The sequence below is a fragment of the Phaethon aethereus genome (assembly GCF_964289735.1).
Source record: "Phaethon aethereus genome assembly, chromosome: 28".
Classification (NCBI taxonomy): domain Eukaryota; kingdom Metazoa; phylum Chordata; class Aves; order Phaethontiformes; family Phaethontidae; genus Phaethon; species Phaethon aethereus.
Window position 1 is genome coordinate 2514030 of NC_138604.1, and position 70651 is coordinate 2584680.

A 70651-nucleotide genomic window follows, 5' to 3' on the forward strand; every position below is an offset into this window, starting at 1 on the left:
AATTTTACTAGAAATGTGCTGAGCCCATTTCTTCTTATTTTAAGATGAAAGAAATTCTAGAGGTATTACATGTGTGTCATAACATCAAACTTTGAAAATATGAAAATCACTGACTCCAATTACATCAATTGAAGGAATAATGCATGCAACAAGATATGTTGTATAACTAACACCTAAGTTTAAGAAGGTATATATACGGACCTACAACTCCAAAATTTTATTCACTTCTCTCGAGCTACTCTCCTCGGTGAACCAGGTAAGTCAATACTGACTCTACTCTCTTTCAGGTATAGATATACATACAGGCAAATATACGTATATGTTTGTATAAGTATTTTTGTGTGTGCACATGGACATATATATAAAAAAGGCACTGGTGTGCACATATATACATGACATATGTGTGTCTATGTATACGTACAGATGTTCTGTAAGAAACTTTTTGTCATTTTGGAGCTAATCGCAAACATAAAAGTCTCTGCAGCATCAAGGAATTCATTCACTGCAACTTTTTTGCTCTTCTTGTGCTTATTTAATTGTAGGCTTTAAAGCACTGAAAATTTGAGGTTTACTGCACAATTTTGAAGTCATAAATAATTTCCAAGTTCCAGTTTATTTTCATTAGGTCTTGGGAATTCAATTCCCTAGATAAAAACTTGGTGAAACATTTACTACTTTAAGATGACATCCTGGAAAGAAATTCTTTCATTTCATTGCATTCTTTGAGTTTATCCCATGCTGAGTGGCATGCAGCACTATGGGAGATAAGGGGATGCATGTGATAGTCTGTTGGTCATATATTAATGCTTATTCAGATGAGAACTGGCATATTTTTCTTTATTCAAATTTCTCTAACTCCTGGGGTGGGACAGTTCAGTTCTCAGCTGGTAAAACCCATATTCTCTATGTATAGTCAGCCACTTTCAGAAGTTGAGGGAAAAAATAGAAAAGTTGGTTGGGATTCAGGAGATTAGAAAAATAAATGAGATGGTTAAGAGGATGAAAAAGACCTGCAGAAGGGAGTGCGTTGCATTTCCTCAGCTCTGAGCCTTTCCTCCTGCTGTCAGCAGCCCATAAACTCACTTCGCTTCTGGGTGTGTGTTTCAGGTTTACCTGCATCAACAAACTATGACTTTCTACAGGAACCTCTATGATGATGGGTTCTACTCACCATTTGGCTATGAAGACATCTATGGTTTTGGGGGCCTGAATGGCTACCGATTTGGGAGCCCGTATGGCTACTACCGGGACCAGTACCGATATGGGAGCCCATATGGCTACAGAAGCTTTGGGAGCCTGTATGGGAACAGAGGCTTGATTGGTTACGGGGGCTACTATGGGTACGGGGACCTGTATGGATTTGGGTATGGCTACCCCTTCTTTTCTCGTTTTGGCAACAGATACGGCTGTTGAAACTGCTATCCATGCTGAACCAGCAGAAATAGCAACCAAGATATTAAAAGCAGGACATGGATTCATTGGCTAAGCTTACGGTGCTGAGAAACACTGGGCACCCATGCCTCTGGCCAAGTTCAGCAGGACATGTAGGTGCCAGGCTGTGTAAGACTACCCCGTATGTAACCCTCTCCAATATCTCCTGTTTCTTCAACTATTACTCTAAAGGGCAACTTGAATTACAGCAAGTACTGAGGCATCTCTACATCATGTTGATGGAGTAAAGCAAGACTTTCAGGTATGAGTAAAGTACCTTTTAAGTTAATTCACAGCCGCTTTGTCTTGCCATAGTAATAAGAGTTTCTGCAACCACCATGAACAAGTCCACTTTGCTCAGCTATAAACATCACCAAAGATGACATCTGGTAGAGAAGCTCCTGTTATATATCCATGCTGTGCCTCATCTGGCAGTGAACATGTTTTACAAGAAACTCTGTGAGCAACAATTCTGGACTGTCAAACTCCACAGTTTCTACAAAGAGAGAGCATCATCCAGCATCAGACACACTCTGCTTGCTGAAGACCCTTTTGTAAAACTGCAAACTTATTCTTCTTGTTACTCACTGTTTCTCATTTTCATTAAACTTACTCTGCTTAACAGTATCAGATGTCCAGTCTTCTCCTTTTGTCTGTGCTCATGCACTGTAAAGGGACTAGCAGTACTGCCACTCTAACCGGTAAGAGGGAGGTCTAGACTCCAGAAGTTAGAGAATATCACCACATCTCCATCCAGAATGCTCCAGCCCCGACTCGTTTCCCAGAGTATGAAGAAGTTCTACCTTGTTTTAACTAACCTGCAACCCTAAGTTTACACAAATAATTCTCCAGAAAAGGGCATCACCTGACTCTCTGTATTACCAAACACACACACTCATGGAGCAAGCTAGAGTTTGTGCTTGAAAAATAAATTTCAAAAGCAAGAGATTGAGTGAAAGTCTTATGGTCTGCCAAGGAAAGATAGCAATGACACTCAAGGTTAACGACACCTGAGAGAAAAGACCAAAGGCAACCAAGCCATGACCATCCGCTGGAGAGATCATCTCCTTTGCAAACTGAACAGCCAGGTTATTCAGGGAGTTCCTGTCAGCCTCTACCATGTCACCTTAGGAGATTGAGTAGTCTTGATTTAGATTTATAATATTAAAGATTATAATCTGGCATGGAACAAGGTGGTTCAACAAGCACAGCCTAGACAAAACTGCATGGATCCTATGCAAGCCCAGTTACACATCAAAGACATCACCAGAAGTCAAAAATCTTGTTGCAGAAGTGACTGTGAAGGGCCACCTCTGGGCGGATTTTTGAGAGATATCCTACATGGCTACCCCTTCTCATGGTGGCACAGACATTTCTGCATTCCTCGGCTGACAGAGCAAAGTGGAGAAAAAGGTCAAGAAAATAACTAGCGAAGCAGACTGGAGAAGCACTTTCATAGGCAGAAAAACAGCAATAGTTAGCAGAATAGTCCCCAGGCTGTAAATGTTGTTCCTCCAGCCCAAAGTCTATTTCTTTACATCCATGTCATGGCTTTCACTTAAACCATTTGACCTTGAACCGGACAGTAGCAGATGAGCCCCACAGATCTATTTCCTTGCCTGGGAAGGAGCAGCCACAGCCAAGAGGTGGACCTGGTCTTCTGCCTTGTTGCACAGAGCTCACCTTTTTCCGTCCTAGTTTGAGCAAGACAGCCAGATCAGGATGCCCCAGAAAGAGGGTAAGGGTAGCAACCTCCACCCTAGCCTCCTAGCAGGGCACGTCAGCAGTAAATCAGTGCAACCCTTTGAAACTGGCAAAGCTATTAAGACATCTTTTGTAATCCTTCTGCTCGCTGCTGTCAGCAGCAAAAAGGGCTGGGTTCCCCAGGGAAAACATTAAGAAATGTTGGAGTCTCCCACCACAATAAGTTCAGCTTATCTCCCTTGGATGCCCTCTGGCATACGAGGCTTTTCCCACCTGCACGCACAGCTCAGACGGGCTTACGGGGATGCACGGGAAGAGACAGACTAAAACACAGAAGGCCAAAGATCCGGATGAAATTCTCAGCCAGCCCAGAGCCCTTTGTCCCCAACATAACATCAGGTCCCTGTCCACATTTGCCGACACAGCAGTATTTATGAGGTTTCTTCCCTTCATCACAACCCACTCAGTGCGTTACCAGAGGCACTGTCACTTCTGACAGCGGGTGCAATCACCACCCAGTGCCTGGGGAACATGGCCCACAGGCTGTAATTGCCCGACAACCCCAGCCTTCCCAGACCTACCACCTCTCTCCACCTCACTGCCCCAGAGCCTCCTGAGCACCATAGAATAGTTTGGGGTGGAAGGGACCTTTCAAGGCCATCTAGTCCAACCTCCCCCCACCCCCCCCCGCCCCCCGCAGTGAGCAGACACATCTTTAACTAGATCAGGTTGCTCAGAGCCCCGTCCAACCTGGCCTGGATGTTTCCACCATCTCGCTTCCCTTTTTGCTTTGAAGATGCCACTTCATCTTCAGGGCACAGCCAGGATGTCCTGCCCTGCTGCAGGTCAGCCTTACGTAAATGCTGAAGCCCAACACAGAGAGTGAAACCAATTTCTCAGCCCAAGCACCTCTACCACAAGGCTCTCGCCCTTTACTTACCAGGCAGGGACTGGATCATTTTATTACCTGTTCACTGAAGAACATCCAGGTAATTCAAGACGTCCCAAGTCATTGTGGACTCGGGGTCCAGGCTATTCTCTGCCCCCCACCCCCAGCATAGCACCAATATTGATTTCCCACAGATCCATCCTAATATCTCAGGAAGTTCCGAGTTTCTCATACACCTGTTCAGGGTTTCATAGGGTTTTGTGCCCTAAGGCTTAAGAAAAGTTGGATGATTAGAGGAACTTTATGCCTGCCTATGCGATATTATCATAGCAGATGACATGTGCCTAATTTAGCTAACAGAAAACTCCTGTAATTTCATTTAAACTTCTGAATACCAGTCAGAAGCAGGATGCATTTACTGCATGCATGTGGGAAATTAACAATTTAAATCACCCTGTGAACAACCCACACATGAGGCACGCTGCAGGACACGCCTCCAGCACAAAGATTCACTGCAAGAATGAGAACCATTTTTAAAGAATAAGCTTATCCCAAATGAGAAACTGGGCCCCAACTGTTGCACAAACCGGACTAGAACATTTTTCAAAATATTTCTTGGAGTGCAATATTACGACAAAACCTTTGAAGAGAAGGGAATGTGGACCCTGGTATAAGAAAAGTAGCCTTACTAGAAGCAACAAGAGAAACAAGAAGCATTTCAAAATTCACCATATTTAGAGGAATATTCTTATCCCATAATGCAATAATGATCCTAGGGGACATTAACAAATGCTTCTACTATCTTAAAAAGATATTGGTAGCTTCTTAGTAAGTCCTCAGAGCATTTCACAGGAGTAGCTTTTATATCAAAATGAATAAAAGTTGTATTATAAATAATTCCATAGAAATCCACTGGCAAAATTTCCTAATTTTTCTGACACTTAGGGTTTTGTGGTAATGGCAAGTCTCAACTTGTTACATGGAAAGTGCAATCTGAGAGGCCTAAATAAAAAAATTCAGTTCATCCAAATACACCATTAGCATAACAATAAAGATTCCTTCATCTGGCTTCTGAGGTTTGGGGGATTTCTCTTTTACAGGGAAGGTTTTATGTGGTTGGTAAGAATCTGGTTTAATCATCTCATCTAAGACTCACCAACAGTCAATTACACACTATTACAATGCTGGTCAACTTTGTTTTCCTTACACATAAGGATAATAATTCTCCAAATAGTGACTACTATGAAGTAATCCTACATTCTCATGTCATCTTGCAATACCGAATTACACTGTTTCTGTAACGAAGTGCTAATATGCTACATAACCTTTTAAACACATACAGCAGCATGGAAAGCTCGTGAAATGTTTATTATCGATATATTCCTGAAGAAATTCAAAATTCCATGAATGAACATCACAATCCATTTTCACATACATAGGTTACATCGTTGTAAAACGCCGAGCAGAACAGTAAAGCCAAAAATTTTTTACGCTCAGAAATAACTGCTCTTACGTAACACTTGGCTTCAGCTTCCTCTTCGTAACACCAACTCTCCACGCACCTCTGCTCTGACGCACTGTATCACTGCCTAGATGGGGAGGCTGAGCCTGAGGACACCAGGTAACACACCGTGCCAGAAAAGCCAATATTGAGGAAAGAGCTCCACAGAGTGCTGAGCAAGACCAGGAGCCACAAAAGCAAAGATGTGGGCAGCCGTTTCATGAAGGGACAGCTACAGCGGAGAGGTTGCTGTGGAAAGGAGGTGAGCACACAACCTGCTGCCAAATCTCTCAAGAATATCATTGTCCTGAAGCAGACTGATAGGATCGGCTTGGTGGAGCAGGACAAAGGCATCTGAATTAGGAGCAGCAGAGGGGAACACACACAGACATGCACACACGCATAGAGGCAAATAACACATTGCAATGTCATGTTTAATGAGAAAGCAGCAGATCATACAGGGGCAGGATTACATAGCACAGATTACAAATTGCCCGCAACCTGTGGTTTGATGCAGGATGATTCATGTAATAAGTGATGTTGCTTCCCTATTGCAGCTCGGCATTGATACTCAGCCCTGATCACAGCACAGAAACAGAGCACAGGCTAGTTGACTCCACAACCCTTTTTTATGCATCAGTAGCCACAGAAGGAGCCTACAAAGGGATCTAAAAACGGATGTCATACCAGACACCCTTACACTGCCACAACGATACCTACAAGCCCCCAAGGAATTAGCAATAGAGCCCATAGCATCGAGAACAGAGCACTTAGAAAGACAGGAAGACATTAGAAAAAGAAAATCAGGGAGGGTAATCTGAAGATGAAAATGGATTTTTCAGGAGATCTGAGCACCTACAGGTGCATTTAATGGCAGTCCCAAATGCTCAACCCTTCCTAAATGCTGTGCGCTGGAGCTCAGCCACATATCTACATCCCGCTTGTCATCTCCTGGACATTCTTCTTTCAGCAGCAACTCTCGCTACGTTTAGCATGGTCTACAGCTTCCAATCGGGTATCCCCGTCCCCATCGGGCACCACCATAAACATGTGAGCCCCCAGGAGCATGAGCAGCACTAAAGCCAGTTCCAACTTCAGGGGCTCCTGCAGATCCCACGACGCTCTGCTGCGGGAAGGTGGTGAGGATCGGTCCAGGGAAGGTCACAACAACCGGCGGAGGGTAGATCACCACCCTGGAGTCAGGACACTGCCGAACACAGGGCTCGTTGCAGCTGTCAGCAATGGGCTGTGGCACAGCCACCCCACACGAGGAGGCACTGCCCTCGGTGCAAGGGCTTAAAGAGTGCACCATTTTTCAGGGATGGTTAATCTGAAGTGCAAGGGAATAGTACAAAAATAAGGCACAAATTCTTACAAGTGTCACGATCAAACATTATAAAAGACTACCAACAGGCTAGAGGGAAAGGCAGAATTTTCATAGCTCGGTTCCTAGAAGACACCTATAAATCTTGTATTGAACAATAACATCTGGAAATGAGTTTTCCTGAAAAATTAGAGCTCATAATCCAGATCTGCATTTACCAAGACCAATAGTTAACAGTCACAAATTTATTAACTTACATTGAGAAAACTTCAGCTTGATATCAGAATATTTGCACATGATTCACCCTGATTAAAACTATAAAGGCTTTGTTAGAGAGAGGAATTCAGATGAAACTTACCTACCTCACAAGAGAAATAAGACAAGAGAAATGGTCATACAAGATCTGATGGTGAGCACTTTTATACTTGCCCTTAGACTACCCAAAGTGTGAATCACCTACCCGCATAACATCCTAATCGATTACTAAACACATTTCTTTCAAGACTTAACTTTGTTAATGAATGCCAATTGTTTTAAGTAAATCACTCTCTGTAATTATTATTTATCCTTCTACCCCTGTGACCTGTAGTTTACTGCCTCACAGTCTCTGCTATTTCAAAACTTTATATAGAGGGGATACTCTGCCTCTGTGTGTTGGAGAAAGACAAATGTTTATATGGTTCATGTTTGACGTCCTCCATGAATGGACTTGTTCCTGGGCAAGTGGTAAACAGCCATTTTCTTGGAAGAAAATGTACTGGACCCAGTCCAGAAAGAGTTGCAAAAGTGAGGGATAACCCATGTTCTTGGCCTAGGGATAGCTAGGTTCATGGTTCTGTGATGAAACTAGGCTAATACAAAGTCTGGTTAAAGCTCTGGCACTCTGAAGAAATCCTGAATTTTATAGAGTTATATATCCAAATAAGTCAGAGCAGCTCTTCCAATTGGACACCACAAGTGCATTTCTTTAAATGTGCAAGCTTTAACAATAAAAAAAAGGAAAAAAGGGTAAGGCCCTATTTTATATGAAATTAAATGTCCCATACTGTGAAGCTATAAATCATAACATCATTTAGGGGAATGGCAAAAAGACAATAAATAGGATGTTGCTTAGGCAAGACCTTGTTAGGCATTTTTTCCAGGGAGTTGCTTCTTCAATAAAAGGGCACCTAAAGCCATTACAATAATAACGCATGTTGCGTATACAGAATGAGTGGAAGATGCCTTTTGGAATCCTGATTGCTCATGAATTGCAACTGCCAGTGTGGGGTTATCATCCATTAAACAGCTGCAGGAGGAGGAGGAGGCTTTCTGACACTCAACAGAGTCAGCAACAAATGCCAAGGATGGCAATGGCGTGTGCCATACAGACACTCCCACCGGACCATAGAGGGTGGCAACTTGTCCATTCTGATTTGCACTTCATTTTACTTGAAAACAAACACATTTTGCTACTTCTGTAGTAATAGAGAGGACCTGTTTGGTCCGTTCTGTTATAGTGAACCTCATCTCAAAACCTGCTCCCTTTCTCCCAGCAGCAGCATGTTCTTGCAAGGAAAAGCTTTCCTTTGGTGGAGTTAGAGGTGGATGTGGTAACACTGCAAAACAAAGTTCCCCACTTCCAAGGGATCTCAGGGAAAACATCTTCTATATCATCAGATTGGCAGCAAAATTACTTTGAAGGGCAGGACTAGACTCCACTGCATTTTATGCTACTGTGGAGTAGAAACCACAATCAGGATTTCTGCAGCAATGGGTAATGACTAGGATGCTTTCCTACTTCAGTTGTATACCAAGATTTATCTTCATAGTGTCATAATGTTTGAAGATGACAAGATATTTGTAATTACTTCAGAAAATTGTCTCTGCCTTTTCTGTAATTGAAGATAACTACGTAAATTGCAACATGCGTCTTTATCTCAGCTTAGATTAGGTAGCAAATTATCCCTAAAGTAATTCCTCAGAAACATTGGAATTAAATACCTAATTACTATTTTCAAGTTAGCCAACTGAAAATAAAACCAAATGGTAAGTTTTGTTTTAGAAATGTATTAATATTTTTGTCTTGAAAAAGGTCAAGATCTTCAGTCCAGTGTCAGAGGAATCCACACTGCTGGGACTTGTTTCCTTCTCGGCTGCAGACTGCTTGGGGTTAATGTCACTGCAGGGTCCATTTACCTGAACATAAAGGCTAACAACGCTGACAGTAGGCATGCCAATGTTTTCTGAAAGCATTTTCAAAGCACATCGTAAAAGCTCATTATTGTTCTACACAACCGATGTTGTCATATGTATTCTTTTTTTAACAAGCCTATTACAACTGCCAGCTCAAGCACTGACAGAGATGACAAGGAAATAAAAGTGATGAGTCAACCAGAGAACCAATGAACCATAGCCAAAATTCAGTACCTAAAGAGCGTGTCCATAGGGAAGTAATGCAAGAAAACAGTGTACATGTCAGCCCAATTTACCAGTTAAAACAAGCTTAAGAGTCAAACTCCACCACCTTAAAAGCTAAAAATACTAAACACAAAAATCATCATCTTTGCATCCTTCAGGAGACAGGAAAAACACCTGAGCGACAGACAAGCCATCAACACCTTCAAGCACTCAGAAAGTGCTGACAGGACACATTTATTCTGTATTTAACTGAAATGTTAAGATTCTTCATAAGAATTTAACAGTCCTCTATCTGTAAGGATATGCAGGAAAGATCTATAAAAACTTAAAGGACCAAGCTAGAGCTCACCACAAGAGCAAAGAGCTCTCTGAAGACATCCAGTTGATTACACTGCCCAAAAGAAGCAGACAGATATCAAGAATCAAATCTACCCCTGAGACAAATGAAACACCACAACAAACAGATTTATGAAATTTCAAACTCAAAAAATATGTGTGGTTTAGTGTGCACACCACAGCAGGTGAGGCAGGAACCTTAGAAATAATTACATTAATTACATGTTGGCTTTGGCTAATAAGGACTTTGTGCCCAAAAAGGTGTCCTCTCCACCAGGCTGAGTAGGAAGATATATAAAAGGAATTTGAGGCTCCAAGCTTCATCCATTTCTCTTGGTTTCTCCTCCTCAAGCCAGGTATGTGTGATCAGCTCAGCTGCTTTATAACTACCATACTACAGCTGCGTAGACTGTAACCTTGAGAAGCTTAGCACATTTAATTTCCTAACAAAGAAAACAGACATGAGAAACCACTGGGGTTTTTCCCCACTTTGTCTTAAAGTTAACAATACCATAAAGGCTGTGAAGAGACAGCAGTTGCAGGGGGAGCTGAATTCGCTGGTGACTATGAAAGTGTGGAACAAATAGTGTGTACTTTTTAGAAATAACACCTACTGAAACCCTGGAATTACACTTAACTTAATTTGCTTTACTTCAGACAGAAGTTGTGCGCTCCACTTTTCCTTTGCATTAAAAGATTGCATTTTACCGTTTCATTTCATGCTTCATTTCTCTCAAAGGAAAAATCTTTCTTATGAACCAGGCTTCAGATATTCCATGAGTAAAAGTCCAGAGCTATTCTACTTCTGAATGACCAGCCATGCAGCTTGATGCCCAACTTTAAAACAGGACAGGCTTGGAGGTGTGCTGCAAACATCCCAAGACAGCCTTGATGTCTGCTCTCTTCTACACAGAACGGCTCCAAAACTGTTTCCCTATACACTTAACCAAACCTATCACTTACTACTGGCCCAGCCTCAAACCACCCTGCATTATTGCACAGAGAATGACACACTTTCCCATGATTTAGCTTTCCATTAGGTGCTTTGAATCTTATAGATGTAAACAGCTACAAAGACAACATGCTTTGAAGAAACCCAGCCCTGGGCTCAGCACCACAAGATTTGTAGCTGCTCCCAGTAAATGGGGAATTTCCCACTCAGACAGTGCACCTCTACAGAGGGCTCTCAATCTTTTATCAACTGGCCCTGAGACTTCTCATTGCTCCATGTGCTAGTTCATGCATCAACATTAAGCCATGAACAATAAAATCACCAGGAAAAGAAGAAATACCCATTTTTCCATTGCCAAGGGTTGTTACCTAGCAGCTAAGGCTCTCCATGCTGTGTTATGAGCGATGCAACGGAAAGGTGAAGAGAAATGATCTGCCAGGCTCTGGTACTACACCAAGGCAAATGCAGAGATGGAAGTGCTAAGAAAGGCTCCTGCCTCTGAGCATTGCCATCGTTAGACTTAGCTAATGGGACACTGCTTTATCTGCATGCCCACTGGGAAAAATATTTCCCCCTGAAGCAGATGGCATTGGCTATTGCTTAACATTTGATATTAACATGAAGCACTGACCTTACTGCCTGCATCCATCATTTTGTCCCAGAACAAGGGGTTGCAACGAAAGTCAGTATTCAGGGTTATAACTATATTCTCCTTGATATACAAACTTATGTTGTATTTACTAGTTATGTAAAGTCAGGGAGCCACACCACTAAACTCAATTGGTCTTCCTCTAAAGAGATTCTCTGAGCTGGAAAGAAGAAAAAAGGAAGAGAACACTGAACTTTATTGAACCATTGTCATGCCTCATGTCATGAGCCTGTATCAGAGCCTATTCTCACCCCACACCTCAGCTTTGCTCTACTGATAAATTAGAATGGTCCTCACCGGTACCATGCTTGCGCAGACCTGTGTTTACCCGTACATAAAACAAGAATAGCACTGACAGAGACTATTAAATAGCATCTTCTTAACAGGACCTCTTAAAAGTCCTCACAAATGCTCATTAATGTTTTACATGAGCAAAGCTCTCCAAGCTGGACTCATTATAATGAACGCCAGCACATACCCAATTTAAAGGATGCGTCTCAAGACGTCAAAGGCTACTAATTACATCACATGTAGGGAGCAGTTTTCCTTCTGATGGACAAACAAAAGGCACATGTACAGGCAGCATCCACACAGGCACAGATGAGGTCTAGGTACAATCCAGCAGCTGTTGGGATGGTCACAGAGTAAGATAATGGGGTCATTACAAAAGCACTCCCCTCTCCTTTGCTATCACTGGGATGCCATAACCTAGTCCAACCTGGTAACTCCTTGTTTCTCACCCAAGGAACCCAACCAGATGTCACCAACACAATTGCTACTTAGATCAGAGTGCCCGTAGGACCACAGCTCCCCAAATAAAACACTGCCCCCACAGCCAGCTTCTAAATCCTTGGTAAAGTCATGAATCCTTGCAGGTTTAGCTATGCCAGTTTCCAAGCAGATTTCAGTTTACCACAGGACAACTCCTGGACACAGCCCTGAGAGTTTTACGCCCCACCAAAAGGCAGCATTGACTTGCCTGCACATCGACATTGTTTCCAGCCATAAAAAGCAACTAAATGCAAAGCCTAATAAAATCAGGGGATGACTCTTATAAAGTTTGAAGAGCACTAGATCATCCATACAATGAGCAGCCAAGTGCCAAGATTTGACTAGATCCCTCCCAACCTCGCTTTGCAAAGCCAGATTCCTCGATGCCCGCAGCTGCCTACCTGCATTTAAATGAACAAAAGGGAAAATGGACTAAGGATGACCATTGCCCACTCCCCACTGCTGCTTCCTGATTGTCAATCTGCTAAAAGAAGCTTTAGGAGGAGAGGGATAGATTTCTTTACATAACTAATGAGGTCAATGGAATAAAAGGTGGCACTTACTTCTCCCATAAAGATTAAAAATGGAAAGAACCCGCAGGGTGTGAGGTGCATTTCATGATATTTGGGGATAACAATATATTAATAATCACAAGTGAGTAAAATAATTACAGCCAATGAAAAAGTTGCATATGAACAAATTCTTTCCTATATCTAATTAGGATTTGGTACACAGTGGCTCAGGTTTCCCAAGCAGTCTAAAAGACCATATAAAAACACGCATTTCCAAGATTTCAATCCAGTTCTTACTCTCCACTGCGAGCTCGGTAAGTTATTTGCCTATTTTTAACTAGCAAAATATCCTTTTGTTGGTACTTTGAACTTGAATCTAGATCCTGCAGAAATACTCTGAAACTGTAAATTAAGGGAGTTGTTTCTTTTAAAGGATTTTTCCTGGGATTGGGGGGGGGGGAGGGTGGTTTTGGGTTTTTTTCAGACATAGACAGATAGTCTTCTAAAGTTGAGCCTAAGATTTTACAGAACCTTACCCAATTTGGCATGTGATGTTTCCACTTTGATCTGGCCATTTAGGTACCTCTCGATTTCTCCTATATTAGAGGCCACTTATTTTAGTGGTTCAAGGAACTATTTCTATTGGCAGCTGACCTTTACCATCCTCATCAGAGACTGATGTAGATTATTTCTATTATAACACAGAAGCTAATTTTCTTCTGGCATAACTGAGGGAAAATTTGGCTTCTGCATATTTGAGACCCCTTTTACACACTTTTGTGGATTCTTCTTTACAAGAGCCAACATTACTTACCCGCTTTCAAAATATAGCAAGAAAACCCTGATCCAATCCTGCCTGGCATTTCTCCTGTGTCTGCAGTTAATTGTCAGCAGACATCTTTACGAACAAATCATGCCGATCTACAGTAGCTGGGACCTGACCCCTGAGAGCCTGTTCTTCGAGTAGTCCTGTACATCTGCAAAAGCAACTGCCACCAAATTGCAGAGTACAGACACCCGGGTGCCATTTGCTAATGCTGAGGAAAGCTGATCCGTAGCCAGATTTTAAATTTCAATTAGGAAACCCAAGGTCTCAGCACTTCCCCACGCTCAATCACATCTTTGGAACGGTCACCTGCTGTCTTCCAAGCAAGGCAGAGGCAGCTCTGATATCCCACGGCTACGCAACGCCTTTCCCAGGAGCCGGGACAGACCCTGCGCCCTCCAGCCTTCAAGGCAGGCCACCTCCACACCAGGAGCAGCTCAGCCCCGGCACTACGGGGTGCTCCACAGGCTAATCCAGGCAGCTGAGGTGCAGGCACGAGCAGACACCTCCTGTGATTCTTGCAGCCCTTTGGTTGCACCTTCTAGTGGAGCAAACTCCAAGAGAAAGAGCAAGAGACGGCAGAGTAGCTGGTAAAGCAACTACACAGCTGCATTCTGAGACGCAGAGGGTTACATTTGACTTCTTCTACGGGACACTGGCAGCTTGAGCTAGACTTCCAAAAGTCACTCTGTCCTTAATGAACATTAGGCTTTTAAAAATAGAGCTCTGCCACATCACCCTGCCAATTACAAAGATAACAATCCTCTGTTCTGCAATTCAAATTAGCATAAAGGGCAATACTTTCTTTTGCTTCACCTAGTGCCAGCAGAAAGCAATTCCAGTTTCAACTGAAGCATCTGGAAAGCAAAAAAAAATGATAGCCCTTGCCACAAAAAGACGAGAACCTCAGCACTAATCCCAGATACGCCATTGCCTCACTAGATGAAGCACGCAGGTCGCTTCACAGCTATGCCCGAAACTCCCCTCCTTCTAGGGATAATAGCTACCTGCTTCACATGACATCCAAAGCCATGAAAGAGATCATTAGTTAAGTGCAACGCTGTGCAGTTTCTGCTACGGAGGGGAGGGCTGACAGTCAGGGCAGCAAGCTCAACCAGCACAAAGGCAACTTGTCAGATACAAGAAGTGATCTGCAGGCAACCCATTTATCTTCCTTCCCTTCTTTGTTTTTTAGGTTCATCTCCACCCCAGAACAATGGTTTATTATGGATACCAGTACAAGCAGCAGTGCTATATTCCAGGCGGAGTGAAGAACGCCACACCAGAGTTCACGCAGTGCCACAACCCCGGTGCGGTGAAGTGCATGTCGTGTGCGTCATGCGCTTCCCAAGGTGCCAAGCTGTGCACTGCGAGGAAGACCACACACAGCAGCCCCAAGTGCTCCGCACCATGTTCATCACGGTGTGTTGAGACACACATTGTGGAAGGCCACTCTCCCTCCTGCAGCCCCAGGTCTCCCGACCTGTGCACCATGGCATTCCCTCAGCCCCACGTGCAGGGCAGGGAGCACCTCTGCGTGCCACACTGCGGCCAGCCGGGCGTTATGAGATGTCCTCAGATATGCGCTCCAGCTCACGTGTGCCAATGCAGCTCATACCCTTATTCATACCAGTGGTCCAATAGCTACCACTACAACTGCGGGCAACAATAAGCTCCACGGAGGTGCCCACAGAACAGCCGGGCGATGAAGCGCAAGATGCACACCCACAACCAAGTTCACAGGCACAGGTCTCAGAAGCACAACTCTTCTGCTGCAATTACTGGGGCTTGTGGACAACCTGGCACCTTTACAAATCAGCTCTTATTTAATCCTCTCCGTGGCATACCCTGCATTAGATTTAGAGGTCTCATAGCTTCATATCTGCACTCTGATCTACAGCACAGACCTCGACTGCATGAGCCAGTTTTTCCTTGACTGCCAGTGTAAAGGATATGTGAGTTTTACCATGGGCATAATCACTCACATGGATGACATTGCATCGTCAAAGTGGCCTCAGCCAGCCCAGTGCAAACAAAAACTAGGTCCTTTCATGCTAATGTTGTTAAGAGCACACATTTCTTTCTGCTTTCAACTTTGATCCAGAGGAGATTTTGTAAAGAAATCTGTTTTTAATTCTGTGTTTTGTTCTATATGCAAGCAACAGAAAAAGACAAGTACACGTAAAATGGTGGAAAACAAGACTTGACTTTCAGGTCAAGGGGGTCTACTGTGTGAAGCAACTCGCTCTGGAAGCACTTACTACTTTAATATCCACCTCTGATGTACCAGCTGAAAGTCAGAGTACTTGCTCTATAGTCTGTATTACTTTATTCTCTATGATATATAACCAACATCTCATATAATAAAGCCTCTACTGCATCGAACCACCTGCTTCCTATTTTGTTTTTTCCCCTCCATGCCTTTTCACACTTGACTCTGGAGCTGAAAATCCCCCGTTGTACAGCAGCCATGGAAAGACAAGCTCTGCTTCCACCTGTGGTGGTAACAAATACTCGGCTCCAAACAGTGGATCTGAGAACAACATAGAGAAAAGCTGAGACAGCTGTAAGATGACTAAGACTGTGAATCAATAAGCTACCAGCAAACACTGGAATTGTCAGGGCAGTGCTCTAACCCCTGGACCACACTGCTCTATGTGGTAGGACATTAAGCTATTCACAAATTGAGGTGTTATGACACCATCCACCAATAAACCCCAATTAAATTTACCCTAAATCATTCCTTGTGTGTTTGTAAACTGTACCCCAGCAATCCCTTGCGCTCCATCATGTGGCAAATGGATTCAGGGAGCGTGAGGGAGCCATGGCAAGGCAAGCCCCAGGCAGGACCACACTCCTTCACAGCACAGCAGCCAAGGGCTCTGCACAAAACTCCCAAGCTGTCAAGGACCCACAGCACCACGAACACCCAGCCAGAGTAAATCATCAGTATCAGAACAAGGTATAGCAGAAATTGTTAGATTTGCAGTGATTTTTTTTTGTTGTTGTTCAGTCATGACACGCATTGGGATTAATACTCCCAAACATGTCACTTGTGGCAAGGTTAGGCAGGCTGCAGGACTCCAGATTCAGTTTGATTTGCACAGAAAGGAAGCGTCTTTTAAAAGAACAAAAAGTTTGAAGCCAAAAATAAAGCAAGTAGACTGTCTTAGAGACAGAAAAAAAAAAAACAGAGACAGCAGCTCTGAAGTGGCACAGCTTCCCTGGAGTCAGCAGACGTGAGGATGACTTATGCCTGCTCCAGATCTGCCTACTAGCAGAGAAGTAATGAAGTTGTGCTCTCCACCAAGTCGCCAAAGGGCACACCTCTAATGTGGTCGTGTTCAAAGGAGGGTGAAGCTGTTTGGCGATACGCAGCAAGGGGAGCACTCTCCCATTCCCTCTCCTGGCTGCCACGCTACAGCCGGTGAATACAGCACATCAGCAGCGAGAACAAAGGAGACCTTCTGCATCTCCCTTCATGGTTTTTCACCCGTACCTTTGTGCTACACCCAGGCTCTAAGAAGTCCTGGGTAGTCAGTACTATGTGTTCATCTGGGGAACTTCCCTGTTTAAGAGCTCATTGCCTCAGTTCATCATGTTCTTTACATCACTTGCCTGGAAACACTTCTCATTTGCCCAACCCTGCTGAGCTCCACCACTTCTGGTTGACAATATCGCAATGAAAATGCACGTGATTTTTATTGAGATGTGTCTGTGCAATACAGCTGCCTGCTCTTTCAACAGGCTGGGCAGCAGCTGCCACATTTTTGTTATTCCTAATTAAAAACAAAAACCATTTCTACCATTCAGAAACCTCTATCACACTTTCAGATTTGTCTACAGACAGATGCATCAATGTAGTTAAACTCAAAATGCCACGCAGTCAAGTTGGCCCGGCCCAGGGAGACGGGGAGCGTTAGGTCAGAGTTACGCCGCAAGCACCGCGGTCCACGAGCCCAGCCCAGCCTGCCCTGAGGAGCTCAGCCTGGCCTGTGCCAGCCACCCGGCCCTGCCCCTGGATGCTTGCAGGCTGAAAAGAAACAGCAACTCGGTCAACTAACACAAATTTTGCCCTTGACAATGATACATTAGGTCCTCTATAACTGCAGATTTTAGAACTAAAACAATATTTCAAAATGGGAATGCTTTCACCAGTAGCTGATAACCAGTATTTTAACTCAGCAGCATCACGAAGAATAATCCCTTCTTTTGCTTTACCTATTAAACTGTCTTTGTCTCAGCCCATGAGTTTTCTCACTTTTACCCTTACAATTCTCTCCCCCATCCCACCAGGGGCGAGTGAGTGAGTGGCTGCGTGGTGCTTAGTTGCTGGCTACAGTTAAACCACAACAATAATTCAAATGAAAACTCCAATAAAAATATTGTGAATGTAATTAATACCAAGATCTTTCCAGTTTCAAGTGGGAGAGCTTAGGAACACGTTAGAAACCTTTGTCCCATCCCAGATTTAAGTCCCCAGCCACCATCCCACAGGAGAAGGGAGCTGACAACCCCAGGGTTTCTCAGAGGACACATCAAGTTCTCAACAAGAGCCAGCAGGACCTCAAGCCTTCGCAGTCTGAAGCTGACTTCACAGGGTGAATTTGTTCTCTCCTGATTGGCTTTGGCTTACCTCATACCTACAGTTCAAAACCTAGCAGGAAGAGTAAGAGAAGGGCTGCAAATCAGAAGTGTGATTTAGTGATTGGTGGCATCACCTCTCCCATGTAAGAGCTGAAGCCACCAGGAGCATTTCATAGCTAGGGATTTGCTCTTTCGTCCCTTATTTCTGGTGCAATTCAAAAGCATAGTAGCTGGGGGCTTTACCCTCCTTCCACAAAAAATCATCCTGCCTCCAACATCAGCAATAAAGCATCCAAAACCACTTCTAGCACACAGCAGCCAACAATTCAGAGACCAGACCCACAGGCACCTCTTCCAGCCCTGATCTGATGGAAAGCATTTTCCATGCGTGACCAAAACCACCCACTGCATCAGAAGGGATCAGAGCAGATATCCACGAGAAGGCAGCTCCCTGCACATCCCCCAGAGCTGCATTCCCTGACCCCAGGCCAACACCAGCTCTGCAGCTGCAGCCCATCGGCTCCCACCATTGCCACTCCCTGACCAAAATCATCCAGCACCTGCTGCTCAAAGCCTTTCATTTACTACTGATTCACATGCAGCATTCAGAGTTTATTACTACTTTTCAAACTTTTTTTTTTATATCATACTCAGAGCCAACTTTGTGTTAACTAACCTCACAAAGCACAGGAGCTGCCTTTATTCCAGTGCATTATTTTAAAAGCCCAGCTTGCTGCAGACAGTAATTTATGCTGGAGCATCACCTTGACATGCTCACAGCTGTCACCTGGTGGACGTGTATCTGCATTGAGCCACTTGCCCTAGAAACCAGGCTCAGGATTTCCAACAGCCCAGAGAGCACCCCAGCTATCCCAACACATCTGCAGTCACAGCCTGGGTAATGCAGTCTAGCTATGCCCTCCTCTGGGCACGACCAGCTTACACAGTTTCTGGTTTTCAGAGGATCTCCGACAGCATCGAAGCCATCAGCTGCTCTCTCACAATTAGCCAAGCTGCATTTTCTTCTGAAGCACAGACAGCAGCTCCTTCTCTCTCTTGAAAGGGGCCAGGTCAAGGACACACTTCAGTGTTGAGAGCCCAGAACTGAGCAGCACCCAAAACCCTGGTGCTGGAGCAGAGCAAGCAAAAGGTTAAGATGCTATTCTCCAAAGTGTTAGGGAGGCCCTTCGATGCCACAGAGGAGTTAAAAAGCAGGTAGAAGCCTCTTAGACTTTCTCAGATATAGCCCAGGTATAAGACAGGATCCTTCAAGCCAAGGATTTAACTCCTTGAGAAACTATATAAATGGTCAGTAGAGAAAAACAAAAGCTAGAGCAGCCCCAAGACTATTCCAGCCAAAGACAGCAGCAGTGAAACACAGTCCTCCATAATAGCACACAGGTTAAAACCCTCCAAAAACGTTTTTCACTTCAGCCCTTGATATGGGAATTAAGTACCTGTGGTGGTCTCACGGCAGGGCTGCAGAGCAGAGCTGGCCACAGACTTGCAGGCTCTTCTTCACTCGCAAACATTTTGCTTGGAAAAGTCTCCTCCTCACTAAGAAAGGCAACCCTGGGTGGGTTTCAATAGAGAAGCAGCTTGCAGATAAATAAACTGATACAAATATGAAATCCTTTCTGGAGAAGGAGTCAAAGCAGAGTTTTCTCCACCGTTCAGCCAGTACAATCACCAACAATCTATTACAGAGAAGAGCAGAAAAGAGCTTTCTTCTCCATCCAAAGCAAGTTTTCCTGTTTCTAAGTTTCAGCTATTTCTACCAGCTTCATAACACCCTCCTGGTAACTAACACCTGCACCAAGACCTCTCTCAAAAGACCTTCTGCATCAGGAAAGGGCAAAGGCTGGGGGGGGGGGGGACGACAGCTGTATTTAATGTGTGCCTGGGTCATTGGCTGACAAGCATGGGGCAGCTGAGGGCAATCTGTCTCCAAGCAGACGTACAGGGGGCATGGGTGGGGGCTGTAGCTGGTTTTTGCATGGCAGTATGGGTTGGGGGGGTGCCTGTCAAATCTTTGACGTGCTGGGTTTGGGGAGAATTCTGTTGCTAGTTTTTCTCTAGCATAAAAACCTGTTCACAACTCCCACTACTTCAGAAGCTGTTTGCAAATCTAAAACAAAACCTTAATATGGAGCTTTTTTCTGCTCAAATCTTTTAGAAAAATCGGAGCATCCTAGAAGCTGAGTTAGCAACAGACCTTGCGTTTCTTCCTGTTGTGATGCATATGCTAAAAGAGACAGGGGGGTTTGAGCAGGCTGCTGTGCTTTGAAAGACATCTATTGGCTTTGCTAGGTTTGGGAGAAATGGTAGAAGGTGACTGAGAAGAGCTTTTAGGGAAAGTCTTTTCATGTGTTCATGCAATTCTTTTAAATTCCTAATCACTCTAGCAGGTGTGGGATCTTCTTAACTCTGGGGGATTGGAGAAGCCCTGCTTTTTGAGACAAGTTATATAAAGTCTTCTTCAAAGCAAAGAGAATGAGCTAGATGGTCGCGGAGCACCATCCTGTGGCAGTGCAGGTGCTGAGCTGGAGGAATGTGTTCCCTCCTGACTCACCACCCCTCATTCCTGGTAGAGCTGCAGGTTCTTGTCGTAATTAGCTGATGCATAACCAGAGCTCAGCTGATCCCCAGCCCAGATGCTGCTATGGATGCAAACCAGCGAGGAGTGAGATGGGCAGACGAGCTATTTGAACAACACTTATGGAAGGTCTGGTGTTCTCCAGGGACCTCTGTAGGGCTCAGCCCCTGACTTGTATCAGTAAAAGAGACAATTTTTCACTTGCCAGTTTTTGTTCTTCACTTTGAAGGGAGAATCTGAGGTGTTGCATAAGGTGGTTTTGGCAGTTAAAGAATGAATGTGGGTGTGGAAGGGCAAAACAGTGCAGGAATGGTGTGCCTGGCTGTTGAAATTGCAAGTTGTTGCACTGATGACAAACTTCTGGCTGTAAAGTCAGTGATAAAGTGATGCAACGCTTGCCAGCAGCAGAGATGTAGAAAAGCAGGTATATGGTGCTAGGGACTCCTATGTGGTGGTACTGACTTGCCCATGACTAAGTGAAGTGGTGGAGAAATGGGCCAGCTTTAAAAGGAAAGAAGTGGCAAACCTGTTGAATGTTAATATCAGATTACTGTGAGAAACAAAGGGTTTCAGCTGCGAAGGCCAAATGCTGCATCTCCCTCAGCTGTGGATGTCACAGACCTTGAAAGGTCCCTGATCCAAAGGTTCCAGTTCCTTTCCATTCTGGAGGGACTTGCTATTTGACTTGAGTTTCTGGGGCTTTATAGGTGGCTGTCCACACCATTAGTTTATGCTTCTGCCTGCCTTATTGCCCTGCTTGTATCGTATGGGGATGTCACCAGCATCCACTAGTGACCACCAGTCACCAACTGGAGGCTTCAAAGGAGAAAATCCTGTTTCATTGCGGCACTTGGCTGTGTATATCAAGTCTTTTCACTACAGGAAGAAATAAGGTTTCCTGCAGTGTCAAGAGACTGCATTTGTCCCTCTCCACCCCAATTCCCTTTAGCTTTCTCTGGGTGGTGCTGATAGGATGAGGCTGAGAAGAGCGGGGAGGGCTGACTTCCATAGCCATATAGCTGTACTGTGTGTGTAATTCTAGGAGGAAAATCTGGGGGGACTCTCCCCCTGAAATGTGAGTCATAAGAACTTCTTCAGGTGTCCTTACCCCATGCAGAACATCATATTTCTGATGTGTCCTACTCTGTCCTATAAAACAGGTCATGGTTTTGCCGACCTCTACTGACATTCTCATGTAAGTAACTAAGAATCAACTGCTGAAGGGGAAATTCTCCATAATCTTTAAAAATCATGATGCCCTGGAGCCATGAGGCTTCCCCCTGCTCCAAAGTTGTCAACCTAAAATCAGTGTTGGTTCTGATGGACCCTGTGTCCTAATTCAGGGTAGCTGCATGATCAGTAAATGCCCAAATGGTGCCATGAGCTGGGATCATTGGAAGGGGTCCCCTGTGCTGGTGGCATTCCTTACTCCAACCATCGTCACCTTACTGTCAGACCAGTTAATCTTCATTTAGTCTAAAAGCTCTCTTGTGAAGCCTGTGGGGAGTTCCCAGGCAAATAAATTAACTATCGGATATGACCACTGATGATAATGAATGGAGCAATTAAGACTTTCCATTTGATGACTGTAATTTTAATGGGCTGGTGCAAGGCAGCTGAATAATATGGGAAGGAAGCTGCATCAGTGTCATAGGTAAAAACTGGGCAGATGACCCACTAAAGAGCTGGGTGGATCATAAAAATAGGAAACTATGCAGTTAAACTTGCCAGGTGATGAGCAGCTCCAACTGTCTTCCCAAGGATTTTGTCCTGCGCACAGCCATTGTCACCATTGATCCAACACTGGACGCTAAAATGAGGTTGGCCATGACGCATTTTGAGTGGTGCTGATGCCTAGGTGACAAATGATATGTTCTTCAAGCAAGATCTCCTGGCATCTCAGAAATGCTCCTATTCTCTGTTGGAGAGGAGAGCATGAGAAAAATGCCCACTGTTGAGATTCTGCTGGGGAATGAGGTGCTGAGGCAGTGGCCATCACCTCATTGCTACCCCAAGTCTCCTCTGTAACCCAGTCCCATGGGGTGCTGTGCACGGGTACTGCAGAACTCCTGCATGTGAAGATAAATGGCTTAGTGCAAAGTAGGATAAAAGAAAGACTTGCTCCAATATTTAGTGCTGCAGAGAGTGAAACAAAACACATGGGTTTCTTGCCCCCTCTGCCCCTGCAATGGATGCTGTTCCCTTTTGGAAGATCTTGAAATGTTGAGTTAATGAGGGCATGATCTGCCTGCTTGGGCTTACTGGGAGACAGCAGAATTACCTTCTATGAGGAGAGTCTGCTGTGTAAATAAACTGCGAACAAAGGAAAGGCCTGGCTCTTCTCACACTGCTACAACCCAGGAACAGCTTCATTAAAGCCAAAGGACGTTAAAATATCGCTTGCACCCAATGCCAGTGGATTGGACAGTGGGCAGGTGCCAGAAGCTTCCCATGAATGTCCTGTCACATGTCCCATTTCCCAAAACATGGACGTCTCTGACCCATGGCCCTGAGCTGAATGAATTAGTCATCTCCAGCCTAAATGTCCCGTAATGGCAAACCACATTTTCCCTTATCAGGCCAGGAAGTCTGGCTCAGGAGGTGATGTCTCTGGGTTCAGCCATCCCACAGGACTCTGGGGTGGATGTGCATCAGTGGTCCATTCTGTATCTCATTTCCTATATGTAAACAGAAGGAAATGGTCTTCTCCCACCTAACGAGGTGTCGTTGGTCTTGGGGCTTGCTCTCTGGTCACCATCTAACATGTGGGAAATCCAATACCAGAAATAATGGGCTCTTTGACTGGAACTGTAATTATACAAACGATATGGGCCAAAGATCCACGTTTGAAGGAAGGTAGTGGCTTTTTACTGTGGGATTTAGGTTGCTTTATGCCTAGGTTTTCCTGGGTGCTGTGTGTGTGCAAACAAACTAAAAATGAGCTTTCAGAAGCCGGGTGCTTCCCATGACGCAGGCTCTCACATGGGGTGCGCCATTGCTTTCCTCGTCGCTCTCTGCCATGAAGCTCGTGCCTGGGTCTGTCTCACCCCATGGCTGCCAGCACCAGAGCCACGGAGGGGAAGGTCAGCTGTGGTGTTGGTGGGCGCCGTGCCTGCAGCACCGCAGAGCCTTTCATCACATTCCCCTTCATGCTCCGAACTTTGCTGTCATTACAAAATCTCTCGGTGATGAGACTGTGGGTGTGATAAGAAATCTGCGTGTCTAATGTAGCAGGGCTGTTGCTCAATTTTGACTTATCCTCCTTTTTCCTTTATCTGTCTGTCACTATCTGACTTGGTAAGACTTGTCTCTATGTTGAGGTATGCCAGAGAAAAAAGTAGACCCGTGTATAATTTTTTTTCAAAATGGTCTTCCAATTTTTCAGAAATGTTAGACATTTCAATTATTTAAAAGCAATTACTTATGCTTGTCCATGCTGCTCTTTCTTATCACATTCAGCAAATATTGGTTGAAAAAAATGAAATAACCGAAAAAGTATCTTCCCTCTTTTGTTTGGTAGAGCATTTATCCTGTGATCTAAGTTTGATATAGGTGTGAGGCGAAGTACACCACTTCCATACATAACCTAGAGAACTAAAAACCATCTGAGGTGATCAGCTTTTCGGTATCCAGCAGACTCCACATGCAGCGTAGCTTCCAAGCATGCTCACCGCCAAATTTCGTCAGGTATTAAACAGAGCCGCTGTCCTTGAGATCAAAATGTTTCCATTTCTTTGATGTAGCCTCTGTGATGTGCTGCGATTTAAAGCCAGACAAAGCTGTGTTGGCAGGAGCTTTGCTTCACGCCATCGCAAAGCTGCAGTGCTGGGCAGATGTTGTTGCTACCAGTAGGGCAGGCCCAAGTCATCCTATTTTGTATCTCCCAAAGTCCCATTGTAGCACCGATAATTTCCCAACGAGCTTTGGAAGAATGAGGAACTAAGATGGGGGAAAGAAGAAAATGGAGAACAGGGTGTGCCCATGGCTTTAATCTATGTGGCAAACTGTGGGGACGAGATGAAAGTGAAACCAGGAAAGGAAGCCACAGCTGGACAACTAACTGTTCAACTTAAAAGCCATTGTATATTAATTATTGGGGAAAACTGTTCTTGCTGGGGTGCTCAAACCTCATCATCACTGTGTCCACATTCCTTGGCAGAGAGATACAAATCAAGCCTCATGTTGAAATTAGGAGAAATACTCGCAGAAAGAGCCCAAGCCAAGATCGTAGATGGTTAGGTATCGTAATAAGGGCAAAAGGGCAATTTCTCTTCTCAAACAGACCTGGGGCAAGAGCTGGCACTGAGGAGAGGAAAGGATTAAAAGCTCTGATCCCCAAAATAGAAGCAGAACCTGAGGGGTGGAGGCAGAAAGACTTCCAGATTAAAAATAATCCTTCCCTTCCAGTTCCTGCACCCATCTGACACCAAGGGTTAAGTGGGTAGAGAGGCAGTATGTGCCTTGTCGGAAGAGATGGGGAGTGAGGAAACAGGTGTGAAAAGGAAATGATATTATGGGAAGGAGAAAGGCAATTTCTGCTCAGTAGAGGTGGATCCGTGTCCTCAGAACGAAGGTGCTGACTGCACCAGAGCAGGGGCCACCACCCCGAACAAAGCATGGCATCAATCCTCGCCACCGCCAGGGACCATCAGCCATTGACGACACACATTGCATCTGCTGTCTGGGCATCTGTCATACCCAGCAGCAAATCTTGCATCACTAAGTCATCTGGCAGCAAGGGCAGGCTGCCTGTCTGCAGAGAGTGGGTCAGTCTTGCTTTGGTGGCAGTGAGCTGATGAAGAGATAAATCTCTTCTGAATATTCCTCATGAACCACTGCCCTTCTCGAGGATCACTGAGCCCAGTCCCTAAAGGCTTGGAGCAGATGGAGACCTCATGCTCCCATAGCCCTGAGAGTTGCCCAGGGTGTGCCAAGCTCTGTGTCCACTTCGCCGGCACAAGCGTCCCACAGTGCCTCGGTGGATGTCATATGGGGATGCTGGACATCGCAGGTGTTTTGTGCAGTAGGCCATTTTATTAAATGTTTTTCCATATTCACAGATTCACAGAATCACAATTTTTCCATATTAACCTAGTGAGGGAGAAACTGAAGTCTTTAGAGATACCTTACATCAAGGAACAGAAGGTGATCCTCCATCCCACCAGCCATGTTGTCTTTACCTCTCCATCCTTACCCACCAGCCTGTGACATGCAAAAAGCACAGCTGGAATAGAGGATTAAATGGAAAATAATCTGAGGGCTTCAGAAACTGGCTAGATCTCCGGTGCGCCTTGGTCACACTAACATCCAGCCCATCTGCTACCCATCATCCAGCAGAAGCGTGGCCATCTCGTACAATCGGGATAGATGTGAGGATCACGCCTCTTTCGTAACTCACGCAGAGTATATAATCAGGAGGTATCGAGCAAATGCGTCATGAGAACACGTATGCCTCTGTGGCAATTATACTCCACCCTCCTGGTACAGCTCTGGTAGCTACAAACTGTGTTTCACAGTGAACAAAAATATTCAGCGTACAGTGTTCTTTGGGGTCTCTACATTAAATCACTTAAAGAAAAAGAGAGCTCTGACCCCCAAATGCTGGGGAGCTCTGCCTCTGCAATGTGTGGCTTTATCTGGGGATAAAGCATTAGGCTGAGATTTTAAAGCTCTGAAGTCCCAAATTTGAGACTTTCCCAAATCATTCTCGCCTATGCATAAAATGGGGACATAATTCTGCTTTGTCTGATTTCCAGTCTTGTGTACCAAAACTCCCATTGATAGCCCTGGGAAAAGGGACCTTCAGTAGTGGGAGGGAGCTGTTGGTTGGAAGCAAAACACTTTTATAATTAACAGATGAAAGACTGCAGTTAGCTCAGCCTGGGACAGACTAGCTGTAAAGCTAATTTCAGTTAATGTGAGCATTTAACTTTGCTGTTGAAATGCAGGAATATGGTGTCAAATTCTGATTTTCTTGCTCTTTCTTAGCAGGTTGCAGCTACTACTGTTTTGCTGCTTGCAATGAGTCCTTTAACAAAGCAGCAGCGTGTGCCAGCACCTCTGTGTTGCTCTGACCTACCCAGGCAAGTTAACAAACCTCATTTAGAGCAACCAAATCCAGCTTCGTTATGCCCCACTCCCCAGCACACATACCTGAAATCCCAGGACTCCTCTTTTATGTGCCAGAACATGCTAAACCTCTTACTACTGCATCCTGACTACCCTTGATCTTAATAGCAGAGATAAACAAGCTGTTCTAGATATGCTAAGTATATGCTACAACCACAGCCCTTAATTTGGTTTTCAGACAAACAGTGAATCCCTTGACATCTATCTTCCCTGCCCTACTTACCTCCCCAGTCCAGGCACACCACAGAGGGGCTTTGACATTACTTGTGATTGATTGTGCCTCCATCACATAAGTGGCATGGTCTCAGCTGGGTGTTTCTAGATGTAAACGTAGCAGTCATATTGTAGGAAATACTGCACCAAACCTTAGTGAAAGACCAGGTGGGAAGGGGAGGTGATTTTTATTTTATTTAACTTTCTTTGGCTCTACCCACTTGGATGCTCATCCGCATACTCTCAAGCAGCCAGATGTGCATGAGTACCTTGTGCGGGATCACTTGGGAGCAACACAAGGGACACCACATACTGAGGTACGGCATCTGGGCTCCTCAAACAGTGTTTTTGGCAAGCTTTTTATAAAAATCAATAATTATAGGGGGATATTTTGCCTCAGTCACTCTCCTTGGCTCCTGGGCAAGGTTGCAGCCTGCTGTTCAGTTTCGTTGTTTTACACATCATACAGTTACCATCTGTCTCCTTGCTGGGATAAAAGCAGAAAAGAAAACACATTAGTGATATGAATATTCTTCTACCCAGAACATGGCTTTGCAAATTACATGTTTTTACAAGTGTGTGAAAACACAGCCTGGCTGATAGACTTCCACAGGCTTTTCTAATAGACAATGGAAATATTATTTTGGGCCTCTTACAGGCAAAACCCTGCAGCTGTCCCATGAATTCCCTCTCAGACCAGAGCCTTCAACAGAGCACTGCGTGCTGGAGAGAGGGTCCCTTGTCCTCCACCACCAATGGCAAATGCCTCCTTCCTCCCAGGAGGGCGGCCATGGGCAGGGGTTCGGCGAGGCAGACAGGTACGGCTGACGGAGCATCGGAGCATCATCCGAGAGGCGCAAGTGTGAAGATGAGATAAGGCTGAGCAGGTCTCATGCTCCAGGGCAGGAAATGCACATGGGCAAAGCAAGGAAGGAGGCACTTATCAGAGACTATGAGTGGCACAGCCTGCGGCTCTCTGTCGCGAAGCATGGCTCTGAAACAATAAAGCAAGCTATGGTTGCCTCAATCAGCTATATCTGAGTGAAAGATCCTCCCAGCACTGACACTTAAGAGCTTGCCTGGAGCTGGAGGGTTTTATTGGAGGAACTTGCTGCTACTTTTTGTAATGATTCCAGCTGGGCAGAAGACAGACACAAAAAGCGTGAGCAAACTGTATATCCAGAGTGAATTCCCCTGCGGCCCTTTCAGTTAAGGGATGAGATGCCACAAGAGGGTAATGGCAAAGATGACCCCTTATACCTGTAAGTTTTGTAGCATGAATTTACCCATGAGTAAATGGGTTGGACTTGATGATCTTGAAGGTCCTTTCCAGCCTTAGTGATTCTGTGAGTAAGTGTAGCAAAATATTGTGTGCAGCCTGCCATAAATTTTACTCTCTCAACAATAGGGGTTTCCCCTATTTTTATATGCTCCTGAGAGGTTTAAAGAGAGCCTCTTGCATATTTATCTGCCCACTGGATATACAACTCCCAGTATTGCCCTGAATTTTTTTCAAAACTGCTCCTTTTCTGTCACGTTCACTCTGCCTATGACAATGCAGTCAACACCCAGAGCATCCAAGCATCTCTCACTGCTATTGTGTATATAACCATGAGTGAACATAGCAACGAAATAGCTTTTGGACTTTCCTTAAAGATAAAATTACGTAAGCTGGCCATGTCCCTTGGCTATGCCAGGCACAGTCTAAGCAAAAACACTGGGAAGTACCAATGAAGCTATGACAGTCCACCACCCTGAGGGCAAAGATGGCTCTCCCAGTGCCTGCATAGCTGTGGATGACTCCCACGATGTGACGGGATGTGGTGGCTGTGCTCTCGCAGCACCACCAGCTCATTGCCCTAACTGTCAGAGAGGACAGCCGGCCCCTCTGCTCTTGGGCTGAGGTCTCTGCAGGCCAGCATGGTTAAAAATAAAAAGGCCACAGTGCTAACCCAGGTGCTCTTACACCATTGCAAGTCTGCATGAAGACCACTTCACTGCCTCTTTGGCTGTTTGGGTTTCTTTCCTCCATTTCTCTGTAGGTCAAATCCTCCAAGGCTGTAAATCATGTAGAGTCTCCCAGATTTGCATCACTTCAGTCTCTGCCTCTGTAGGCATGTGTTGTCTTTTGGGGAGCTTAAACTACTCATTGGACCAGAGTCCAATGTGTGTCCCTACAGCCCCTGGCAGTAACGTGGGTGTCATTAGAAACATGTCATGTACTCCTACTAATCTGCCAGTTACGACACAATATAATGACATGCCAGAGCCATGTCTGGGTGCTCAGAAACGTATTCTAGAATGAGAGATGAATTATCTATGTCTATAAAAGACAAAAGTTCTTCTTTCCCCCCTCATGTTTCCTTTCTGGAATGTTGGACCCCTCTATATGGGAGATGTGAAAGTAAATCAGTTTTTTTCTGAAAATCCATGAGCACGTCTGCTTTTACCCATTTCTTCACTTTACCTGTAGTAGGTGGAGCCATCCAATGACTTTAACATAGCTGAAAACAAAAGAGGTGGTGGAAGGGAGATATCAATCAGAAATGACAAGCCCAAGATTATGCCAAGTAAGTGGGTAGTTGTGGTTGGGTTTGGCTGGTAAATAAATCAATCATTATTTCTTTCCAAGAGGAGGACTAGATACTATATAAAAGTTCTCACACACCAGGTTTCCTCACTCCATTTGACTTCTTTCCACTGGTTCGTGCCGTGGGACACGGTAAGATATTTCCTGCTACTGATGAAAGTTAACTTGGCTAATTGGAAAAGGTGGGAGTGAATATGGCTTTTGAGTCTCATAGTCCAAAAATTTGTCCTTATTTACAGTCTTTTTTTTTTTCTAATTGTTCAATGAGTGGGATTACTTAATCACACAAAAAAACGGGGAGAGCTGGGACATAGAAAACATGGTCTTTGGAGCCCCTTTGATTTCTCTGGGCCCATCACCATGTGATACCACTGTATACAGGCAGCTCCTAAATATTCTTGGAATGTAAGTCTTAAGAAAAAGGACAGGAAGAAGAGTTTCTGCAGGTACTTAGCAAAAAGTGGGAAACAAAGGAGCTGAAATACAAAATGGGAGTCTATTCTCATTTTCCAGACTTTTATCTAAATTGGAAAAGGTTCTCTTTTGATCACCTTTTTTCTTGGAGGAACCATTTTCTCTGGTGTGTTTGGACACCTCAGCCCTCAGCTGACCTATAGATGTTTTCCATTAGTAGAGCTGTCACTTGCCTGTCAGAGGAATACAAATTACAACTGCCAACAGACAAGGATGTGGGCTGTGGTGGGGGTTAAGTGCCAAAGAAGTGCTCAAACTTCACAGCATCCCTGTAGGTTTCAGCCTTGGGTACAGGCACCCATCAAGCGGTGACCTAGAGCATTCGCCAAAGCTTTGTACAGGTGCTTTTGGAGGGGGGCATTGTTATCTTTTCCACTGAGTGTTCCTCTTTCTTCCAAATTTTAAGAAGAAATAAAACAGTCACTGTGCTCTTTTGAAACAGAGATCGAAGAACTTCAAAGTGCAATGAAGTTATTGTTATGTAAATGATGGCCCAGGTTCTTTGTTTCTTGTATGACACGGAATATTAATACTTATCCCCAAGCATTACAGCCCTTTCAAAATTCCCAAACCACACTAAGATAAGTGTAACTCTGGTGTACCACAGCCTTGTGTACCTCTTGCAGTGGCATGCCACTCTTGACAACTTACTGCGAGAAGGTATCATTAAGGAATGATTACAGTTGCAGCTGTCCTAGAAAAAAAAAGACCAGTTATATATGGATAGAGGAGGTCCTGTAGAAAACCTGATCAAGGGATATGGAATGAGCTGAAAACTTCCCAGTCCTTCCTAGTAAACATTTTAATTTATAAATTCCTGAGGTTGACAATACCCTTTTGCATTAGCTATCTGAGGTGGATGGGGGGAAAAAGGGAACAGAAGACATTGTTATATATCGGCCTACATTTCGAAGGGGATGGGGAGGCACAGCAACATGAACTTCCCCCCCTGGGTTTGCTAAGGCCTGTTTTTACTTTCTCTTGGAGGACTCCCCGACGCCTGGGACAATGGGTTCCCATCAGCAGAAGGGTGATGGCCAAGGGATCTCTGAGCAGTCTGGTGGATGCCATGGCAGCGGTGGCGGAGGAGGTTCATGCCACGGGGGTGGTGGAGGAGGATCCTGCCACAGCAGTGGTGAAGGAGGATCTCTAGGGTACCAGATCCAAGGATCATCTTGCCATGGAGGAGGAGGCAGCGGCGGCTGTGGCAGCGGTGGTGGTGCTATTTACCAGGCACATATATCATCATCCTCTTTTGGAGGAGGAGGAGGTTCGGGCCACCAGTGCCAAGGATGCATCAGTGGAGGAGGTGGAGGAGGTGGAGGAGGTGGTGGTGGGTCAGGCCACCAGGGACAAGGACCCATCTGCATTATTGGAGGAGGAGGAGGTGGTGGTGGTGGAGGCCACCAAAGTCAAGGCCCCATCTGCATTGGAGGTGGTAGCATGGGAGGAGGAGGTGGAGGTGGTTCAGGGCACCAAAGCCAAGGTCCCATCTGTATTGGTGGTGGTGGAGGAGGGGGAGGTGGCGGTGGCGGGTCGGGCCACCAGGGCCAAGGGCCCATCTGTATTGGTGGAGGTGGGGGAGGCGGTTCTGGCCACCAGGGCCAAGGCCCCATCTGCATTGGAGGTGGCAGCATAGGAGGGGGAGGAAGTGGTTATTCAGGTCATCAAAGCCAAGGCCCCATCTGTATTGATGGAGGAAGCGGTGGTGGTGGTGGTGGTGGTGGAGGTGGATCAGGCCACCAAGGCCAAGGCCCCATCTGCATTGGTGGTGGTGGAGGGGGAGGTGGTGGTTCAGGCCACCAAAGCCAAGGCCCCATCTGTATCGGAGGCGGCAGTATAGGAGGAGGAGGAGGAGGTAGTTCTGGCCACCAGGGCCAAGGCCCCATCTGCATTGGTGGTGGTGGTGGAGGAGGAGGTGGTTCTGGCCACCAGGGCCAAGGCCCCATCTGCATTGGTGGTGGTGGTGGAGGAGGAGGTGGTTCTGGCCACCAGGGCCAAGGCCCCATCTGCATTGGTGGTGGTGGTGGAGGTGGTTCTGGTCACCAGGGCCAAGGCCCCATCTGCATTGGTGGTGGTGGTGGAGGGGGAGGTGGTGGTTCAGGCCACCAAAGCCAAGGCCCCATCTGTATTGGAGGCGGCAGCATAGGAGGAGGAGGAGGAGGTGGTTCTGGCCACCAGGGCCAAGGCCCCATCTGCATTGGTGGTGGTGGTGGAGGAGGAGGTGGTGGTTCAGGTCATCAAAGCCAAGGCCCCATCTGTATTGGTGGTGGTGGTGGAGGTGGTTCTGGTCACCAGAGCCAAGGCCCCATCTGCATTGGTGGTGGTGGTGGAGGGGGAGGTGGTGGTTCAGGCCATCAAAGTCAGGGCCCCATCTGTATTGGAGGTGGCAGTATAGGAGGAGGAGGAGGAGGTAGTTCTGGCCACCAGGGCCAAGGCCCCATATGCATTGGAGGTGGCAGCATAGGAGGAGGAGGAGGAGGTGGTGGTGGAGGTGGTTCGTCCAGTTCCGGAGGTCTGTCCATCCAACAGCAGACTCAGCCAATCTCCTGGCCACCGCAGACTAAACACAAGTAGTGTCTGCAGAAGGGACTCTCAGATCAAGAAAGCCCAAGATGCAAACACGGCTCATTTCTTTCTCTATTAAATTCAAGAATATTTGCATTATTCCTTTTTCCTCTTCCTTGGGATTTTTCTGTTCAGCTCTCCAGCTGACCAGAACCTCTGGTGTTGTGTATCAATAACTTCCAGCCAGGGCTGTTTCATATGTCTATTATCTGCCTTCATTTTCTAGTGCTTGCACAAGACAATAAAACTTGCAGTTCTAGAGAGCTTCAGTGTCTGAGTGGTTGGATTTTGCTTTATACCACGATGCTTGCATTATTTCAATTATGCTTTTTATTCTGAGCTGATGCTGTTGTAATAAAGCTCCGGAGCACAAGTGCATTGAAAACCCACCTGGAGAAGAGATGCTGAATTCACTAAATATTCTTAGGTCATTTTTTAATGTCTGTTGCTACTCACGATCCTGACTTTTGCCCATCAGATAAGGTACCACAAAGTTAAACATTGCAGTCTCTCTACCTCATCAAAATATCATGCAATTTTGGTTCATGGTTGAGCATTCCATGCCCAAGGAAGTTTTAAATGTGTTAGGAGAGAAAAGATGCAAAACCTGTAGTAGAAAGGATTACAAGGTACTACTGCAGGTGTGAAGCTGAGGCCCTTGCAGATGTATGGTGCAGGAGCTCTTGGTGCTCACAGCTGCACCAAGCAGCTGTGGAAGAGAAATGAGGGGTCTCTCCAACCCTTAGTCCAGCTCTGAACCCCTAGAGGAGCCACAGCAGGGACAGAATTTCAGAAAGCCCGTTGCAAGGGCTGAGATGCTAAGCCTGGAGCAACTAGGGATCTCCTCATTCCCACAGGAATAAAACACAGCTCCAGGTATGAGTCTTCAGAGGGAGTTTCCCTATGGGAAGTGATTTCTTTGATGTGGTATATTCTGGCAATTAGCAGGGAAAGGAAAATAAACCTTCTCTGCCTGAACTATTCTACGTCAGGCAGATGACAGATGCCTGGAAGTGTCCCAGAAGAGACAGGAGTGACCCACACCTGTAGCAGGTAAAAGAGCTTCATGTTTATATGTCCCTCTACCCTTTGTCCTCTCTTTGTTCCCTTGGGGGCCCCCAAAACACGTCTGGACAAGCTCCTCCAGCCAGTGCCACCACTGGAACAGCTGAGTTGCCTGGGATTTTATTATGGAAAGTCATAGGGTGCTAAAATACCAATGACTGGGAACTGCATGAACACTGCCATTGCCTGCACAGTGCTGACACAAAGTTTGGGGTCCTGCTTCAAGGAGGTGGGAACGTTGCTGTTGAACGTCTCTGCATCCAGAAATGGCCCAGGACCAAGAAAGCCGGAAGCCACGTATCAGAGGCTCTCAGGGTGAGAGCAGGAGCACAGCACATCCTCAGATCTTGTTGCTTCTTCAGAAATGCCAGACCCATCTCCCAGACTGGGATGAATTCATCCTTTCGGTTAATATCCATCAAGATGCTGATAACACAGGGTGGATGCTGGATTTGGTATCCTCTACCTGCAACACTTCAACTCCTTTGTAAAATAGGCATCATCCCTCCTCCCGGAGGAGCCTGCCTCACCTCTGTACTGTCCATAGTGGTGCACTCAAACAAAACTTCACTGGTATAGTGGGGAAGTCCAGACATGTGAGTGGGAGTCCAGGCAGACACCAAGCTGAGTGGTGCAGTTGACACGCCTGAGGGACGGGATGCCATCCAGAGGGACATGGACAAGCTTGAGGAATGAGCCCTGTGAACCTCATGAGGTTCAACAAGGCCAAGTGCAGGGTCCTGCACCTGGGTTGGGGCAACTCCCAGTATCAGCACAGGCTGGGGGATGAAGGGATGGAGAGCAGCCCTGCCGAGAAGGACTTGGGGGTACTGGTGGATGAAAAGCTGGACATGAGCTGGCAATGTGCGCTCACAGCCCAGAAGGTCAGCCGTGTCCTGGGCTGCATCCAAAGCAGCGTGGCCAGCAGGGTGAGGGAGGGGATTCTGCCCCTCTGCCCCACTCTGGGGAGACGCCCCTGCAGTGCTGCGTCCAGCTCTGGAGCCCTCAGCACAGGAGAGACATGGACCTGTTGGAGCGGGGCCAGAGGCCACAAACAGAGGGCTGGAACAACTCTGCTGTCAGCACAGGCTGAGAGAGCTGGGATTGTTCAGCCTGGAGCAGAGAAGGCTCTGGGGAGACCTTACTGCAGCCTGCCAGGACTTTAAGGGGGCCTATAGGAAGGATGGAGTCAGACGTTTTAGCAGGGCCTGTTACGATAGGAAAAGGGGTAACAGTTTTAAACTAAAAGAGAGGAGATTTAGACTAAAAATAAGGCAGAAATTTTTCACGATGAGGGTGGTGAACCACTGGCACAGGTTGCCCAGAGAGGTGGTAGATGCCCCATGCCTGGAGACATTAAAGGTCAGGTTGGACGGGGCTCTGAGCAACCTGATCTAGTTGAAGATGGCCGTGCTCATGGCAGAGAGGTTGGACTAGATGACCTTGAAAGGTCCCTTCCAACCCAAACTATTCTATGATTCTATGATTCCTTTGCTGTCCCAGCAATAGCAGTCCTAGCCCGTGCAGCCCTCTGCGTTCCCCTGGACATCTCCATAGTCTGTAACACACAATAAACACGAGTCTCCACAGCCCCTTCTGCTGTCAGTCACCACCCCAGCAGCATCTCCCAGCTCGAGTGGAGGGTGCTAGCTGGAGCCCCACAATCCGACCTTGAAAGTCAACCGTTGGAGCTGAGCTCACACGTGATACCTGCAACTGAGCTGCAGGTAGCCTAGGAAGTGATGCACTAGAGAGGCATTGATCGGATTCGATGAGTCAGGACAAGTGGGCTGAAGGAGGACAGTTTGTTGTAAACAGGAGGACAGTTTGTTGTAGGTAAATAAACCTACCACCATTCCTTTGGATGCCTCACTTCCCACTTGGGAAAACTAGAAACAGTATAAAAGTTGCTGGATCTCACAGTGCTGCATTCGCTCAGCTCTGCTCCGTGGTACACATTGTCAGAGCCAAGAAGGTAAGTCCATTTCTGCCAAAGGGAGCAATTCTTCTCTTACTTTCATGCTTGCCAAACATATATGTTTTGGTAAAGTACATCTGGTGGGTGGTGGCTGGAAGGGCAGGAAGGTTGCTTTGTTGAATTTACATCTCCTGTGGATGTCAGCAGAAGCAAGTTCATCCCATGCTACTGAAAGTCATGTATTTCATCAGTATAGAGATGGAGATGGGACAGCTATGGAATAAAAGATTTTAAATGATGGTTTGATTAACTTCACCAATCTGCTAATCTCCTGTTAGCAAAAGGCTCTGCGTGTGGCTGGGATCTATGGACCACAAAGTGCTTAGAAGAAAGGAAATTCATTGGTTCTGGAGACAGCCTGCCAATGCCGTTGGGCTGTACAAGGGTCCTTCTGGCTGCGGAAAATTCTCAAAATGACAGTGGCTGCTCTTGAGTGAAAAGCATGCTTTTTCTTGCAGGTTCACTGCTCAAAGATGTGCTCCAGACAATCCTCCGGAGGCTGCCATGAAACGTCCTCCCAGTCCAGTGGATGCCACAGCGGGGGATGCTGCTGCCATGGGGGCAGCTCCTCCAGCTACCAGGCACAGGGCTCCTCCTGCTGTGGGGGCTCAGGCAGCTATGGCGGGGGCAGCGGGAGCTCTGGCAAGATCATTGTCAGCTCTGGCGGTGGAGGAGGTGGATGCTGCTGCAGTGGGGGCTCCTCCGGCTACGGCATGGGAGGAGGATACAGCGGTGGCAGTGGGGCATCTGGCCAGAAGATCATTATTAGCTCAGGTGGTGGAGGAGGTGGCTCGTCTGGATGCTGCAGTGGGGGATCCAGTGGCGGGTCTTCAGGAGGCAAGATCATCATTGGAGGTGGAAGCAGTGGAGGGTCATCTGGATGCTGCAGTGGGGGATCCAGTGGTGGGTCTTCAGGATCAAAGATCATCATCGGAGGAGGAAGCAGTGGGGGATCCTCTGGATGCTGCAGTGGAGGATCCAGTGGCGGGTCTTCAGGAGCAAAGATCATAATTGCAGGTGGAGGTAGTGGGGGATCCTCTGGATGCTGCAGTGGAGGATCCAGCAGTGGGTCTTCAGGAACAAAGATCATCAGCGGAGGAGGAAGCAGTGGGGGATCCTCTGGATGCTGTAGTGGGGGATCCAGCAGTGGGTCTTCAGGAGCAAAGATCATCATTGGAGGTGGAAGCAGTGGAGCGTCATCTGGATGCTGCAGTGGAGGCTCCTCCGGCTATGGTATGGGAGGAGGATACAGCGGTGGCAGTGGGGGTTCAGGCCAGAAGATCATTATTGGCTCAGGCAGTGGAGGAGGTGGCTCATCAGGTTGCTGCAGTGGGGGATCCAGTGGTGGGTCTTCAGGAGGGAAGATTATAATTGCAGGTGGAGGTAGTGGAGGTTCCTCTGGATGCTGCAGTGGAGGATCCAGCTATGGCATGGGAGGAGGATCCAGTGGGGAGTCTTCAGGATTAAAGAGCATCATTGGAGGTGGAGGTAGTGGGGGATCCTCTGGATGCTGCAGTGGGGGATCCAGTGGTGGGTCTTCAGGAGCAAAGATCATCATTGCAGGTGGAGGTAGTGGGGGTTCCTCTGGATGCTGCAGTGGAGGATCCAGTGGTGGGTCTTCAGGAGCAAAGATCATCATTGGAGGTGGAAGCAGTGGAGCGTCATCTGGATGCTGCAGTGGGGGCTCCTCCAGCTACGGCATGGGAGGAGGATACAGCGGTAGCAGTGGGGCATCTGGCCAGAAGATCATTATTAGCTCAGGTCATGGAGGAGGTGGCTCGTCTGGCTGCTGCAGTGGAGGATCCAGTGGTGGCAGTGGCGGTTCCTCGGGCCACACAATCATCATCGGCTCTGGAGGGGGCAGTGGAGGGTCCTGCCAGTCCACGCAGCAGAAATGCCCCATTGTCATCCCCAACATTGAGTCCCATCAGACCAAGATGGCCTGCCACTGGCCCCCCACCTACCAGAAGTAACAGCCACACATGGCCGCAGTTCTCATCAGGAGCAGCCTTGCCTCTGTCTTCCATTTGCCTGTTTCTTCCCAGCAAGCCCTCTTCCTTTCTCTTCCTTTGATGCTTCATCCCTGTACCATCACCTCCCAGATAGCTCTTCTCACCCACCTATGGGCATGGAAATAAAAATTACTGTGTACAGAGAGAACTGGTTTTGCAAGGTTGCTTTTATCCTTTGTCAGTCCCCTCTTTACTTTCAAAAAGTGAATAATAAATCAAATACATTCAGCTGTGAAATATTCCTCAGCCTGCAGTGCTGGAGCAGATGGGTGTTAACAGATCTTGCTTGAGAGAGACCTTGTTGCCCAATCAGATGATCTGCGCCGCTCTTGCAAATAATGTTCACCGAGGCTTCAACCTCGGTCTGGGGAGTAGCTCCACATCGGTTTCCCCTCCCCAGAGAAGGACACAGATGACAATCTCTGGGTTTCACTGCAGGGATTTCCAGTGCAGACAGCAGCATCCTTTGGAAATACAGTTGGGTTTTTATGTACTGCATTTCTCCACACTTATCACAGGAAAACTATTAATTATGGTCGGAAATATCCAGTAGCATTTGTACTGAAGTCAGCAGCAAGTCCTCTTCGGGACAGGCATGATTACAGTCTTGTGCTCAGTAAATTTTAAGCTAGGAGGCTTTTTTGTCCATCCCACACACACAACTGGTAGGCAGGAAACAAAATTAGGAATAAAAGGGATGACCAGCCATACAAACTCTTGAGGGGTCATAACTGACCAGCTTCTGCTTTTTGCAGACAAATTGGAGAGTTCCTCTTACACCAGCAGTATCTTCATCATGTCCCATGCTAGCAACAGTAGCATCACTGTTCATGAAGGAAGCTGCTGGGAAAAATGATTGTTGGGTCTGGACAAGGTTTTTCTCTCTCTCATAACCACGCGCACCAAGGCACCATCCACTGAGGTGTTGGCAGGGATGAGACTGAAAGATAACGTGACCTGCCAGCCCATTCTGAAGGTGACTGGACTGCAGGGCAGAAAAGGGCTCAGACAGCATCAGAAAACAGGCAGCGGGGCCCAAATTTGGGGCAGCCTCCACTGTGAAGCCTTTTGCACCCACCTTTGCCTTTACCCAACATAGGTATTAAAGTTGCTCTTTAACCTGGGGAGTGGGTGTGGGGGTGTGTGCATGCGCGTGTGGCAATGACGACCCCCCCAGCAGTTGTGCTTGCAGCCATGCTCTTCCTCCACATGTGGCACGTACCACCCATGTGCATGTGCTACGGGTTCAGTGTTTCCAGTCCCTGCAGGGTCCAGCCTTTGGGTCTCCACACACCAGTGCTTGCAGGAACACTTCTCACCACCCCTGCCGAAAACCTCCACAGCCTTCTCTTGCACCCTGAGTCCTGATGAGCTGCAAATCCTAGGTGCCCCTTTGTGCAAGTCCCTACAGGTTAAATGCATGGAAGGGATCAAGATGTTGTGATGCTCAGTAGCACAACACCCACACTTCACGGGTGAGAGCCAGAATTGCAGTAAGACCTTAGATTTCCCTTTGGTGATGAGAGCGGAGCTTAGGCCACTGGAGGGAGTCCAAAGCAAAATGAAGGAAGCCCCTTGTACCCACGTTCCTGGTGCTGATGGTCCTGTCCCCATACCAATGGAGTTGCGTGCGTGCTCAAAATTGTGTTCATGGTGACAGGGCTGGGCAACCTGCTGCTGCTGTCATGCATCCTCTCGGCTAAAACCCCCCAATTATGCTTTCCTCTACTCAACCTCCCATGAGGGTGGATGCTGTTGTCAGCCTCCAAGCATGCATGACACAGTGACAGGATGAAGCTGCTGCAAAACACAGCAGCCAGTGCTGCGATAACTGTGCTGACAAACTGTCATTCCCCAGCAAGCAAAATACTCAGCTGTCTCCCCAGCCTCAGGTGTGGGTGGGCTGGCCAGTGAAACAGGACCCTCAGAAAATGGGTCCTGCTGAGACAGAGGAAATGTTTAATGTCCTTGAGTTCAAGGGCAAGGTCTTGATGGCCTTCAAGTGCACCTTTGCAAACAGAAAGTTTTCAAGATTTTCCCCACTCCAGGTGTGTGATCAGGACCCACGGGAAGTTGGAGCTGAACACAGACCTCTCTGCTTGATCCAACAGCAGCGTCCACCTTGGGGTCCCAAAAGGGTGAGGGAAAATGGCCCCCACATTTCTGTCACTCTCATGGGGCCCTCTGAAATGGATCTGGGCTGAGGTTCTCCAAAAGCAGTGCACTGCCCCGTCAGAGGTGGTACCTCTGGCCTGTTGAGCACATGATTGCGTTTCCCAATGGGCTGGACATACTCCTGCTCCCCATCCAGCTCCCCATCTCACCAGTCCTTGAGGAAACCCTCTTTCCCAAAAATTCCCTGGACTCCAGCATATGCTTTACCCTTGTCCTTCCATCGCGCTCTAGCCCTAACTCACTCCAGCCTCCATCCCTCAGGATCTGCTCTGTCTCCAACTCTCTGATGAGTACCCAAGAAGCTGCAGCCTAGCAAAAATACATTGGGGAGCCCCCAAGGTAGACCCCCAGCAGAGGTTTGCCCCCAGTGTTTCAAAGCAAGACTCCCAGAAACGAATCATTAAGTAGAATTAGCAATTGTGATGCAGAACGTAATTGATACATCTCCTTCCGATCACCTATCGGCTGCAAGTGAGTCAAAGAAGGAGGTAGCTAAAGCCAGGCTCAGTAAATAAATCTATCAGCATTCCTCAGGGTGTCTCACTTCCCTTAAGAGCTCAATGCATACGATATAAAAGCTCACCCATCCCGAGACTCCTCATTCACCTGCCACCGAGCCTTGCACGCATCTCCAGTTGCATTGAAGGTAAGCCGGCTGATATGGAAACTTTTTAAAATCCTAAGCAGAAAGGTTGCTCCAGCAGTTGGTCTTTGAGCATGCTTTGAATGAGGCAACCATGCTGGCTCGATGTCAGATAGGGTTCACTAAAAACCAAGGTGGTGTGCCTGCAGGACTGCCTTCCTAACAGAAGGGAGTTCTAGCTGATATTCTAAGAGCACACAAATATGGCTGGATTTTCAGCTGCTCTGGGTTTTTGCAGTCTATACATCCAGAAGGTTCTATGGTGGGACTAAAGTTTTTAGAATTCCCGCTCAAAGCGTGACAGAGCACGTGTGCAAATCTCTAGAAGTACTCTCAAGTTTTCTGCACGCAGTTTTTCTGTAAGAGTTGTAGTCAGTCGCTCAGTCCCTGGGTGCCTTTCATTGCAGGTCTTTCCTACAGTGTCACTGTCCTACTGTGAGGGAGTTTATGAAGCTGCTGTTCTTGTAGGACTGCAGAAGATGGGGCAGATGGGGTATTTCTTCCTGGGTATTGCTCCATTCATAGGCTGCTGTGAATGTTCAGCAGCACTTCCAAGGGGGTTCTTTCTAACAGCACCGTTTCTTGCAGGTTCACTGCTCAAAGATGTGCTCCAGACAATCCTCCGGAGGCTGCCATGAAACGTCTTCCCAGTCCAGTGGATGCCACAGCGGGGGATGCTGCTGCCATGGGGGCAGCTCCTCCAGCTACCAGGCACAGGGCTCCTCCTGCTGTGGGGGCTCAGGCAGCTATGGCGGGGGCAGCGGGAGCTCTGGCAAGATCATTGTCAGCTCTGGCGGTGGAGGAGGTGGATGCTGCTGCAGTGGGGGCTCCTCCGGCTACGGCATGGGAGGAGGATACAGCGGTGGCAGTGGGGCATCTGGCCAGAAGATCATTATTAGCTCAGGTGGTGGAGGAGGTGGCTCGTCTGGATGCTGCAGTGGGGGATCCAGTGGTGGGTCTTCAGGAGGCAAGATCATCATTGGAGGTGGAAGCAGTGGAGGGTCATCTGGATGCTGCAGTGGGGGATCCAGTGGTGGGTCTTCAGGAGGCAAGATCATCATTGGAGGTGGAAGCAGTGGAGGGTCATCTGGATGCTGCAGTGGAGGATCCAGTGGCGGGTCTTCAGGAGCAAAGATCATAATTGCAAGTGGAGGTAGTGGGGGATCCTCTGGATGCTGCAGTGGAGGATCCAGTGGTGGGTCTTCAGGATCAAAGATCATCATCGGAGGAGGAAGCAGTGGGGGATCCTCTGGATGCTGCAGTGGAGGATCCAGCAGTGGGTCTTCAGGAGCAAAGATCATAATTGCAGGTGGAGGTAGTGGGGGATCCTCTGGATGCTGCAGTGGAGAATCCAGCTATGGCATGGGAGGAGGATCCAGCAGTGGGTCTTCAGGAGCAAAGATCATAATTGGAGGTGGAGGTAGTGGGGGATCCTCTGGATGCTGTAGTGGGGGATCCAGCAGTGGATCTTCAGGAGCAAAGATCATAATTGCAGGTGGAGGTAGTGGGGGTTCCTCTGGATGCTGCAGTGGAGGATCCAGTGGTGGGTCTTCAGGAGCAAAGATCATCATTGGAGGTGGAAGCAGTGGAGCGTCATCTGGATGCTGCAGTGGGGGTTCCTCTGGCTACGGCATGGCAGGAGGATACAGCGGTGGCAGTGGGGGATCAGGCCAGAAGATCATTATTGGCTCAGGCAGTGGAGGAGGTGGCTCATCAGGTTGCTGCAGTGGAGGATCCAGTGGTGGGTCTTCAGGAGGGAAGATTATAATTGCAGGTGGAGGTAGCGGGGAGTCGTCTGGATGCTGCAGTGGAGAATCCAGCTATGGCATGGGAGGAGGATCCAGTGGTGGGTCTTCAGGATTAAAGAGCATCATTGGAGGTGGAGGTAGTGGAGGATCCTCTGGATGGTGCAGTGGGGGATCCAGCAGTGGGTCTTCAGGAACAAAGATCATCATTGGAGGTGGAAGCAGTGGAGCGTCATCTGGATGCTGCAGTGGGGGCTCCTCCGGCTACGGCATGGGAGGAGGATACAGCAGTGGCAGTGGGGCATCTGGCCAGAAGATCATTATTAGCTCAGGCGGTGGAGGAAGTGGCTCGTCTGGATGCTGCAGTGGGGAATCCAGTGGTGGGTCTTCAGGAGGCAAGATCATCATTGGAGGTGGTGGTAGTGGTGGATCCTCTGGCTGCTGCAGTGGAGGATCTAGTGGTGGCAGTGGTGGTTCCTCGGGCCACACAATCATCATCGGCTCTGGAGGGGGCAGTGGAGGGTCCTGCCAGTCCACGCAGCAGAAATGCCCCATTGTCATCCCCAACATTGAGTCCCATCAGACCAAGATGGCCTGCCACTGGCCCCCCACCTACCAGAAGTAACAGCCACACATGGCCCTGGTTCTCATCAGGAGCAGCCCTGCCTCTGTCATGTCATCTTTTTCCCTCAAGACCTGGGTCTGTTCACCCATTTCCTTCCAGCGTGTCCTCTTCCCTTTATGCTTCATCCCTGTACTGAGAACTCCAGGATTAATGGAGTAATTAATCTTGTGCCCTTCTGCTGGTATTGAGATGCCTTTGATAAGGCTCTGCTACTTTTCCAAAGAGTATTTATTATATCTAATAAAAGTAGTAATATCACAAAGCTGCCTTTTTGGTGGAGTTTGTTTTTTCTTGTATTCTTCACCAGCATCTTATGGTCTTGGAAAGTGGAAATCTCTCTGATGAGACATTTCACTCTTTCTGTCTGTAGACAGAGGTGGTTTCAACAGTGCATTGCTGTAGATGCATCTCTACAGCCACACAGTTTATAACCCTGGAGAGCTTGCACCTTCATTTTCCCCCTGGGCTCTGCGACACAGCCTAAAATGTCAAGCACCCACAGCACCCAACATCCCTTTGGCACCTGTGCACGGTGCAGCCATCCCAGTCATGGCTCTAAGTTCTCTGAGATACCAGCACCCAATGACCATGTCCGTAGACAGAAGAAGACACAGAGCAGAAGACACAGCCAAGCCCATCAGGCTCAGCCCTGAAGAGCGGGGACTGGGACTGACCCTCAATAGCTGCTGTTGCTGTCTGGGGTGGCCAAAAACACCATGCCAAAGTCCATACCCCTGTCATCCTCCCCCTTCCCTCCCAGCTTTGCAAACCTCAGAGCACCTCTACCCAGAGGGTAAGCCTCACAAGCTGAGTCAGCCAAATCAGCCCTGGGCCGGGCAGAAGGAAATAAAACCAGCAGCAAGTCCCTCAGGCAGCTCAACACACTCCAAATCATGCCTCCAGGCCTTAAATCCCTCCTTGCCCAAGCATTTAAAATCTGCTTTGAAATGCCGAGGGCAGCACCACCACCCCCGCGCACTGCTTTCTGCCTGGGAGACGTGGCCAAGACGTGGCCTTTTGCCAAAGCCGGGACTCGCTGTCCCCACGGCAAAATTGCTCAGAGCTGAACAGACCTAGTCCAGCCTGTGGTATGAAAATGCAGCAAGAAGGTATTTGGAGGCATAAGCCTTCACTAGAGGAGTAACCCAACCACAGTGGGTTTAAGTGTTAGGGCATTCACACCTCTGCAATTCTCTCCAGGGCCCCTGAGCTTTCTCAGAGCAACTCTAGCACCCTTGAAAATAGCCCAGCCAGGCGCTTCACTTTTGACGAGCTTCTGGTTCGGATGCGAATGTCTTCCTTAGAAAATCTCCCGCTGGAGCCACCAGTGAGGTGCTGGAGGGACCAGCGTGCTGTGTGGCCACCAGATGCTTTCTGAGCACTTGCCTTCCCCTCTCCCGGGTACCCACTGATCACACCCACCCTCCCAGCGATGCCCCACGCCGCGAGCGCTGCCACGCCACCCCCTCCCTGCCCCTTCCCTGAGCAGGACCCCGTCACCACCACCCGCTGCCCCACACTCACTAATCCTCTTGCTCAGCACTTCCTTACACCCACCCACCTCCCCCAGTTTCCCCCAGCGTCACCACCTCACTGGGGGCCGAAGCAATCCCGCGTAGCTCAGGGCAGGAGCACAGGAATAGGATCATTAAGCAGAAGTAGCAATTACTGCCGCACGCAGCACAACCAGCAGCATGAAGGAAAGATATCGATCAGATGGCATGAGTCAAAGCACACACTGAAATCAGAGTTTGATTGGCAGGTAAATCCTTACCATTCCTTAGGATGTCTCACTTCCCATATATGCTAAACGCCGTATAAAAGTTCCTGTCTGTTAAAGCTCCTCATTCAGTCAACTTTTGTCTTCTAAATGTGTTTCCAATGGCTGAGGAGGGTAAGTCTGCTCTTTTCTGGGACTTTATTATTTCATATTCGTGGGAGATAACTTCATCTGAGACCTCGACACATGCTTGCAGCAGTGCCCACGTTGCCTGAGCATCTATAGCAAAGTTCTCGGGATCTGCACGGTGTTTTGCTGTGGTGTGGATCAGATTGCTAGGAAGCAAAGTGAAGTCAGGTAACTGGACTTGGAGCCACAGGGCTGAGCAGGCTAAAAACCCAGACGAGTCTGTAGTGGGACCAGCACACGGTGACTGCAGAGTCTTTGCGGTTTTGAGCGTGTTTGCAGTATGCGAGACACGTTTTTTTATATTATTTAATAACAAGCCTATTCTGTACTTCATCATGGTTACATACCTCTATGGCTGTGCCGACTACCTTCTGTAAAAGATGTTTGGGGATGCTGCGCGACGATGGCCGTAATACAGCCAGCAACATCATCTGGCATGGAAATTTTGATCCACCACTCTTGCAACAGTTTAAAAACAGGAACAAGGATAATCCTTGCTATTTTTACAGCTCTGCGGTTACAGTCGTGAAGATGAGTGGGGGAAACCATGGCAATTATTAGATGTTAAAAGAATATATTTTGATTCTCTGGAAATACACCATGGAGATAAGCAAGAGAAAAGCTGTCCCAGGAAGAACCAAAATACTCTTGCATTTGAAGAACAGCTAGGCAGTACCCGGTTATGAAACCTGGCATTGCCCTAGGTCCTGGCACAGCTTTTCTGACGACACCACCTGAAACCTTCCCACCTGCCATGGTGCAAAAATGAAGCAAAATGGTGCAGATTTGGGGGTTTTTTTTCCTCTTTCAGATTTATCACTGTCTCCGAGGGAGATGTGCCCAGCGGAACAGGGGCTACAGCAATGACATCTCGCACCACAGAGCATGCTGCAGCAGGGACTTCTCAAGCCTCCAGGGACATGGCTCCTTCTTCTGTGGCGGGGAAGGCTCGGTCGTCTACAGCCGGGGAGCTTCGTCCTGCCAGCCCATGCCAACATCGTCCACCTACAGCGTTGCAGGGGGGTACAGATGTGGTGGTGATGGATCTGTCATGATAGCCAGTGGTGACAGCGGGGGGACATCTGGCTGGGGCATTGAACGGGGGACAGTTCCAGTCCATGGCACCGGGGCTGGAATAGGGTGCAGTGGTGATGACTCAGGCCAGAACATCATTGGCAGCTCAGGGGCTGGTGGAGGATCCAGCTGCCACAGTGGGAAATTGGGCATCACTGCAGGAGGAGGTTTTGAGTATGGGTGCGATGCCTCACCGAGAGAAAAGGCCTTAACAGCAGGTGGGGACAGTGGCAGATCAGGGTACTATAGCGGGGGATTGGGCTATGGCATCGGGGGATGCTCGGGCCCAGAGCTCAGCTCTGGGGGCAGTGGGTCCTCCCAGGCCATGCAGCAGAAATGCCCCGTGGTCGTTCCCAACATCGAGGCCCACCAGAGCAAGCAGACTAGCCGCTGGCCCCCCAGCCAAAAGAAGTGACTTGACCCAGCAGCCACCCCTGCTCAAGCAAAAGTGCCCTGAACGTACCACAGTGCATCTTTTCCCCGACCGCGCCATTACGGTCAGGGAGCTTTGCATTCCTTTCACGGGGCTGCGCTAGCCACATCGCTGCAAGCACTGCCGGAAAAAGTGATTTGCGCTTTGGTGACGGGAAACGATTCTTCTCTCCATCTCCTTTTGCTCACGGGTTGGAAAATAAAACTTCATAGCCTGTGGGAAATTCCAGTATCTGAATGGTTTCTTTAATTTCTGGCTCCTTCACTCAAAATACAGATAGATACTCGAGGAGTCTGCTTCACAACACAAGATTGATCTTCCAACATGTTTGATACGCATTTTACAACCATAATTAGGTGTAATTTTTAATTTAATAAGATTAAAATACATAATTTCCAACAGCAAGAGAAGGCTCTTCATTTTGCTCTTGCTGAAGACAGAGCTTCCCCCCACCCCGTTCCCACCAAACGGAACGCTGTGCCCTGGCGAGACCCTCCGCGCGGGCACGCAGGCCAGACCCCGCGAGTTACGCTAAGGGGATACGCAAAACTCCCTGGCGATTTCCAACTGATTATTATTTACGGTGTGACCTTGGGAGTACAAGGTTGTTTACTTGGAAACAATCACACGCCAGGTTCCTGCCCCAGAGAGATTGCAGGTGATGTTGTAAGCTGGAGCACGTAAACCTGATGCTTGCACCAGTGGCATGAGGCAACTCAAACAAGCTCGTTTGCTTCTTTGCAGCAACCTGCTTCATGACATTTTTTATAGGATCAGGTCCTAAATTAGGCACCGGGAGAAGACGGTTCCTCTGTGCTGTGTTGATGGGACGGCGCGGGGGCGGCTCGAACATTCAGTGCTGGTTGTTACACGGTATTCGCCAAACGTTTGGTGTTTTGGGAGTGTTCTCTGGGGGCTTTTGACTCCTCCAATACTGGTAACAAAGGAAAAAACACCCATAGATCTGTGCCCATTTAACAGGGAGACAAAAGACCATAAAATGACATTGTAAAATATTTTTTACCATTGCTGCTTTCACCTACCTGTGGGGCTTTTGACCCTTTCAGTTCAATAAAAATCCAGAAAACTTTGCCCTGACGTTTGTAAAACACCATAACTTACAAAAACCAAAATCCTCTGAGCTCTAGCCTTGTGTTTGGTGCCACAACGGTGACCTTCCATGCTGTAAAACGTTGTAAGGCTGTGGTGCAGGGAACATTACACAAGGTTTTGTCACCAGCCATATTAAATTCCATTCTAAAATTTGACAGCACTATCATTTATTTGCATCTACTTATATTTCTAAAACCTACCACTTCATTACTGATTTCTGTTATTTTCCCTGCTTCATCTGAGAGCACCAAAGGCGGCAAAAGAACTCAGAAACCTCGAACAATTCCCAGAAAACCGAGTCCAGAGTATTCAAAAACTTCTTGTCTATTCAAATAATCGACCAAAATCCATCTCAAAATTTCAGTCCCCTTCCCCCCAGAAAAAAAGAAAATAGAAAACACTTTAAAAGCATTGTTCTTATTCACTGTCCCACCTGGCTGGGTCTTGGAGGCTTGTGTCAAAAAGCACTCCACAAGCTTGGATGTTAAGCGGGGTAGGTGATACAATACTATGCTAAACCCAGGGGAGAAGGAGGATGTTCTTGCATCCAGAGCCGGAACTCGAGGAGCTGGGGCTGCATCCCACTGCCTTGGCACACGGGGTGGCTGCAGCTCACCTCCAGCGTGCGGCTGGGAGCCAGTGGAGGCTGGATTTTACGCGCCGGCACGCACATGCGCACTGGCACATGCAGATTTCCTTCCCGCTCGTTGTGCAACAGGGGAGGAACGAGTCGTCCTTCACGGCTGATGGGCTGTGATAACGCAGGACTCCAGCCCACGAGCATGTCGGTGCTCGCAGGAGCCGTGGCCCCTCTGCTTCGGCTGGGTGTAAACAGGCGGGCTGAACGGTAAACACGAGTCTGGCTTCTTGATGAAAGTCCCTAACTGGCGCCTCTGGACAGAAACTAAAGAAATTGTTTTAGGGATAGCAAGTGGGAGCCACCCTTCTGCTTCAGATGTTCGGTCGATCTCTGCCCAGCAAAACCTTGTGACTCCCGTGTTTGCAGAGGGGGAGTTAAGATGCAAAATGAGTAAAAACACAGAGCGAGCCCTGCCGAAGTTGCACGGTCAAGGTGTTAGTGGGAGGGAAACGGGGAAACCGGGGCTGTTGCAAAGCCACGGTTGCACCGCTGACTGCACCAGGGCCGGGCGAGCGCCCCAGGCTTGCAGCACTCCGCTGCCTTGCACCCAGGGTGCACCCGTCCCGCCCCAGGGAAGAGCTGGCTGAGCTCAAGGTGCGTGGTGAGCAAAGGGTGCGTGGTCTCTGAGCTAGCACTTTACTCACAGCTTACTCATGAATGCAAGGTTTGCCCAAGCGGGTTCTGTAGGCACGCGTTTCCCATCACGGACAACGGCGGCTGCAGAGGCAGGTAAATTAAAATACTAGAAAAACAGAAATTTTAAAAGAGGAATTCTGTTCGGGGCTTTTTGGTATCGGCCAGGAAAAATGTCAGCAATGAAAATTAGTGGTAACTATGTCGATGTCAGCAAAAAGGCTATAAAATCAGGCTTGAAATGGATGGACACAGGTAGAGAAACCACCCTACATTTTTGGGGTATTCACAGGTATAAGCCAAGACTTCCAAAAGTGGCCTGTACCGCTACCTGGCTTTGACAGGTCACTTTCCAGTCGTAGCCCTTGGAGCTTGCCACAGTGGCCACAGGCTTCATTATCCTGGTTTTATTGCTCTGGGAAATGACACAGTCAGAGAGAGGAGATCGAGAGGGGACCCTCAGCTGCTAAGCTTCTGGCACGTGCAGATGTCTTACAGGGTGAAGACAACTTTAAAGATGCTTTCAGAGGACACGTGATGAGGACTTTCTAAAAACTTGCTATTTTTTATGGTGAGGACCTAAAAGTGGTGGCTCTTGTCCACCAGGCATGACCCCGGTCCTGCCAAGAGCAGTTAGAGGTGACCAGACATCGTGACCTCTCCTCCCTGCCAGACTTCGTGCAAGAGGTTTCAGGAAGATAGAAACCCAAAAAAGCACCACCTTTGCCATCCATTTTGCAATGTAAAACTCATCCTGGCATGACGGTGAGACAGTCAAGCCACCCACACGGTTTTCACTCTTCATGCATTACAACCTGCATGGGGCAGGGTGGCAATTAAAGCTGTGTAACACAAGGAAGACAATCTACTGTATGACAAGTCAATCAAAGAAACAGGGTTGAATAAGCTTTTGAAGGTGGTGGATAATTAGAGGTGTGGCTGTTTTGTAAATACGTTGGTCATTTTTCCCCAGGGGTTTATTGCATTTTCAGGAAGAGAGCTAGGAACTGTATAAAAGTTCTCGGATGGGAGAGCAACTCATTCACTCAGCTCCGCTCCTTCTTCAGAGCCTTCACAGCCAAGGTAAGTTGCTACTACACCACTACTATTTCATTCCTACGAAAATTTGCTGAGCTATGCTCTTACAAAGATGGGTCTGTCTGCAGGTGTTGGGATTATTGAGAGCCAAGTTCTTGCCCCAGTGGCTGGGGCAATTTTGTGCTATCAAAATTGGTCTCAAGAATGCCTATTGCTAAGAAGCAAAACTTATTGTTCTTATCACATGTAGATATATTTTGATTACTTCAGTGCTCAGGATTCCTAGTTTCCAAAGGACAAACTGGAAACAAAAAAGTAAAGAATGGGATTTGGGAATGAATGGGAGACAGCAGGCTGATCTGTCATAAGAAACTTTGGGCTTAAGCTGGGAATTTTAATTGCACTTATGAGCCTGACTCATTTACTAAGCTCCGTTGGAAAATGTAAATCTTCCAGAGCTGAAAGTATTAAGGTGTCCTTGAAGAAATTTAGGAAAGAACCGAGAAGGCAGATTTAAGCTATGAGAGGACGGAGTAGCACAACAGCCTTCAGCTCAGCTGGCCGCATCCTGGATGCCTTCTGCCCCCTTGAAATCTCAGCTCTCCCCAGAAGGGGGGTTAGATGTGCACATAGGATTTTCCTCATGCCTCAGGAAATTGGGCACTGGCCAGCCAAAGGTCTGCAGGACACAGAGGGAAGAGAGGACACAAGGAGGGAGGACGGCACAGGAGTCTCTTCATTTTGAGTCCCTGGCTTCGAGAGTAGATTTTGCCAAGGCTCTAATACCACCAGTCCTGGCTGTAGGTTCGCCGGCTGTGCCAGGGCCCCTCTAGGCTGCAAGTTTTTCAGACCCTTGCCAAGACGCCTCTTGCCGGTGCAGCGTAAACTGGCAGCCCACAGCGCGTCTGCCTCTCCATTAAGCAGCCCCGAGATCGTCCCAGTCCGTCTTGCACGAGTGCTCGCGGGGTGCAGCCAGGGAGAGCAGGGAACTGGCCCACGGAGCCCGGCAGAAACAGAGATCGGGGCTGCTGGGGGGCCGGTGAAGGTGTCCAGACGGTGCGGGCTGATCCGCTGGTGCGGGCTGATCCGCTGGTGCGGGAGCGAAGCCCCAAGCCAGGGAAAGGGGATGGGCAGACAGGCAAATGCTGCTGAGCCCCAGCAGGCTCGTAAGCACTTTCCCGACGCAGAGCAGGGAAAGCATGCTGCCCTTCGTGTGCCTAACGACAAAGGTCTCTCCTTCCCAGGGTTCACCGCACCAACCGCAACATGTGCTCCCGTGGGGACAGAGGCTGCCACAGCACCGAGAGCTCCTCCTGCCACAGTGGAGGCTCCTCCTGCCACGACAGCGAGAGGTCCTGCCACGGCTCCGAGGAGGTCGTCTGCCACGAAGTGAGCGCCGTGCAGGATGTGACACCGGTGGTGGTCCTCCCTCCCCAGTGCCCCGTGGTCACCGTGCCCGGGCAGGTGCCGGTGGCCCCTGCTCCCTGCCAGCAGCAGCAGCAGATCAAGCAGCCGGTGCAGTGGCCCCCGCAGCAGCAGAAGTGAAGGGCCGAGGACGAGCCAAGGGCCAGCGCACACCGCGGGGCGGCACCTCTCCCCTCTCCTCTGCAAGATGCAGCCCTGAGCTTGGGCAGATCCTGCCCCTTCCCTCCAGCACAAATTACCTCTCCCTGCTCCTGATAACGCGAAGTGGCATTAGCGTGACAGAAACGTGATTTGACCTCGCGCGCGCGAGAATTTGAATCCATTAATTTCCTGCTTCTGACTCCAGTAGCAAAGATGTGATATTAAAACCTAAAGCTCACAAAACATGTTGGTGTCCTAGTGTTTTTCCACCATTACCTTCCTCCTTATCTTCAGCATCATTTTCAAGCCCACCTTTTTTAACGAGAGCTGCTTTCCACAGCTTCCCCCCCCTTCCCATTGCACTTCAGTGCCAGCAACGCATCAAAGCTCAGCTCTTCAGCCCCCACACCCTGCGCGTCTGCCAAAGAAATCCAGCTGCTGGGTTTGGAAAAGCTGTCTGGGGTTGAAGGTTATGAGCATCTCTCGTTAATCCCAGCCCTGGGCTCTGCGACAACTGGCCTTGAGCCTCAGACCCTCGTTTTGAGGGAGCTAAAAGCGAAGCTTTGGGTCTGTAGTATGTGCATGGCTGGTGAGCACAAAAGCGGACTCCGTCTAGGAAGTCTGAAAATCACTGAGCACCATAAACAAGAGGGTATAAGTAGAGGAAGGGCTACGTTATACTTAATCTTCTTTCTGACCTCTTCTAAATACAGAGTATGGGGTTTGTTAGACATTTTGTGCAAGGTAACTTTACCTTCTTTGAAAATTCCAGCAAGAGTCCATATTGCCTAGGTGAAATGTAGATGCAAAATAAAACTGGGTTTAAGTCAAGCCATGCACTATACTCCCACTGTGAACTCTCGTCCTGTGAACACCACACATGTCTGGAAAACAGGAGAAAGATTGCGAAAGAAAAAATGTTCCCGGTTCCTACCAAGACTTGAGGTAACTTTTCTCAGCAGAAACCATGAAAGTTCTGAGCTTGCCTTGTAGATGTAGAAAAAAGGAATATCAAACGGGCAGATGGCCACAAAGATCGGCAGCTGTATTTCCCATCGCACGAGGTTCATCCCCAGGTTCTCCTCTGGTGTCCACCAGCACGGAGGCAGATGGCTGCAGGAATTCGTGCCTCTGTGGGATGAGCGCAGTATTGTGTGTAATGCGCTAGATATTTAATTAGCAAAGCGTTTGCACTGAATCTTTGAAGGGAACAAGAAACTTATTATTAGCACTTGTTTTATTATTACTGTTAATTAAAATAACAAGGAGCACCATTGCCATATGCAAGGGACATGACTGCAGGTGCAAGGAATGAACGTCAGGGTCAGAGACGTGCAGCTCTGACTGTGCATGAAGCCGCCGCGTGGTGCCCCCGACGGCCCCTTGCCCCCAGAAACCCAGGTACCCCTCTGCCAAACCCACCCTGTGCCAAACAGGAGGTTGAAACCAAGCCAGACTGGAGGCTCTAGGCTGGGTTTGAGTCTGACTGAAAGCATTTGGGGGAAGGGGAGATAAAATCTCTTATCTTAATTCTTTCTAGGCAGTCCAAGTTCTCACCTACGCTCTCTCGCTCTCAGCTAAGCTGAAGCGCTGCCGGTTGTGTCATTCGTTTAAGGAGAGGCTTTAGGAAGAGCCTGAGGAATAGAGAGAGCAAATCTCTCCTGAGCTGGAGTTTTGTTATCTCAGCACACACATCTGGGAAGCAAAGCAGAAAAGCGGATTGCACAAATTCAGCAGGAAATTGTCCCCACCTTCCCCCATCACGAAGGCAACAGCAGCAATGATGCCTGTGCTGAGGGCAACCTCTGCAGAGGACATTTTCTGGCCAGTGCCCCAATCAAGTCAGCAGGAGAGGAGTGGGAGAGAAACAGACCACAAAAAGCATGGCAAACCCAAGGCGAACGCTAGAAAAGCGAGAGGCGAGGGGGCCCTGCACGCAGAGCACGTTTCTCAGCACTAAGCGAGTGCTGGGCACACGTTTCTGGCTGTGCCGTTGCGGTTGCACGCAGCGATGCTGCAGCGTGAGAGTCCCGGACCACGCCGGGGTGAGGGTCCCGCACAACCCCGTCTCCCATTAGTTGCAGCGTTAACACCCCTCCCAGAAGAGCGTGCCATTTTGGGTGGCGGAGTACACCTAAAGGAGAGGTATCTCAGTGACGGAAGCACAACAACATCTTTTTATGCGGTTTTTTTATCCACTGCATTTCAAGATAAGGAGGGCCAGAAATAGAGGGCTTATCTACAGCAAATTTGGGGGTTCTTTTCCCCCTGTTTTATCAAATTATCTTCTGGATGACATGTTAGATACCGTAGTATTTTTCCTGCAAGTCAGATATTTATTCCAAAACCTATTTTTATTGTTATTTTCAATAATTCTATACCATTTATCAATGAAATACAAGAAATATTCCATAGAAAGTATCTCTTTCTCACACTATTTACAATAAACAAGCAGTTTGGTTCTAGGCAAAGCCAAGTCAAGTGGGTAAACACAGAGAGACAGTCTACAAATAAGTTTCCATAAACGTTCCAGATCATCAGTCAAATCACGTACCTTAGTCAACAACAGGGGAGTTATAGAAGAAGTAAAGTCAAACTGAAGGGAAAGGCGTGAAAGAGGGGAACTTTTATAGAGTCAGAGGCTTCAGCAGTGAGGCACCCCTGGAGAATGGGGATTTTGCTCTCCCCTGACCACAGCCGGTTTTGTTTGCTGCCCTTGGTTCCCGACATTTACATCTGACACACTTTTTTTATTTTTACCATCTTCTCTCTTTTACATGACAGCAGACTTAGTCCCATACACTACCAAAGATTTCTAAAGGTGCTGCCTAACTACAGCCTAAATAAAACGTTGCAGCAAGATATTTATAGGTTCATTCCGTACATTGTGATACTGAAGCACAGATGAGAATGGACCTGTTTGAGGGATCCCCGTGACTCAGTAGAGCATCACCCAAAATCAATTGTGCTTGACGTCTAATCCACAATGCTGTCCCGGTGTTGACACATTCTCTCCTTTTATGGGACAAGAAAATATAATTGCTGGGTTAGATGGGCATGACCTGTACGTAAACACAGAAAGGAAGACCGAAGTTCATCCGTGATTCACGGGAAAATCCAGGCTCAGAAGCATCTACCACATTACGCTGTTTTGTTTATTTTTGCTTGAGCTACAGCCCTGTCTAATGCATATTTCCATAAAAGCTGCAGAGATGCTGTGGCTGAGTACCAAAAGCAGGACAGCAATACTAGCGCTCTGTCCCAGCTAATAGTCCAAGTAAAATCTTCAACATTATTGTGAAATTAAAGATCTTAAACCTTACTCTGCAGTCAGGAACATGGCCCACCTTCTCACAACCTCAACAGCTAAAAATTTCCAGAAAGTAAACTAAAGGCAGGTTTTATTTAAAATGTTGGGAAAAAAATTAGAAGTACATTAAAGAAGGACAGAGGAAAATAGGAACAGACAATAACTACACCTCTGGGAGTATGAGCAGGACTTGGACTGGTGGGTTCACCTCCAACCATTCTGCTCCAGGATTTGATGTCACTGCAAGCAATACCATATTGCAGAATTAGACTAAAACAGCACCTGTAACAGGAATAAAATAAATCCTTGACAGGACGCATCATGCAGACAGCTTGAAATTATGAATGAAGGACATCTTTGGGCAAATGCTGAATCTCTCATTAAAATAGCCGGTACCATCGGGCAATTCAGCTAGACTATTCCTGCCCTGAACATAATCCGCAGGAGTTAACATTGGTAATCCTTTTTCTTTCACATGGAGGTGTGATCACGTTCAGCTCTTGGTCCACGTGACATCCCAGCACAGCTTGAGGAATTGGTACTTCTGAATTACAAACATATCTTCCGCTTGATACTTGTTGTCCGTGACCAGATCCATTAGTTTCTTTGGTATTGGCGTCACTTTGCGTGAAATACCTTCCAATCTCCTTCACAGGGAGGCGAAGGAATTAGAGTGCTATTAATAACCTATGGGACAATTACAATGCTAAAAGCACAGTGCATCAAAGGGAAAATGTCGGAAGCTGAATACAGCGGATAGAAATGGGCTGGGATATATAATTAGGTTACACTTGCCAAGAGATGTCTCATGTCCCAGATAACCCTTTGGAAGAGTATAAAAGGTCTCTCATCCCAGTTTCCTTCACTCACTTCTCTGCACCTATACACCTTCATTCCTGTTGCTGAAGGGTAAGTCCAATTTTTCTATTTCTCTTGAGTTTCTTTATGAAACCAGCTGCTTTCATACCAACTTTGGTAGAGCTGAGTATGATACTCACTCCTCACCTCTGGACCTCAGTCATGCCGGAGACCAAGTTCTTTTTACCCACAAGAGCTGTTTTATTAACACAAATGACAAGTGGGATATAGGGTTAGCAGGCAGAGGCTCAAGCCAAACCAAAACAACAGAAAATTTGGGAAATACAGAGAGAGAAGAGTCAGTGGACTTTATGGAAAAGAGGCTTAAAAGTTTTCAAGTAGAAGGCGCTGGAGGGTCTGGGGCTGCATATGAGCAATGGATGTTTTGAGTAATTTTTCTCTGAAAAGCAAATTGCATCTGTAAAAGTGTAAATGTTTTTAGTGGGGGATGTAAATCATCTCCCAGTACCTGATCAGGACTGAAATGACTTTCTAATCCCTGAAGAACTAGAAATTAAGAAGAAAATGGGGAAATCCAGAGCAAATTAGAGAATGCAAGTATGCTCATGTACCTTGGGGCGGCCGTACCAGCATGACCATTTCTCTCTTGCTCCTGACAGCTTTGCCGATACTCCATAAAGATGTGCTCCCGCGGGTCCTGCCACGACTATGAATCCTCCTGCCACGGATCCCGCTCCTGCCACGACTCGAAACCCTCCTGCCATTACACCATCCAGAGGCAGCCTGTGCAGAAGTACACCTACGTGACACCCTGCTGCCCCCCCGTGCAGCCCTATTGCCCCCCTGTGCAGCCCTATTGCCCCCCCGTGCAGCCCTATTGCCCCCCCGTGCAGCGCTACTGCCCCCCGGTCCCCTACTGCCCCCAGTACAGCAAGAACGTCTGCAAGCTGCCGCCGACATGCCCCAAGTACTAGCCACAGGATCGGGCCCCGGCACCTGGACCCGCCGGCTCGCTCCTGCCTTGGATGCTCTCAGTGCCTTAAAGCTTGAATCGCTGGTTCTCTTTTCCCATTTTTGGTTTGTGTGAATCCTTGAAGACCTCATCTGTGATTAGAATTTTCTTCAAAATATAAATCAGATCTGTTTAAATTTATTTAGCATAAAGACCCAGCTTATGTTCTTTTCCAAAAGACTGGGAATGGTTTCTGCTGGCAGTGGCTTACACATGATGTGTCAACCTCCAAAATATGCACATGAGACAATAAAATTTCATTTCCAAAAATAGAAAAAGTTTATGATTTTTGTATTCTCTGACCTCTTTACTTGAGAATTATCTTTCCTACTGACTTCTTAGACACCACTTCTCATTCTTTTCATCTTAAACTTGTCACAAAATGCCCACATCCTGAAGTTTCCAAATGAAGGAAAGCCAGTCATTGCAGATGCGGCAGATGAATGCATTTATGGACAGCATACAGGGCGCTCGTCCGTACCGTATTTAGCCTAGGACTGGCTGGCGTCGGAGGCAAATGAAAGATTCGGGGGAGGCAGGTCAGTAGGACACAACACAATTAAAAAAAAGATTAAGGAACCCGGATTTAGTGGTCAAGAAATTAAGAAGTAGTTGTACCTAAGCATTAAACCACGAAGACTGAGCTGTCCTTTTATTCTTGAAAAATGTAACTGTCATGAGATCAGCAGAATCCACAATAACTAGGGTAAAGCTGAAGGCTGCAGGGGGAGATCACGACCACCGACTCAATGAGGGACTATGCAAATTACCCCCCCACTCTTTCTGGGAGCATGCGTGATAATTTATAATAATCAATTGGTATTCACTAGCCAATAGTATTTACTATTATCAGTAATAATCAATGTGGTAATTACTAGCCAATGAATGTACATTTGGGAGGTTCTCTGTTGTTTTCACTAATCGTGTAATAGAATAAATATGTGGTGATTCCTTTGTGTGGTGTGCTAGCTTTGTGCAATACCACCCAGCACCCATATCTGCACAAATACGCTGTAAATAAAATACCTCTACTCGGTGTGTGTATTGGCGTGTTGCGCACCGGGTATACGATCCCACTTTCGGGATGACATGTCTTTTTCAATTCCCTACTTCCGCAGCACCTCATACTTCATTTGTCACTCTGACTCAGAATTACAAACATTTTGAGGTGTCTAATAAATGCAAATAGGTGCCTAGAGGTCTTCTCTAACCCTCCTTCTTTCCCTGAACTTCAAATTACTGTTTTCTATGAAAATTGCACACACTTAAAAATAAATGCTAATTCTCTCTCTACTTTTTACAACCTAAGACTATCCTTATCTCCGCAGTCGCCAGCCCATCTAGCTGAGACATCTCTTCTAGAACAGGATTGCTCGCTTCCTTCTGCCAGTGCCTGTTCCTCTGCATCGGTTTCACAAAGAGCTCGACAACCAGCCTCAGCTTAAATTATTAACCTGGAGTATCTAGAAAAGGGTGAGATGAATGCACCCCGCATGGCAAGGAATTGACACAAAGGCCTTCCCCAAAAATACCGCTTTATCAATCTAGATGAACCGTTTCTACATTACTTATAACTCACAGTGCTTTTCAGAAGACTGCAGGTGAGAATTTCCTCAACAAAGGATAGCTCTAAAAAACTTTTTTTTAAACAATTTTTTTTTGCTGAATCATGGCCTTGAAAAATAAATAAAAAGAACCCCAACCAGAACATGAAACCGTGCTTTCCCTGGATGTATTTTCAAATTCAGAATGAATTAGCATCTCACAAAACTGTTGGCAGTGTAGCAGGGGTTTTTTCCCCAACTTTGTCATGAAAATAAGCCCTGAAAGATATGAAGACCATCCCAGCAGGGATAGCTTTCCCTTCTGAACTCAGTAAGCAACTTTTAGGACCCTCTTGTTCCAGTTGCATCAAGTCTGACCCTTGAGATGCTCCTGAGGGTTTCCTGCAGCACCCACCTGGATAAAAGTCACAGGAAAGGAACAATTACCAGTTTCACTGTCCTAAAGTCAAGTCTTGGGCTGCTGTGAGAAAAACTTGGTAGTAAACAGTGAAACACTGCAATGAGTAAAAATTACAAAACTGCTTAAGTAAGACAGGAGCCCGAAGCCATTTGGGATCTGAAAACAGGATGCAAATAGGTGATAGCTTCCCAGCACAAATCCTTCCTGCTTAGGATTTGAAATCCCCTTCTTCTAGGAGGAAAGTAAACAGGATAATATTGTGGTGCAAAGGAAAAACAGCTGATGGCTGGTGGACTCACAAACGGAATGAAAAAAAATTGGAATTGGAGACGGCCTTCTAGCGTCATCGTCGGTGTTGAGGCGTTAGTTTGAGCTAGTCAACAGGACTTCCCTCTAAGTAGAGTCCATGTGAGTTGTGGCTGTTAATTACAGTCCCTTGTGTCACGAAGAAAACATATCAATCAAAATGTGAGTCTGCCATGCAGACCAAGGGGCAGCATGCAGGGTAGGAGTCAACACTTTTTGAATTGTATGTTGATGCAATACTGGTTGCCCAACGACAAATCACTTAATAACTCTAGGGTTAGGTTTGTTTTTAATATGTAAATGTGCAACTGCCTTCAAAATTCCCTTATAAAGCAGATTGGGAAATTCATTGCCTATTAACATGTGAAGGAAAAAGTCATAATTGTTTTCCCTGACTCTGTCAAATCGGAAATGCTAAAAACTAGACACAGAAGATAAATATGAACATGACTACTTAATTAATTGTCAGCATTGCCAAGAGATGCATAATTTCTCGGACAACCCTTTGGAGGATATAAAAGTTCACCATCCCCTGTTCCTCCTTCATTCGGCATCAGCTCTCGGTGCTCTTCCCCTTGCTTGCTCCAACGAAGGGTAAGTTGGATTATATTGATTTATCTACTACTGAACAGCAGGAGCTCACACAGGAATTCTAGCTGACAAGTTCTGTGTTTAGACTTGCCTTTGTCTTAGAAATTTCTCACATCTCATGATCGGGTGCCTGAACATGGAAGGTACGCAAAAGGTGCTCGTGGTTTGCTCACAGATGGGATGACAGAAAAATAGGAGTAATTTAGGGACCAGATCTGCAAAGACACAGAGTCTTTGGGTCCCAGTGAGAAATTAATTCCCGAACTAGCTGGTGATGGAGGGAGACATATCTCAGACAAGTGATTGCAGATTTAGAACTAAATTTTACCTTAAAAAGCCAACAGTAGTGACTTGGTAGTGAAATTACCATCAGAGCTGGATCGTCATAGAGTATCTCCCAAAAGACAAGGCAGTGTCACCCTCAGGGTCAAGATATCCCATATGTTACAAAACAAGAAAACAAATTTCTCAGACCACTACAGCGAAGGAGTCGAGGAAAGTGCAGAAGTTTACAGTGGGGCAGCCGTGCCAGCTTGATGGTCTCTCTGTCTTCCTTACAGCTTTGCTGATACTCCATAAAGATGTGCTCCCGCGGGTCCTGCCACGACTATGAGTCCTCCTGCCACGGATCCCGGTCTTCCTGCCATGACTCGGGACCTTCCTGCCATTACACCATCCAGAGGCAGCCTGTGCAGAAGTACACCTACGTGACACCCTGCTGCCCCCCCGTGCAGCCCTATTGCCCCCCCGTGCAGCCCTATTGCCCCCCCATGCAGCGCTACTGCCCCCCGGTCCCCTACTGCCCCCAGTACAGCAAGAACATCTGCAAGCTGCCGCCGACATGCCCCAAGTACTAGCCACAGGATCGGGCCCCGGCACCTGAACCCGCCGGCTCGCTCCTCCCTTGGATGTTGTGGCCATGGATCGTCTCATCCCTACTGAAATCCCTGGGTCTCTGCCATGTGCCTCACCACTGGTCTGGATGAAGTGTTCTCCTAATTATCATTCAAGGTGTCATTCTTTCTAATTATTCAGGAAATGTCCTTTCTAATTATTCAGTGTATAATTACTGTTGGGAATCTTTCTATGCCATGCACTTTTATTTCAGACTCATCTGGGTGTGGGAAATAAATCTTACAATTCATGAGACCCGCATTGTCTTGCAGTTTCTTTATTCACTTTTTCCTTTAGACTTTTTTTTTTTCTGGATTCTTCAGTCAAATTTCCTCGTATTCTCAAAGTTGGTGGCCAATAACAACAATTCCCATGTTCATTTGGGCAGAAAACAGACACATTAGGAGAGGAAAAAGTTCTCAACTACCAAAAATCTACATGGACCTAAAGGCTGAGCAGAACAAAGTTTCCCCTGTTTACACTAGATGATGAGCTGGTCTACACAGATTTTTTGCCCCATCGTTTTGAAAACAATGAGATCAAAGACGATTGAATGCAAACTCTTTTGTTTTGGAGACAAGCATAGCTCTTTAAATGGAAGAGGAATAAGTAGTTCACAGTTGCTAATATTCTTACTCAATGCATGCAATAATTTATTCCAAGCTCAACTTCAGAACCTGGGCGTAGAAATATTTTCAAATACCTTAATGCCTCTGAGACTCTGGCAACAGAAGTCACAAACTTCTTTTTCATATTGCAGTGTTGTTTGTCACTAGTATATAGTTTAGAGCAGAGAAATGGGTTAGCCCAGAGAAGGTCCATCTCATGTAAGACTCGTGCACTTGCACAGCACAGGTCTGAACACCACAATATGTTATTATGGAGAGCTCATAAACCAAACACTACTGAATATGATGGAGCAAGTATCAACCCCCACATTGCTCCAAAAATGACATTTCATCATGGTAGATTGGGCTTCCCTTATGCAATCCCCTAAAAGAACTGCAAGTGATGGATGATAACTCTTTAGAGTTTGTGTTTTCCTTAGCAGCATCTTTAGCAGGATCCTGGAGTTTGTGTTTTCCTTAGCATCTGAATTTGAAAGATTCAGAAACACTTTTTTGAGTGGGTGTAATGCAGGACACCTCAGCTTTGGAAGGCTATTGAGGAGTGAGTTAGAAAGACTTTGGAGGAACGTTGGTGTGATGCTCCAAGCCAAAGCATGGAGGAAAGGAGAACCGTCGCACAAAGCAGGGTCTTCACCCACTGGGCAGTTGCAGCCCTTCTTGGTTTTGGACCCACAAACTGAGTCACAAAATGTCCTTGAGGAATTTGTGCAGTCTTCCCTAGATGACCTTTAAAGCTCCCTTCCAACGCAAACTATTCTACGATTCTACGGTTTCCTTGCTACACAAAGCTCACCACAAGCATTATATCACCTCTAGCCTGAAGAAAAGCTGTAGGACACCCATACTTTAGAGAGAACTCCTCGTTAGCAGTTAGTGAATTACGCTAATGGGTAACTTTTCCAGAGTTGATGAGTTAGGGTTTCATTCTCTTATGCTTCAAAGGCTGAGTCAAAGAGGATTATAAATCCGTCTTTAGTGCCCATAATTTCGCCACTAGTGACAGAACCAAACATTTGCTCAAACTTCAGCTCAAATGATCCCTTTCTCTGAATCCTTTGCTTTCCAGACATCTCCGCAGGTGAGATCAGGTGGGAAAAGTATAAGAAATCAGTGAATGGGAAGAGAAACCAAGGAACAGGAAAACTTAACATACTTATACCATGTACAGAGCTCATCGCCAGAGATTTTTCTCTGATTTTAAGTACTGAATAACCTTTAATACATGTGGAACAATCTGATGGGGGCAGCCAAGTCATCTGACAAGTCAAGGAACATGTGAAGAATCAGAAATATTTTATTTTTTGCCAAACTGAAGAGATCACGCCAGACTTCCCATCATCGTGCCATGCCCATGAGTTGCAGCCGGTAATCCCATTTCCTTTTGGCATTCAACAACATGTAAATTAAAATCCTGAGCTGTCACCTGCATAAAACGGTAGGCCTACCCCAGGAGTCAGCATTTCTGAGACGTAAAGGCCTTTCTGTCACTGATGCAATCCCAGATTCCCATTGGCAAGCTAATTAACACCTATGAGATTAGTGTCAGTCTCCAGGAAATGGGAGAGAAATGCCTTCCAAAATCCTTATAGGAAATGCATTAGGAATTACATATGGGGCAAAACACAATGCGTCAAAGAGGAAACGCTAAAGATAGGATAGCGCAAACATCTGTGGGATTGAGTGCGGAAATAATTAAATTGTCATTGCAAACAGGTGCCTCATATCCGAGATAACCTTTTGGAACCATATAAAAGATCACTGAGCCCAGTCCTCCTCAGATGCTCGCCTCCACTTCCATACACTTCTCCCTGTAGCTGAAGAGGTAAGACCTATTTTACTATTTCTGTTCCTGCTGAGAGAGAATAAACCTCCACTAGAAGTTTATATGGACCTCCTGGGAGCTGGGACTTAGCTAAACACCTTCTGCTTGCACCCTTGAAGTGTTCTGAGGCAGGCACAGGGAATGGCAGATGGAGGGCCAGGGATTGCTGGGGAAGGTGCAGCAAAGGTACACGAAGGGATCCTTGAGCTCCATGAGCTGTTTCCCAAGGGAGATGGGGTTTGGGAGTGGCTCACGGTGCTCATTGCATCGGCTTGCAGGGACTTAGCTTCGACAGCAGCTGCCAGAGCAAGCCTCGCAGATTAGGCAGGGTCGAGGGTGCATTCAGTCTGGATTAGGTAGGCAAAAAGACAGAGAGAAACAGTTTGCTGGGGATCTCAAGAAAAATATTATTTTAAAAAAAGGGAGAGGGAATATAAGAAGTGAATCTGGGGCTCTTCTCACCATGTTTCTCTCTTGCTCCTGACAGCTTTGCCGATACTCCATAAAGATGTGCTCCCGCGGGTCCTGCCACGACTACGAGTCCTCCTGCCACGGATCCCGATCTTCCTGCCACGAATCCCGCTCCTGCCACGACTCGAAACCCTCCTGCCATTACACCATCCAGAGGCAGCCTGTGCAGAAGTACACCTACGTGCAGCCCTATTGCCCCCCGGTGCAGCGCTATTGCCCCCCCGTGCAGCCCTATTGCCCCCCCGTGCAGCGCTACTGCCCCCCGGTCCCCTACTGCCCCCAGTACAGCAAGAACATCTGCAAGCTGCCGCCGACATGCCCCAAGTACTAGCCACAGGATCGGGCCCCGGCACCTGGACCCGCCGGCTCGCTCCTCACCCGCAGCCTCGAGTTCGTCTCCTTGCTCATCGCTTGCCAGCCCGGCCGCTTCTCTGCAAGCAAACGCTCTTCAAACGGTTGGACGGTAGCGTGGTATCGGGATGAAGTCTCTGGGTTTACTGAGTTTTGAGCTGTTCATCTTCTTTCTGCCAATACAAAGCACACTGTCCGTTGGGGACAGTGTCTTGCTTGCTTTGTTGCTTCGTTCTCTGGCAAGACAATAAAAATTATATTTCCAGCCTACCTAGCAGTTCTGGATGCTTTTAGTCACCGCTCCGTCATATCTGCTTGTCTGGAGGCATCTGTTTTTTCTCTCGCGGTTTTAGAGCCACGCTTTAATCACTGGTGAAAATAGCTGAAGTAGGAGGAAAACCAAGGAAACATGAAAGTCAAGGAAAATGCCCGTGGCGCCCGCCAGTGATGCCAGGAGCACTGCACCGCACGCAGAGGGCTAGGAGAAACACATCGGGTTAATTCTTGGTGAAACCAAATATTTGCACTGAGCTCAGCAGATGCAATGGGGGTTTCAGAGTTGCAGCCGGGCGCCTGGCCTGCACGTTCGTGTTTTTACCACAGACATGATCTTTAAAAGCCGCTGCTATATTTGGAAACAAAACAAAGCAAATCCTGCAGGGTTTGGAACCTGCCTTGGAACACCGTCAATTAAACAATTTCTGCAGCGTAAAATGAGAGAAGGTTTCCCCAACGTGATTCATCCATTCCAGGGCAGGCATGGGAAACAGGTTGAATGAGCTGGGCACTGCAAGCACCCAGCAAATGACCGGTTTGTATATAAGTAATTGGAATTAGTTATTTATAGGTTATGGAGAAAATTGTCATTATAGAGGAACAGCCTGCTAAAAAGGAAAAGTTGCAAACGGGATGCAGAGAGCAATTAATTACTCAGCTGCATTCGAGTTGTCGCCATTGCTAAGAGATGGCTCATTTTCACGCGACCCTTGGCAGCTACATTAAAAACTCTGTTCCTTATTCGTTCTTCACCTCTCTGCAGCTGGGTATTGAGTCAGTAAGGCTTTCTGTCTACAGGAGCAGTTTTGCCTTCAAGTACATATGTTCACTTTCCCCTGCTGCCCCAGGCCTCCAACTTTCTATTCTGTGACTAATCACAGCACATTTTATTTCCTCTTCCTTTTCCAAGCCCCACAAAAGGCACAAAGCCTCTGAACTGCTTCCGCTTTCTGCTGTGCTCAAGCTTGCAGTTCCCATTCACTTGAGGATGAGAAACAGCAGCAATAATGAGGAAACAAGAGCAAAGCTTGCTCCTCTCCTCTCCTCTCCTCTCCTCTCCTCTCCTCTCCTCTCCTCTCCTCTCCTCTCCTCTCCTCTCCTCTCCTCTCCTCTCCTCTCCTCTCCTCTCCTCTCCTCTCCTCTCCTCTCCTCTCCTCTCCTCTCCTCTCCTCTCCTCTCCTCTCCTCTCCTCTATTCTATTCTATTCTATTCTATTCTATTCTATTCTATTCTATTCTATTCTATTCTATTCTATACTAAGCTTTTGTCATCCCTGGAGAGGTTCAACACCTGGAACATCAGGAATCAAAGCCTTTATGAATGCTTTACCTTGTTAGAACATTTTTGTAACAAATCAGAGACCATAGACATTTGGCAAGAAAAGTCTTCTATACCTAACGCTCTAGATAGCTTAGAGGAACATTTTTGCTCCGCCGAGTATGTGTTAAATAATGTAACAGCGGATTTCCACAACCAGGATAAACCATGAGCAAATCCCTAAGGATTAATGAGGAGGAATTTGCTTTAGCTGTTTCGCAGCGAGGATTGCTTCATTGCATCTGTAATTCTCAAATGCAAACAGAGTGGTATTGCTCTGGGTGTCTTACAGAGCCTGCCAAGCTAATACACTCAACCTGAAATTTAATTGGGATCTTTTTTTGGATCTAATTGGAATCTTTCAGAACAGAGGTGGCAGTTCTTTAAGGACGTTTTCCATGGGGCACAAGAGCTATTTATCTCTAGGTGTAAGAAATCAGGAAAGGAAGGCAAAAAAACAGTATGGCTGAGTCAAAACCTGCTGGTTGAACTAAGGGGCAAGAAGGAAACGCACAGGCAGGGGAAGCAGGGACTGGGATCCTGGGATGAGTACAGGGACGCTGCCCGGTTGCGTAGGGATGGGGTCGAGAGGGCCAAGGCGCGGCTGGAACTGAACTTGGCAAGGGATGCAAAGAATGATATGAAGGGCTTCTACAGGTATGTTAGGCAGAAAAGGAAGGTCAAAGAAAGCGTACCCCCCTTGATGAGCAAGACTGACAGATTGGAGGCTGAGGTACTCAGTTACTACTTTGTTTCAGACTTCACAGGCACTCTTTCTTCCCACAACTCTCAAGGGAATGGCCTGCAAGACGGAGACTGGAGGAGCAACGTCCCTCCCACTGTAAGAGAAGATCAGGTTCAAGACCACCTGAGGAACCTGAACATACACATGTCTATGGGACCTGATGAGATGCATCCCAGAGTCCTGAGGCAACTGGCTGATGTAGTTGCCACGCCACTCTCCATGATACTTGAAACATCCTGGCAGTCAGGTGAAGTCCCCAGAGACTGGAAAAAAAGAAACATTGCACCCATTTTTAAAAAGGGTAGAAAGGAGGACCCTGGGAACTACCAATCTGTCAGCCTCACCTCTGTGCCTGGGAAGATCGTGGAACAGATCCTCGTAGAAGCTCTACTAAGGCACGTGGAGGACAGGGAGGTGATTCAAGACAGTCAGCATGGCTTCACCAAGGGCAAGTCCTGCCTGACAAACCTAGTGGCCTTCTATGATGGAGTGACTACACCAATGGACAAGGGAAGAGCTACAGCTGTCATCTATCTGGACTTCTGCAAGGCCTTTGACACGGTCCCCCACAACATACTTCTCTCTAAATTGCTGAGATATGGATTCAATGGGTGGACTGTTGGGTGGATGAGGAATTGGTTGGATGGTCACATCCAGAGGGTAGTGGTCAATGGCTCAGTGTCCAGATGGAGATTGGTGATGGGCGGTGTCCCTCAGGGGTCCGTTGTTTAATATCTTCACGAATGACATAGACAGTGGGATCAAGGGCACCCTCAGCAAGTTCACAGATGACATCAAGCTGAGTGGTGCCGTTGACATGCCTGAGGGATGGGGTGCCATCCAGAGGGGCATGGACAAGCTCGAGGAATGGGGCCAGTGAACCTCATGAGCTTCAACAAGGCCAAGTGCAGGATTCTGCACCTGGGTCGGGGCAACTCCCAGTATCCGTACAGGCTGGGGGGTGAAGGGATGGAGAGCAGCCCTGCCAAGAAAGGTTTGGGGTACTGGTGGATGAAAAGCTGGGCATGAGCAGGCAACGTGTGCTGGCAGCCCAGGAGGCCAATCGTAGCCTGGGCTGCATCGAAAGCAGCGTGGCCAGCAGGTCAAGAGAGGGGATTCTGCCCCTCTACTCCACTCTGGTGAGACCCCAGCTGGAGTCCTGTGTCCAGCTCTGGAGCCCTTATCACAAGAAAGACATGGACGTGTTGGAGCAGGTCCAGAGGAGAGCCACAAAAAAATCAGAGGGCTGGAACACCTCTCCTATGAAGACAGACTGGGAGAGTTTGGTTTCTTCAGCCTGGAGAAGAGAAGGCTTCAGGGAGACCTTATTGCAGCTGCCAGGACTGCCTACACCCCCTTCAACATCTAGTTGAAGATGTCCTTGCTTATGGGAGGGGGATTGGACTAGATGACCTTGAAAGGTCCCTTCCAACACAAGCCATTCTGTGATTTTATGATTCTATGATGATTTTGTAAAACTCTTCCTGTAAAGTTGTTTGTGGGTCTCCAGGTTGCCCATGGATCTGTCTCTCCTGACTTTAGACATTTCTGAAGCGCTCATCCAGCTCTACCAGTAACAGTGGGGGTTTTTGACTCAGAGGGGACACTGGATGAAGCAGTGCACCAGATCTGTACAAAGTCACGCAAAAAACTGTCTCATTTTGTTCAACATCTCTTTGCTCAGGGTCCCCCATGTTACCTAATGTTGGGGTCTCCTGTCATTTCTCTGCAGGCTCAGAAATCCTCTCCTGGCCATCTCACAGGCTGCCATGAGCCTCCTTTGTTGCTAGCTGAAGTGCAGGTACTCCTCTGGTGTACATCTCTATCATTAATTAGATTATAATGTGTGTCAGTGACCTAGTCTAACCGGGTCATTAGCATGAAGCCAAACTCAACAGGAAATTAAGCCTGTGTTTTAGCGGGCAAGAACATGGACCTTAGAAAGAGCTTGCCTGGAAAAGTGGTGACTTTATGGTCCTTTGAATTCACCAAAGCAAGACTGGGTAGCTTTCTAAAAGCTGGGATGTAGCCAAGTAAAAACAGTAGCTACCAGAAGAAACTGGGTGGAAACAGAAGCTTTATGCCACCAAAAGTCAAACTGAAGTTTCACGCTGACTTATCCTGTACTCGGCATCTGTGATCTGGCCCACACGGTGTTTCTATATAAACAGAAACAGCCTGAATCTTACCTCCTTCACCTCAGGAGAAATCGGGATTACCTCCAGTGAAGCTGTATGCCATAGGGGAGGGTGGTCAAGTGTCCTCCAGTGCTCTGCTCCCACAGATCACAGCCCCACAGCAGCAGGAGCAGCCCTCCTCCTCAGGATGATCTCAGACGTGAAACATTTAATCACGTCAGTCACGATCCTGGGTCCCGTGAATTCCCTCTGACCGGAGAGAGATAATTTTTTAAAAAGACGTAGTTTAATTTGAAATCCTAAAGATGCTCAGGGCATCACGTGGGGCCTTCAGGCTTTCGTAAAAAATAAATATTAACACCATTAATGAATAATTGCAACATGATCATTAACATCAGCACTAATGACTGCCAATGGATGACTGGGAACTGAGCATAGAGTTATTCCAAAAATAACATCCGTAGGTGGATCTTTCATTACTTGAGGGCATACTAGAACTTAAAAAAAATGGAATAGGAATTTCGCAGATCAAGTTATGCTAGGCAGCAACAGGATGTAAAACTTCCAGAAAAGTTTTGTGTTTTGCTTTTATTTAAAGATGTCAAAAAGGAATTGGAAATATGGACTCCAATTTGACCCAAACTCCATTCCAAATTTCCATGATGAATTTGCACAGTCCTTTGCACCTAAAATTTCTGATATTGGCATGGCCAAGGGCATGCATTTTCCAAAGCATGGATGGGATGAGGCAACAAGGGATGAGAAGTTCTGTATTTGCCCTTCTGATGACCAGAGACCCCAAAGAAAAATACCGGGTGCCACCATTTCTGCACTCAAAAACAAAACATGGAGCCATGGAATTACACTTGCTGGAATTCTACTTAAAAAAATCATATCCAGCAGCGACTGACGTCCAGAAGGCCTCTGCATGCCTCTGGAATCCACTGCTCCTCAATCTTAATTATTATTTTTATGTTAATTAAGCACTCGCTAGCCCTGAACAAACCACCTAGCATCTCAATGTAACAGCGTTACTATATGCAAAATGAGCAGAAACATACCTTTTAAGCCGTTCACAAGCATCACACAAGAATTAACTTGACATTAAAAAATTGTAAAAAATTTACAGAACAAATTGATAATAACCCAAAATTGAAGGGTTGGTCAAAAACAATGAGGCAAAGACTGAATAGATGAAGGCACATTCAACAAATAAGTATAGGCTTAGTGCGTAAATCACGAATTGCTGTGGGGTACCTCATTTCCGGCAGGACAATTTCGAGCTAAATAAAAGGCGTCCCCGTCCCTTTGCTCCTCACTCAACTGCACCACTCAGCACGGTAAGTGTTACCTACTAGCAGTGTTCCTGGACAGCAATGGTGCTCATTTGGTTTTGGTCAAGAAATGAATTGAATTGTGTCTTTATATCTGGTCTTTGTAGGGTATTGGACCAGACGACCTTTAAAGGTCCCTTCCAACCCAAACTATTCTGTGATTCTATGTTCTACAGCTCTCTGAAATCCAGGTTTTCCTAGCCTGTTGGTCTATTGCTTATTGCAAAAGACAGTTGGTAGAGAGAACCCAGTGGAAAATAAGCTTCTTGGGTTGGAAATTCAGGGAGTGATCTTCATGGTTGAGCACAGGAAAGTTAGTTCCCAGGATAGTTCAAAAGATGCACAAATACTGCTGGGGTAGTGACAGGTGGCTTGATTTCTGTAAGGACCCTTTTTTGCAACGCAAAACAAATAAATAGGAAGCAGTGTGTGATGTGGCTAGCACCCATGGGCCTAGACAGCAGCATTCCTATGCCAAAATAAAACACATCTATATACTTGGAAAGATGGGTTGTATCTGAAAGCGTGTTCTGTTTCAGATCCTCGCTCCTTCCAGCTTTGACTACACTACAAACAACATGTGCTCCAGCGGATGTTGCTCTACCGGATGCTGCTCCATCGTGAAGAGCAAAACCGTGTGCTGCAGCCAGCCGTGCCAGAAGACCATCTGCTGCGACCCATGCCAGAAGACCATCTGCTGCGACCCGTGCCAGAAGACCATCTGCTGCAGCCCATGCCAGCAGTCCTGCTGCTGCGACCCGTGCCAGAAGCCCTGCTGTGACCCGTGCCAGCAGTCCTGCTGCGACCCGTGCCAGAAGCCCTGCTGTGACCCGTGCCAGCAGTCCTGCTGCGACCCGTGCCAGAAGCCCTGCTGTGACCCGTGCCAGCAGTCCTGCTGCGACCCATGCCAGAAGCCCTGCTGTGACCCGTGCCAGCAGTCCATCTGCTGTGACCCATGCCAGAAGCCCTGCTGTGACCCGTGCCAGCAGTCCTGCTGCGACCCATGCCAGAAGCCCTGCTGTGACTCATGCCAGCAGTCCTGCTGTGACCCGTGCCAGAAGCCCTGCTGTGACCCGTGCCAGCAGTCCATCTGCTGTGATCCCTGCCAGAGACCCTGCTGTGACCCATGCCAGCAGTCTTGCTGCTGTGACCCATGCCAGAGACCCTGCTGCGATCCATGCCAGAGATCCTGCTGTGACCCATGCCAGAGACCCTGCTGCGACCCATGCCAGAGACCCTGCTGCGACCCCTGCCAGCAGTCCTGCTGTGACCCATGCCAGAAGCCCTGCTGCGACCCATGCCAGCAGTCCTGCTGTGACCCGTGCCAGAAGCCCTGCTGTGACCCGTGCCAGCAGTCCTGCTGCGATCCATGCCAGCAGTCCTGCTGTGACCCATGCCAGAAGCCCTGCTGTGACCCGTGCCAGCAGTCCTGCTGCGACCCCTGCCAGCAGTCCTGCTGTGACCCATGCCAGAAGCCTTGCTGTGACCCATGCCAGCAGTCCTGTTGTGACCCGTGCCAGAAGCCCTGCTGTGACCCATGCCAGCAGTCCGTCTGCTGTACCAAGGTGTG

General features: G+C 47.3%; 9 protein-coding genes across 9 annotated transcripts in view; 8 read left to right on the forward strand and 1 right to left on the reverse strand.

The window, feature by feature from the left end:
* Nucleotides 1-6513: 6513 nt before the first annotated feature.
* Nucleotides 6514-6977, reverse strand: LOC309414351 (feather keratin B-4-like; the record flags this gene model as incomplete). Its single annotated transcript, XM_082011660.1, has 1 exon — nucleotides 6514-6977. Exon 1 carries the CDS (start codon nucleotides 6835-6837, stop codon nucleotides 6514-6516), a length of 324 nt encoding a protein of 107 aa, XP_081867786.1. The 5' UTR covers nucleotides 6838-6977.
* A 24087-nt stretch (nucleotides 6978-31064) lies between these two features.
* On the forward strand, nucleotides 31065-32594 carry LOC309414260 (uncharacterized protein; the record flags this gene model as incomplete). The annotated part of the gene is made up of 2 exons (XM_082011557.1): nucleotides 31065-31419; nucleotides 31461-32594. 2 exons carry the CDS (start codon nucleotides 31065-31067, stop codon nucleotides 32459-32461), a joined length of 1356 nt encoding a protein of 451 aa, XP_081867683.1. The 3' UTR covers nucleotides 32462-32594.
* A 3374-nt stretch (nucleotides 32595-35968) lies between these two features.
* On the forward strand, nucleotides 35969-37468 carry LOC309414261 (uncharacterized protein; the record flags this gene model as incomplete). The annotated part of the gene is made up of 1 exon (XM_082011558.1): nucleotides 35969-37468. One exon carries the CDS (start codon nucleotides 35969-35971, stop codon nucleotides 37466-37468), a length of 1500 nt encoding a protein of 499 aa, XP_081867684.1.
* Nucleotides 37469-40928: 3460 nt separating this feature from the next.
* Nucleotides 40929-42695, forward strand: LOC309414262 (uncharacterized protein; the record flags this gene model as incomplete). Its single annotated transcript, XM_082011559.1, has 1 exon — nucleotides 40929-42695. One exon carries the CDS (start codon nucleotides 40929-40931, stop codon nucleotides 42693-42695), a length of 1767 nt encoding a protein of 588 aa, XP_081867685.1.
* An 8106-nt stretch (nucleotides 42696-50801) lies between these two features.
* On the forward strand, nucleotides 50802-51080 carry LOC309414399 (uncharacterized protein; the record flags this gene model as incomplete). Its single annotated transcript, XM_082011712.1, has 1 exon — nucleotides 50802-51080. One exon carries the CDS (start codon nucleotides 50802-50804, stop codon nucleotides 51078-51080), a length of 279 nt encoding a protein of 92 aa, XP_081867838.1.
* A 4830-nt stretch (nucleotides 51081-55910) lies between these two features.
* Nucleotides 55911-56204, forward strand: LOC309414412 (uncharacterized protein; the record flags this gene model as incomplete). The annotated part of the gene is made up of 1 exon (XM_082011726.1): nucleotides 55911-56204. The coding sequence occupies one exon, from the start codon at nucleotides 55911-55913 to the stop codon at nucleotides 56202-56204; it is 294 nt and encodes a 97-aa protein (XP_081867852.1).
* Nucleotides 56205-59685: 3481 nt separating this feature from the next.
* LOC309414115 (uncharacterized protein) lies at nucleotides 59686-59961 on the forward strand (the record flags this gene model as incomplete). The annotated part of the gene is made up of 1 exon (XM_082011396.1): nucleotides 59686-59961. One exon carries the CDS (start codon nucleotides 59686-59688, stop codon nucleotides 59959-59961), a length of 276 nt encoding a protein of 91 aa, XP_081867522.1.
* Nucleotides 59962-62957: 2996 nt separating this feature from the next.
* On the forward strand, nucleotides 62958-63251 carry LOC309414159 (uncharacterized protein; the record flags this gene model as incomplete). The annotated part of the gene is made up of 1 exon (XM_082011445.1): nucleotides 62958-63251. One exon carries the CDS (start codon nucleotides 62958-62960, stop codon nucleotides 63249-63251), a length of 294 nt encoding a protein of 97 aa, XP_081867571.1.
* Nucleotides 63252-69659: 6408 nt separating this feature from the next.
* LOC309414263 (uncharacterized protein) overlaps nucleotides 69660-70651 on the forward strand; it is a gene marked incomplete at both ends in the record, with an annotated part of 1209 nt that continues 217 nt past the window's right edge. Inside the window, one exon of the mRNA XM_082011560.1 lies at nucleotides 69660-70651. This exon is cut by the window's right edge and continues 217 nt beyond it. Within this exon, the coding sequence (XP_081867686.1) occupies nucleotides 69660-70651 (992 nt within the window).